A 72,089-nucleotide genomic window follows, 5' to 3' on the forward strand; every position below is an offset into this window, starting at 1 on the left:
TATAGATAAGATTTGTATTGCTTATCGTGCACAACAGATAGGCAGCCTTTCTTCTCGTTATTGACCAAAGTGTGGGTTCTGATTGCTGCGGCCTGAACGCGGATACCATTCTGACATGGCAATCAGTCTTTGATGAGATGAGGCTATTGGTGTGTCCGGATTTTCACGAAATAGTGAAAATGTATTTACAGCCTTAGAAAACAAACTGTGTATACTGTGCCAGTTCTCAGGTGACCACATCCTTGGTTCAAGCGCTTGCGCGGCAGGAGGGGGGGTGATAGACTGCGCAATTCACTTGCGGGAGCGTTAATTACTACCATCTTGTGGCGTGCGCTCCTGCATGTGAATCTCCTGACGTGCGTGCGTTGCCATTGAAGGCAATGGAACGCATGCATGTGCTTGGCTGAAGAGCCAAACCGATCGGAAAAGGTCTTTTTGCCTTTTCAGCGCATGCGCGCTGCGAATGCGAGACCTAAAAGGAGCATGTAGCACCTATTAAAAAGGTTATACTGAGTCTAAAAATCAGGAAAAGGAAATTGATTAATAATGGCAGTGATCTAACAGCATAATCGATTATGGACGATAGAACGTCAGTTCCTAAACCTTACTCATGTTTAGAACGTCTACTTCCTAAACTTCTCATCTGTGGGATTAGGACTTCTACTTAAGCCACTGTTCATCTTTTGGATACATTGGTTCCTAAGGAGGAATTATAAGTAGGTGGCCTGGGCCAGAATATGCTGTATGTCAGTCTACTTAGATCTGCTGGCCTTGCCCGGGACAAAGAGGAAGGTGGCTTATCATTCCAACTAGTAGCACTGCTTTGAGTTTCTTCATTGTACGTCTATGCATACTAACCGGATTTAATATTTTTCTTAATACAAAATTCTTTAATACAGAGGAATATCACACTAGCTTTTAATTAGCACGTATAACGGAGACAGTTTCATTTTGTAATCACAACGGTTTATTGCTATTGTACTAAAATACACTTTTCACACCTGATTGGAAGGAACCATTGAGCTCCAAGTCTAGGCTTAGGCTGCAAGAGGGCAGTTTTTAGGAAGCACACATTTACCAGATTCTCCAGACCTAACATAGCCTTTGTTGCATGTGCATCCTGCCACACATTGTGTTGTGCATGCTGCTGCATCTTTATAATTTTTACAGGTGAGCGGACATGGAGGGCCACATTTAGAATAGTGAGCATTGGCGGCGCAAGGACATTTACTCTCAGGTACACATTGACTAGAATTCCGGACATATCCTTCTTTGCAGAAGCATCCTTCAACACACATTGCTGAGCACACCATGTCACTCCCCATGTTGGCCACGTCCTTGCAGGATTTCGAACACCTGCTGCCGCAGGTTCTGTGCTCCATGTTTTTTTCGCACTTTTCTGCAATGACAATATGAGGAGAGTTACAGGATTATTATTGTATTGACCATATATGAAATGCGACACAGCAGCCTAACATTGGAACCGGTATCTTTAAAAAATACTACACACTTTGACCATATACAAAATGCGACCCAGCAGTCTAACATTTAAACCTCTAACTTTTAAAAATACTACACATTTTCATGTATGTACTGTGAGGTATCTGCAGCCCAATCTTACATCCTCTGAAGCAGACATGCAGGGAATCACAAAGATGTTTTGTGCAGGCCTGGGCATGTGAAATGAAAGTATCCAACAAGTAGACAATAACTGCCAGCAACATTAGAACAGCTACAGTGCGGCATTGTTGATTGTTGGGTACGAGATAACTTCTGCACCTGGACTCCCTTTGGCCTAAGGGTTCTTTAGAATGTAGCGTTCTGGTTTATATCCTAGCTTCAGAATTTGAAAAACAGCCCCCCCCCTTCCTAAAGCCAGTAGGACAGACATGTATACCAGGTGCCATTGGCTTTCCCAAGCCTTCTTTACGAACTTCGGAGGAAGCACAGAGAAAATTCCCCGCATACCTGCATATGGATGCTACAAAAATTAAATGCGGGCACGGCCAATAAGTTGGGCTTTAATGTGGTAATGCATGCAAACAATATGTGTACATTCCCGTGTCTGCATATATTACCACATCACGTGTGTAAGTAAATACAGGGCCATATTATCAAGAACGGCAATAACATTATCGCTGCCTTGGAAGCAGGAAACTGACACTAAAGTGGCGATAAGGCACTTGATAATATGCCCTTATGAATTCCCATAGAAGCCCAATTTTGATGTCCTTCACACCAGAACCCGGGCTTCTATGGAAATTCACAAGGGCATATTATCAAGCTCCATATCGCTGCTTTAGTGGCAGTTTCCTGCCCCTAAAGCAGCAATAATGTTATCGAGGTTCTTGATAATATGGCCCACAGTCTTTACTTTGCTATCACCACCTATCCTGACAGCACTCCATGACGTACCTTACCTTGATCTGAGCATGCTGCATTTGATAAACTGGGGCAGGGATACATTTCAAAACAGATTGAGTTTATTTGCAATAGGTGGCCTGACAAATAGTCTTCTTGGTCAATATAATATGATCTTGCAACGGGCGTAAGTGCTCACAGATATTGATGAGCCTTCTATTGTATCTGATATTACTTTTGATGTATATTAAGTGATCATGTGGATACAGTACTATCCGGGAACAAAAAGAAAGCCGATTCGAAGCCATAATGCAGAGCAAACATGGTTACTACTCTCCCTTGAAATGACTTTGAAATCTGCACTAAGAAACCCAGCAGCCTCTCAGATACATATGTCTTATGGTTATTGTGATATCTTAAATGTGTCGATTACTGCCAGTGTGTAACACTGAGCACAGAATGTAATTTTGTTAATAGATTGTTGTCTTAGACTGTCTCAGAGTTCCATACCCTGGCAGTGGGTCTGCTGACTTCCATCCAGCTGGGGTGAGTATGTCATAGCTTCGCCTGGAACATCTCTTATATTAGTTCATGTGCAGTTATGCCATCTTCGGAGAATACACTAAGGACATATATCTGATTCTTGTTGAAACGTAGCCAATAAGCTCCCACGAGAGTAATAACCCAGGGCTCACATGGATCAAACAATTTTGCATTCGCATATGGTGAGAATCGATAATTTCGTCCACTTGAGACTGCAAAAAAGCCTTTCAAGATGTATTAAAGGATTTCTAGTCCCAATTTTTGGTAATCACAAAAAAAACCATTACCTACAATTGCGACTATAAATAGGGATTCGCACAGCAATGCCTGTAAAGAAAAAACATTACCAAGTTGTATTTCAAGGACTATTGACCACTGGACGTTGGCCCACATGCATCAAGGTAAATTGCATTCGCAAACAGTGCGAATCGCAAAATTCGGCCGTTTGCGAATGCAATTTCCTTTTTTCGGATGCATCATGTTTTTTTATTTTTTTGCAATTTAAGGAATCGCAATTATGTTGCGATTTATTAAATTGCGATTGCATTTAAGAAATCTCAATTTGTGATTTCTTAAATGCAATGCATGAATATTTTGTTTTGTGAATTCGCAAATAGGAAGAGGTAAATTACCATGAAGTTGAACTTCATGGTAATTTGCGAAAACTTTCAAAAATGCACAAAAGTGCATTTTTGAAAGATTCATTTTACACACACACATGCCCTTTGGGCATGTGTGTGTGGAAATTGTTCTAAAAGTTACATTTCAGGGGTCCCCCCTGCACCCTTGAAATAGCATTCTCATTTTGCGATTCCTCAATTGCGAATCGCAAAATGAGAATGGCTTCCCATTGATTCCTATGGGCCTCTAGGACCATAGGAATCAATGGGGAGGGATTCCTTAATTGCGATTCGCAAATTGTGAATCTTAATTAAGGAAAAATAAGGAATCGCCCAAAAATGTGTGAATTTTTTATGCATATCCGTTTGCGAATTCTTAATTGCGATTCCTTAATTTTCGCAATTAAGAAATCGCAAACGGGAACATTGATACATGTTCCCGTAAATCTTTAGTTTACAGAGCACAAAAAATGCCAAGGAAGAAACAGAACAGAACAGGGGTCTTATAATGCAAAATAAGCACTTGGAGCACTAAATTAAAACACTGTGAGGATCACAAAGCATTTGTGACTTGCGCCATTTCATACTCTTGGTGGTAAGGTACGGTAGTGCAAGCGATAAACACATTTTAACACTATATTATGAAAACAGGATTCCCCAGGTGGTAACATGTCACAAAAATGATTGTCTCCATTTGTTGTGCAATCATTTTGAGTGGTTATATAGTCTGTTGTTTTTTGTGCTGGTGTAATTTCTTACCTGGATTTTGTTGTGTTCTACAGTAGATGTGTTGCATTCTGGCTTGACTGTTTTCTTGGGACGTACCCTGTTATTTTTTAATGGTGTTGTTTTGTTACTTTATATTTGTTTTTATTGTTAGGCACTGTATTTACGTTAGATATATTTGCAAATATTGCTATGTCTACAGACAAAAGCAGCACATACCTCTAAGGTTCCTGGGGAAAGCAATCAATTATCACAGTGTAAGTTGGTAAAATAGTGCTGCTCCAGCTCTACAACTAATTAAGACATCAGTGACCCCATGCTGTGGCATATATTTTATCTTAACGTTATGCCCTTTGTGTTTACTTTATGTGGTACAGCCTACAGTCTCCAGAACAGGTTTGGGCTGACTGGTGTCTTCAGTAGTTGAAGAGCTCCAGCAGAGAGTGGAGAAAGAAACGGCTAGAGATGACTTTGGAAGAAAGGGCAGAGAAAGAGGATGTTGAAGAGAAAAAAGAAAGAAGAGATAGGAGTTGGAATAAGGGCCCTCATAAAGAAATGTGCTGCTGACCACTCACTGTTTTACCTCCTCTCCCTTCAGTGTGCACAGATGTATTTGCTATTTCTGCACACAGCACTCACTTTATAGGAGAAGGAGGTTCTGGTCGAGTGGAAAGAGACCTGGAACATGTCACAATAGGAAACAGAATAGAGCTTGTCACTTACAATAAGAACCAGCATGCTATAGAATCTATCTGTTTAATGTCTTTGTTGGAAAGAAATCGTTAATAAAGGTAACACCTAGTGGTCAATAGTCCTTGAAATACAACTGAGTAATGTTTTTTTCTTCACAGGCATTGTTCCAGAATGAGATGTCAAACTCAGAAGGTTTGCTAAAAGACAATGCCGTACCACAGATGTGTTCCAACTGGTGTCCACAGAAGGACAGTCCACAGCTCTAATGGTCCTTGCAGCTCTGAATATGAATTTTGCTTGAAAGCAGGTATGTTGTCCTACATGAACCTCATTGGAATACAGCAAGTCTTGCGTCTTTGTCTCCACAGCATCCACTCATCCTAAAGATTTCTGCATTTTCATTTCAATCGCTGTTCCTGTTACTACCACTCAGGGCAGTCAAGCATATTTTGCTCCATATCTCCCCAGCATGACTTCACCACAAGTGCAGTTTTCTCCACATTATCCAATGTTTTCACAAGAATATCCAATGCTAGCAACATCGCTTTCTGACCATGCACCAGATTATTGTCAGTCCCCTCATTCGAAATGGACTCCTCCCCTCATCTGTGTGTGGCTAGGAGAAATTCTTCTTGCTCTGGTGCTCTCTTCAGCCACTCCCCACTGCCAGGCATGGCACCATTGTCCATTGAGGGGGACTTCAGTGCACACCATTAATGGAGAACTGCCCCACTCATCACCCAGTCTCTGCTGACAAATAAAACCTGTCTCATTGTAGCGGTCATGCCTCCCTCAAGCATACACTCCTTTACACAAAGCATATTTCTGGACCAGTGCCAGGGAGAGGAGAAGATAGCGCCATATTCTGTAAATATGGCGTACTTCTGCTCTCTCCTTCTCACACAACACAACCCAGCATTTGCGGCTGCTGCACTGCCAGAGCAACTAGTAAATCTGCCCCACAGTGTTTGTGTATTTGTTGGGCTGGAATCCATTTATAGCATGTGTTTGGGCACTAAACAGGTAAAAACTATATGAGGTGATTTATTGGATCTTGGATTACCTTGGAAATTTGGTTAAGTGATGACATATACATGCTGTAATTGCCACCTAACAATTGTTGTAAACTCCCAATTGACTAGAATTATGTTAACACTGTGATAGCAGTCAATGTATATCTGTTTATATATGTCACTGCTATGGTTGGCATATTTGCCTCTTTTAACTTAACCATTATTCCCATTCTTTACTATTTGTAAATGTTTGGCTATGTTAAAATTCCACCAATGCATTTTATGAACGAGCTTTGAGACCTCTAAGCTGTGGTTTATGCTATGCTACATGAAAACGTTTATGGGCCTGATTATGTGTCCAGACTCACGGTGGCAATCTTCCAGCCACTCTATTCCAACTAGAGCGGTCAGGCCGCAATTGTACCACTACAGCCGCCACGGATAAGAGATCCCAAATGGTGGCGTGGCAGTCTTGAGGCGGCAATATGCCTGGCGGAACCGCTGCGTCCCGCCACGCATATTATGAGATTCCTCTCTGCCACTGTTTTCATGGCGGTTCCTACTCCATGAAAACGTAGTGTAGTGGAAACAAAGGGGGGGCCCTACGGGGCCCTCTGTTGTCTCAGGGCCATTGGGGGGCATTCAGGGAGGCACATGATGTGCCCCTCTGTGTGCAAACACCCCCGTACTTGCACAGCATGGACTGCCCCAGTCCGTGCTGTGCAGGTAATGACTTTGACATTCCTATTGCAATGCCTATTACGTAGTCACTGCCGTGGGTCCTCCAAAGAGCCACCTGCCAGTGACAAAAATAGTTGTAATGTGGCACACATGTTTGGCGGCGACGTGACGATCAGCCCATAAGTCTTCCTGTCTGTCTGTCTTCTCTGCGCAATTAATTACAAGTCTCACCCAGATGTTCTGTGGGTCCTCTAGAGGATAGTGGCTCCAGTAGGACCACTGCGAAGCATGAGTGCAGTAGGGGAATCCTTGGTTGTAGTAGACAAACGCTTAAAACACAGCTAGCAGGGCAGGTGTTGCCTTGCAGCACAGAAGCCCACATTTATATGAAATACATAGATTTATCTATTTAGAAACACATTAAATGCTTATCTTCTTACCATCACAGTGTCCAATTGAAAGCGCTGCAGCCAACACTGAGAAGAAAAAATATTGAAATATGAACATAATCAGTGATAACACTCTTGTGCAGTTGCTTTGATGGCATAATTTACAGCTTCTCTCTCACTACATTTTATGCAAGCACATTAAATGTTTCATAGTTAATGAACATCTTTAGCAACCAGCAAAAGGAATAATACATGTAGAACAGGTAAACCTGGCACATAATTTACACTAAAAAAACGACATCTGTTTAATAATCTCAAGCCCAATCCACCAATTTGCAGCACAGATTTGTTTATGTACTTTGTTTTTCTGTTTCCCCGTCAGTAAAACAGGAAAGCTGATGGTTTGAAAACGTTCATAAAGAAAATGAGAATCAAAAAAGAAGAAATAACCTGAAGCACATGTTGGAAGGACAACTAATAAGGCCCCGATCAGGAAATGAAGGGCTACACCGTTCAAATGAAGGCCATTGTGAATTGGAAAACCACTGCCCTTGAAAATTATAGGTCCGGGGGCCCAATGTTCACCCAAAAGCCCGAATCCTTGCCCGATTATCAAGATAACCACGTGGGATACTTTTTGAAACAATTAATCTAAATCGAAATCATGTATACTTTCCATGGTTACACCAAAAGTAGGACATATGTCCAGTCCTGCCCACAGGCACAGCTATTAGACAACAACATATTTAGGCAAATTCTCTTGAACCAGCTGATTGAATTATTTGAGTCCACGACTACATTCTTAGTAGTCCATCATGTTATGTTAAAGCAACTATGTAGAACTCCTCATCACAGATATCCAGGATACAGAAGCAAATAAAATCGGGCAATTGGTCATGACTGCAGCATGATCAAAGCTGATCCTCAATGTCCATCATCCTGTCACTATAGGCATCCTTGGTTTTGTTCCCGTAGAAACAGTCAAACCTGAAATGCCTGTCAATGTCCCAGGTAAACCGGAACATGAGCAACTCCAGACGAGTTTCACCCTCAATGAGTGTTGGAAAATACCATCTTTTTGTGGTATTCTTTCAGATGTTTGTGACCTGTTTTTGAACCTATTTTAGTTGGCCATATGACTGTGTGCACTTAATTGCTAGCAACTAGTTATAAAGTGCCTGTACTGTCCCTTTTAAATATGGTAATATTGGCATACACCAAATTGGCACATTTCATTTGCTCATAAGTCCCTAGCATATGGTACTATATGTAGCTAGGGCCTTTAAATCAAATCCTACAAGAGACCTACAGCACTTGCGTGCCACGCACAAAAGTAGCACTGTACAACATGTCTACAGGCCTGCCCTGGCAGCCTGTGTGTGCAGTTTTAAATTGCCATTTCAGCAGGACAAAATAAACCTTTTTCCAGGGCTAATCTTTTCTGTTTATTACTTATAAGTCACTCCTAAGGTAGGCTCGACGTGCTAGTAGGGCAGGGTATATGGAAGGTTAAAAGTAGGACATGTATGATTACATTTTTATATGTCCTGGCAATGAAAAATCTTCAAAGTAGTTTTTCACTGTGGCAAGGATGAATCTCCCACATAAATTAACTGAGTTACATTATGACAATTCATAATGCATATCTTAAGTGTAGGACTAAGTAGAAAAATAAATCAAGGACTCTGTTTAATAGTAAATTAGAATCAAACCTAATGGTCAAGTCGACTTAAAAATTAAAAAATGTTAAATGCCAGCTTTAGAAGTTAAAATTTTTCTGCTGAAGCGAAATGTGCCTGTGTTCAGTGTCACCTGAATGTGAATGTCTCTTCAGTGGTGAGTTGTGTATTCCTGTTACACGTGTGCAAATATCCTTGGGTGTGTTAGGTGTGTTTCTCCCATGCACAGAATGGCCTGTGGGTTTCACTCAGCCCTTGATTGCATTTCTAAGGGTAGCCCGGGGTCTGTACCTAGCCCCTGTCTAGCTTCAGCAGAATCCTACCCTATGACTGACAGATGCAGCACCTGCCTTGCCCTGCCTGTCCATTGTCTCTCTAGTTAGACTGGCACCAAAGCAAGTGAGGGTTACTGGAATTCACCAGAACTACTTTAGGGGATGGAAAAATGAGTGCTTCCCTGCTTACCTTAATTAATTTACAGAGCCTTATAAAGCACACAGCTGTTTCAAGGAGTGTCCTGGCGCTTGAAAAGTAATTGGTAGGAGCTATCACAATAATTCCTGCGCTTAGAGCCAAGTCTTAGACATTATAAAGAGTTGGACTCGAAGAAGAACCCTCAGGCTTTTCCACCAAAACAAATGTCTAATCAGATGAGAAGTGTAATTCAATCTAGCACTAGTCCTCGCACCCCGAAGGAATGCTAATGCTGGAGGTGCAATGTATGTGACACAATGTCAAATGCCACAGGAAGATCTAATAAAATCAGAACCACCTTCCCACTCTAGTTGAAGGAAATTCAGGACCCGATAGGGGTGCCTCCAAAGGTAAGTTGGCTGACAATGTGTCTGACCTACAGAGATACAACAAGCATCCGAAGGCGTCTTCTTGCAACTGCCCAACTGACCATCCCAACTGGACGTCCCTTGTACTCTGCTGATGGCCTCTGCTAGAGTGAGTCCTGAAACCCATGTGATACCCCTCTGGTGGTCTTGGACCCTTGGATTAGTGTAAGAGTGTACTCCTCCTGTCTAACCTCAAAAATTGGGGCTTTAAAACTTTTCTGCAAACTTCTGCCCTGAGAACTGGAGTGGGACTGGGGTCTACTAGCAAGAGGGTGCATCGCGGTGGGATTGACATCAATGCAAATGCTGTTGTGGTGTTATGCGCAGTAGCAATTCCTGTTTAGCTGAACCTCCTGAACACAGTATGCAGCCTTGTGGAGCCCTTGAAATCTACAACCTGCATTGTTCCCTTGCCTGAGGAAGTCTCAGCTCCAGAAAAACATCTAATGTTCTTTTTGGCACTATTTTACAATTCAAAATGTTAAAAAATCATATCTCTGATTCTTCCGATTGTATCTTTGCTGTTTTGGTGGCATTTTATTTATTACATTTTCTCTATTTTACTATATTGGTTTACATTTTCATTTGTGTTGCGTTTTCACTTTATTACTGTTTGAGTGCTGCATTAATGTTTTACACTTTTTCTTTAAGTTAAACCTAACTGCTTTTGTTTCAAGCTGCCTTGGGGTTAAGCACAGGTTTATTGAGGGACTTTTGGCTCACCCAGACCAGACTTGTTATTATTATTTGAAGTGGGTTCTTACTTCCCACAACTTATACTCCAAGTTCTTATGATGCCTCTCAAACGTGAGTTGTAACCCAAATACTTAGGGGTTTTCACTTAGAAAAACTAAAATGTGGATATTTGTATTATTCTGAAGCCATTTTAATTATTTGGGTTACATTCCAGTCCATTGTCTTTGTGCTCATCATGCCACTACAGACAGAGACCAATGATATACACATCAGACAGGTTTCTGCTCAAAGAACAATAGTCCAGATCAAACTGCCTGGGAAGACAAGTATTACCTAACTGGTTTTAACATTTTTGAGCCTTGGCAGTGAGGTTCAGCCTAGGTTCTAGTCACAATGAGCTAAAAGATCCATGTCCTGGAAACTACCTACAGTTCTTTCATGGTGTTTGTGCCAAAGGTGGGGCACATTATTCCAGTCTAGTATGTCAATGACAGATTTCCCTAGAAAGTAATAATCCTTTAAGAGACATCAGAAGACATTGTATCACGTTTAAAGATAAAAGTCTTTGGAAACATTCCTCCAGTTGCTGTTACTTGTGAAGTCAACTTGGCTTTGGAGTTTTCTTAATGAAAAAATGTATTCATATTTGAGATCTATATTTTAAATGAATTGTCAGTGTTGACATTGGTGCTTTAGTTTATGCATTCTTTTGTTTCAATTGTCACGTTCCCTCAGATGCTTTCCACTTTAGTGTACATTTCACATTTAGTTATTGTGACGGGGCCAGCGGACGGGGTGAACCCATACGACAGACCTCCCCGGAGTGGTGGTCTGCCACTCCCCTCTCACCATGCCCGTTGTCCCCACAGCTGCCAGAGAACCCGAGGAGCGAGGAACAGGAGGGCTACGGGGCAGCGTCGGACCAGGGACGTGGCTCCTTTAACTGGACGGAAGACGATGTAGGAGCCCCGCCCCTTTACAGCGGCGGGACGTCAAAAGGCGGAAGTGCAAGCAAGACTGTGAACGGCGTTTCCCTGGAGGACGAAGACGGAGCGGTGAGGAGGAGGAGAAACAGCGAGAGGAAGAAACGGGAGGAAGAAGACGAGTACCAGACGAGCCCAGCTGTAACCATCAAGCCAGGAGGCCAACATCTCGGTGCATCACCCCGCCACGTTCCCGAGGGAGGAGCGTGGCTTTCCAAGGTACGGGCCGAGTTGAGGGGTGGGTGGGTCGGCGTGGTCTGCCTCCCGAGTGAGACGTTGTGTACATAGTAGCCCTTGTATCCCCTCCCTGCACGAGCACTGAGAGCACTGCGCTACGTTGTGTAATCCACCTGCACTCGGTTTCCTTCACATCCCCCGGCCCCTACGTTACATATAGTGGTCAGCCCAGTAACCGACCTCTTTCTCTCTTCATTTCTCGGTCCTGCTAGCCCCTTGCCTGAATCTGGAGACAAAGGCTATCATCCCGTCGTGAGGACCGCACTGGGGAGCTGAGTAGCAGAAGACTCACCTATCCGAGCAAGAGGAAGACCTCGAGTACCGCTACTGAAGCCCCGGATCCCCCCCCCTTGGAATAAGGACATATATAATGCCCCCTTGGCAATGCAAAGGAAGACTTATATTCCAATAAAACCTTCGTTGAAATCCCTTACAGAGGATCCTATCTTTGTGTTCACCCCTAGTCCTATCGTCTCTGTAGAGCAGCTCCCTGTCTTGCAACCCCCCCCCGGGACAGTTATTTTGTCCGGTCTTTAGATATTTCTTCTATCATTTGTTGCTGAATATTTAGTAGGCATGCACAAACACCTTTGCACAAAAACACACCCACAACTTAAATGAGAACTGCTTTGATCCTGGCTGCCTACCAAAAATGTTGACGTAAGTGTACCTAAGTTAGTTGTGGTCCATTTGTGCGTGGATTGGAAATGCACTCATGTATACTCTTAACTCTACCTACATTTACCCAAAGGCATGAGTAGATTCTAATCCCTTAAATGCAGAAGATGGACAATCAAAATACTAAACGTGTGAAGAAGAAACCAGCTAATTTACATCAGTACTTTCCTTTATGAATGTATCAATATAATTTGAGTTATCAGGAAGGATCTACTATCACTTATTTTTCATAGATTCTAAGCTACCCCTACTTTATGCAAACACATTATTCTAAACATGTACTTGGGTGATGAGTTTGATTTGCCAGGCATTTGAGACGTTCATAGTTCTAATACTATTAGCTAAGTGTGAAATGGACAGGAATATCTCAGTTTTATCAACTCTTTGCTTGTGGTACTCACCGACTGCCAGCATTGTAAGTAGATTCATTCTTTTAAACATTTTGGTAATCAAAGGCCCTGAAATAAGAAGATACAAGAGTGAAGAGTGATACAAAAGTGATATTTTGATGACATTGAACTGGATGTCAACACATGTTTTTAAAAGTTAAGTATTGATTTTGTCATTTATTTCAGTATTTGTTGCATTTGCACAGTACGGACTTAGCTATGTCAGCAACAGCCAGAGTGCTGTACAAACAAATATACCCGGAGATGCATTTGATTATAGGCTGAGAATGGTAATTGTACTGGTTTGTATATTTTGGAAGTGTTTTGGAAATGTGATCTGAAGAGAGAAGTACAGAATTATTTCTTGCAAAACAATAATTCAGGGCTGAGCTTGCTTTCCTATAACATTTGCACCAGAGAACACCTAGAGCTTTTCTAGTTAGTCATTGTATGCTCTAGAAGTAAACATATTTTGCCTCATGTATTTAGTTTGCCTAATGTGGTGTGAAGTTTGTCCTTGAGGCAGGTAGGTGAACTGAATTACACACATTTGTATTTTGTGAAGTTTATTTTAAAGTGTTTTTTGACCTAACAGTAAAAACACTCTCACAGTCCTTTACCCTTCGAAACACCATTACCTAATCCCTAATATACTATACAGATAAAAATGACCAACAGATTGAGGGACAGGGGCTACCCTTACAAGGTCCTTAAAACTGTTAGGGAGAAAGCCAGCAGTGTGACCAGGGACAGTCTCCTTACTAAGAAGAGGAGACACAAAGAAGATCCTAATAAAGTAAGACTCATCACCACTTACAGCAGTGAGTCAAAGAAAAACAAATCCATGATCACAAGACACTGACATTTGGGAATGTCAGACCCAGTAAGAGTAGGCAAAGAGTCCCTCCATCCCCTTGCAACTTATTGCAACTCGATATCCATTGGGGACATTTTGGGGCATAGCTACACAGGCACACAAGGCAGGAAGGAGGGTTGGCTGAAAGAGGAACAGGGTTCCTACAAATGTGGAATTTGCAACGCTTGCAAGGGTAGTAAAAGCAAGAAAACATACTAGTTACCCACTGGTAAGACAGCCAACATCAACAATTTTATTCCATACAGCAATGACTTTTGTGTGTATGTCTTGGTATACCCATGTGGCTACTAAAATGTGTGCAGTATCATATTTCCAGTAAAGAAAAGAATAGTGAAGCATTTCAGGGTGATGAAGAATTGTGATGTGAAGTATTTAAGCGTATGACTAGCATAATGCTGTCCCTGCTCTGCTGTAAAATGACAAAAGCCATTTATTTTGCTCTCATTAGAGCTCTTCAGAGAGGTATAGCTTTGTCTAGACACAAGGGAGCATCCAGTTTAAGTTCAAACAATACCCTTTAAACTGGGTGCTCCCTTGTGTCTGGAGAAGGCTATACCTCTCTGAATAGCTCTAATGAGAGCGAAACACTGTGTCAGGGGTTGCTTTTACTCATTTCAGGTTAGCTTGGTTGCTATTTTAACAATTAAAAGCTGTAATACTGTGCCTGGAGTGGTAAATGGTTTTTGTCATTTTACAGCCGGGGCATGGATGGCACTGTGCTGGTCCTATGCTTAAAGAATTTTCTGTAGAAATGCCAAACGGCTTTGCCCCTTTCTATCTCGGGGTGGATGGCACTGTGCTAATCCTATGCTTAACGACTTTGCATATTGATGAGCGGAAACAATAGCACTTTGACAGTAAAATGCAATGAAAGTGTACCTGTAATAGTTGAAGTTAGTGAAGTAGTGTGGCTCACTGGTTAGAGGCGGCAGACCCGAGAGCAGAGGACGGCCCGGGACCAGGGTTCGATTCCCGGCGCGGCAGGTTTCTGGACCAGGGTCAGCGGACTCGATAATTCTCTCGCCTCGGTGCCCACTCTGATCAGCGTTCACACTCGGCAACTCTGGGCATTAGCTTGCCTCATCTTCACTAACGGCCCCACCAGACCGCCGGGGATGCCTGGTCTCACCCTGGAGATACCCATTAAGGGACCATCTCTCAGGGAAGCCAGGAAGGGTTTCGCAGCGGTCGAAGCGTCTTGGGACCCTACGGGTAAGTAGTGCGCTATATAAATGCCTATACATGTAATAATGAAGTATGAGGGGAAATCGAATTGCAAAGTTCCAATTAGTAATATAATGATATTTCTTCCAAGGTGCATTCTGGGAACGGCAGTATTGAAGGACTACATTGAAACCTAGTAGTCGGCGAGTTTATAAAAACCACAATGCAATGCTGAAACAGGATATGATGGCTCATCTATGAAAAAGGATTTGAACCAAGCTAAATGTGTCAAGACTGAAAGATCTAAAATGAGTTGCCATTCCATTTTATTGAATAAAGTGGCTGATTCCTTGAAAGGTCCTGGTGTGCATCATTCTTCTTTATGTATGAACAAAGGAGTTTTTGTTGGAATGTTCATGGGGTGCTCCGTTACCGAATGTCGAGGCCGCCCTGTTGAGGTGAGGCTTCCCTAAGCAGAGAAAGTCGTGGTGGATATATATATATCTATGTATATGTATAGAGAGAGAGAGATAGATAGATATAGATATATTATCTACTGATGGTTGCCAGTAGATAGTTAGAGTTAGGACCTACTATCCATAGGAAATCCGCAACGTTCTATTGGCAATAACTTTGGCGTCAATTGATGAATCTTCTTGAAATTTTCCAAACTTTTGGCCAGCTCAGTTCCGCTCTTTCCCTGAAAGGTTGGGGGTGATTGGTGAAGCAGGGGCCGAGAAAAAAGGGGGGTCCCGAAACGTGTTTTCCCCATGCAATTTCTCATAGGACCTTTAGCCACGGCTACAGTTCGAACGACTGAACAGAATTATACCAAATTTGGTAGAGAGGTAGCCCTCAGTTCTGACTTGTGCCTTTGGCATATCTGGTGTCAATCTGTTCAGTAGTTTCTTTGAAAATTACGGTTAAAGTCATTTATATATCTATGGGCGCGGAGGATCCGCGGATTGTGTGAGGATAGGCCTTGTAGGATAAGCGCACCGTCCCGACCACATGCTCAATTTTAATTGGCTGTCAAGCAGTTGTAAACATTCAAAATCAGGAATTGTTGGCAGCCATTTTGTGCCTCGGTAGAAGCAAGGCTGAGGAAGTCATTGAAATATGTGTGCAACGTGTGAACACGGGGTAGGGTAGACACACCCTGACCCCCTAGGCCTGCTCAGGGTCCAAAAATGTATTTTTTTTTAAAAGACGCGATCGTCCCTAGGCCTCACCCCCTCATTGCACCACTCTGCAAACACACCCCTTCACGCTATTGCAGAGGGGGATGAACTCCCCCTGAATACTGGGCGTCCCTGGGGGTCAACTAGCCCACCAGGAACCTCCAGTATGCGACAGGGGTCTGTGCTGCAGAGAGGTGTTCTGAGGCCACGGCCCTTTTTACACCTCTCTGCAACACAGCTCTGTGGCGCTTACTGGAGGTACCTGGTGGCCTAGTTGGCCGCCAGGGGACCTCAGGATTGAAGGGGACTTAATCCCCCAACTTAAAATGCGCCACGGGATGTGTTTGCACAGTGGTGAAGGTAGGGGGCGGGGCCTGAGGTGATATGTGTGCAAACACGCCCTGTAGCGCGTTTTACGTTGGGCAATTAATTCCTCTTCAATCCAGAGGTCCCCTGTGGGCCAACTAGCCCACCAGGTCCCTCCAGTATGCACCAGAGAGCTGCGTTGCAGAGATGTATTCAGAGGCAACGCCCCTTCTTTACACCACTCTGCAACAAAGCTCCTTGGTGCTTGGTGGAGGTACCTGGTGGCCTAATTGGCCCCCAGGGGACCTCTGGATTGAGGAATTAATTCCCCAGCTTAAAACGCACCACAGGGCGTGTTTGCACACATGTCACCACAGGCCCCGCCCCCTTCATTCACCACTATAGAAATATTCCTCTAAAATCAGTCGAACGACGAATTCCGATTTACTCACCTTTTATCAGGAGAGAACTCAGTGCTGCATTTTTTTTTAGCCCAGAACTGACCCTGAAAAGTAATTCTAAGCGTACTTACCAGTAACTTGTATTTCCTTCCTTAGGAATCCATTGTGTGATTTTCACCAGAAAGGTTTCTGTCTATTTTCACAAACTAAGAATATTGCCTGTATGTCTTTAACACATTCTTTGGACTGTTTACAGGAGATGCACCCGTGCTGGATCCAGGATCCACCACCGAGTAAGAAAAAGTAACATTAACACTACTTACCTGATAAGTGAATTTCCTCCCATAGGAGAGGGGTTGGCCTAACGGCTAAGGCGCTCGACCTCGGACCTGGGGATCTGGGTTCGAGTCTCGGTAACGACACCAAAAACCCCCTGTGATTCTGGGCAAATGACTTAATCTCCCGGTGCCTAAAAAAAATGAAAGTGTGTCCTCATGTAACGTAACTGGTGCTATGTAAAGCGCTCTGATAACTGATTCGGTTCGGCTCTAGTTGGCGCTATATAAAACTCTGCAAAAAAAAAAAAAAAAAAAAAACATTGGTGGTTCTATGTGAAAAAGTTTCTGTCAACTTTTAAAATACAATAATATTCCTTAAAAATCACTACTGTAACCAAAACGTTTTTACTCAACTGTTTACAGGAGATATCCCAGGACTGAATCTAGGATCTAGTCTTGTGGTTAGAAAAGTAATCCAAAAAGTAACTCATTGCCTTTAACTAGAAATTCGCATTGAGCTCAATGTTGCATTGTGTCTGAAATTGTGATGCGCATTACAACAACTGTAACTACTGTACTTAAACGTCTATTGCCTATTTGAAAAGTATTTAAACTAAAGTAATTCATTCTGAGAAAGTATATTTTGTAATGAAATGTATAATGTAATTATAATGTAATTTAAAAAATAAAATATCTAAAAATAAATAGTTTAAAAAATGTAGTAAATCAGTATTAAAAAAAATATGAGAATTAATACATTTAAAAATTGTCATTTACAAAACCTTTGAAAATCACTGAAAAACCATAGATTTCAGATATGTTGTAGTTAGGAATTAGCATTTAAAAAACCTTTGAAATTCACTGAAAAAAAACATAGGTTTCAGACATGTTATAGTCAGGAATTAGCATTTAAAAAACCTTGAAAATTCACTGAAAAAAACATAGGTTTTAGGGGTGTTATAGTAAGTTGGACATTTCACTCGTACAAAACCATTGAAATTCCCCTGTTATAGTTAGTTGTACTAATTATAACTTGCGCGCCCTCAATCGACTGCTGATGATGTCACATATTACATCATTCATGACATGGTCAGTGACATCAGATAGTAATCACACAATATACATTGTGCCAACTGGCACGGGCAATATATACAGGGGATTATGTACACATGACAGGGCCAAGTGGACCACTGTCAGAATTATCACTTGGTAAAGAAAAGTAAGAGTAAGAATATATCAGGACCACAGCCAGTAATCACTGGCAGACACTATACTCAGCGTCAACCTGTAACATAAAGCGTAACAGGCACAGTATCACATAAGGCGAGAACTCTATTCTGCACCAACCTCATAAGTCTAAATATAGTAGACCATAATCTCCTAAACATAATTTGCATTAGGAAAATAAATTTAATAGCATAACCTGCAGTAGGGAATAAATCAAACCTAGATCACAGGAGAGAAATAAAACATAAGACGGTAGAGAAAAACCTAATAAGCATAATAGCACATCTATAAGTATAAATCAAGGTGCATAAAACATGCTTTAAACATTACATTTCCTAGCACCTATAAAAAGAACATTAGGGCCAGTTGCCCTATACACCATATAGTCCCCAGGGCCAACTGGCCATCTCTAAGGGGCTCAAATGCCCTCTGTCCAAAGTCAGGGCGCGCTGCCTAATGCCGCGACAGTCAAGGGTGCGCCACTGCGCAAACTTAAACGTTGCAGCTGCCCACTACTTGCTTGGCAGGTGTGAATCTTAAATGAAGGCCTAAACGTAGCAGCCGTCACTAAGTGCTGCGCAGCTGTACAGTCAAAGATGGGGTGAAGGAGTGCGTCTCACTCCTGGATAAAAAAAAAAACCAGACCTAAACGGTGCCGCTGCCTACTACTTGCTGGGCAGCTGGGAAGTAAAAGTGCGGCATGGGCTCTCACTGGCGCTCAGGATAAATGTGTAGAACGTTGGAGCCATCTGGCTCTGAAAATAAAGTATGTCCCTTTGAGCACTCAGGCTCCTGAAATAACTATGCGCAAACTGGGTTAGCACAAACCCCTGAGGAACCCACTGGGCCCTTTAAGTAAATATGGCCAAATGTTAGAGCCATCTAGGCTCTGGACTTAAATATGCCCCCAAATGTTGGAGCGGCCCGCTGCTGGGAAAGCATTGACTGGGTACTGTGCCTTTATCAGGCATTATCAATAGTCTCCACAGAGCCCCCCAGCCCTTTCCTACTCACCGGGCTGCTCGCAGGGAACTCCTCTACGTGGATGTGGCGGGGGCAGGTACCCGCAATGTGCCTCGGGCCCCCTCCACGAGAACAGGCTGCGGCACTTGCGGGGCTCTCCCCATTAACGGGAGCCCCGCCTCACCAGGTGTCTTGCTTCACCCGGTCCCCCATCTCTGGACCGGGACTTAGTGTGGAGACAGCGCGGCTCCCGGCTGCCGTCTCCTCTTCCGGCCGGGTGCAGGCCCGCCCCCCCAACCAGGCAGACAGATTCCGGGTCGCACTAGGCAGCAGCCCGGCAGCAACTCTCTTCGCTCGGCCGAAGGTTTCGAACGCGGCTCGGTCCACCGCAGTGAAACGCGGGGTGGGCACCCACTTTAGTTATGAGTTTAACAAAAGCGCAATGAGGGGTAGGCTCCCTCCAAATTGGACTATAAAGCAAGGTGGGCTCCTGCTATTTCAAATATAAAAATAGTGGCCATATGTCGTGGGCACCAACAGTAAATATATAAATAGGCGGGGTGGGTAACCGCAAGGCCGGCATCACGGGGGAATCCCCAAGGTGGGGGTTCCCTCCCAAAGGGGAAAATTAGGATACAGCGCTTCCAAGGTGCAAAAAGATGCAGAAAGGTCCTGTAGAGAGTAGAAATAAGTCCCATCAACAAAATCTCCTTAAAGATGAAAAGGGGGCAGGCAGGGCCCAGGGAAAAGAAGTCCTCCAGGCATCCAGGGGCAGGGCAAACCCCTAGTAGATTCAAGTCGCAAACAAGAACATTTTCATTGGGTCACAGACCCTCCTTTTATACAGCTAAATCCTTTGTTCTCAAAGGTGCAGGCAAGGGAGCACTTTGTTTTGCTCAGCTCCCCTCTCTATTCACAGGACAGGCCAGGGACATCAGACGCGCCACAGGAGGTGGAGCCAGCATTGTGGAGGGAAGGCACAGCCCAATTCAGGTCCCAGGGGCAACTCCTCCCTCCCATCTAAATGCAGATCTCCCTATTCACCACCGGGCAGACTCATCCTGGCTCCTGGAGCCAACCACATCAGCCAGGCCCTGTCACTCACAAGCCAGACAGGCAATTCACATGTCACAGAAATGCCAACTTCTAAAAGTGGCACTTCTCAACTAGACACAATATATCTGCGCACACCATTGTGCAGCACTTATTCTCAGGAGTCTGCACATACCAAACTCGACCCTGCACTCCCCACATATCAGGAACTACCCTGGACACACATATCCCCCATGCATTCCTATGGGAGGTCAGTCCACTCTCAGCACACGCACTCAGAGTGCACACACACTTTACACTGGGCCACAGTGCTAATGTGTGCAGAGGCCTAAAATCACTACCACCATGCCAGAGGCTAAAGGCAAAAAATTAAGGGGTGAACCTGCCAAAAAGGCCCAAGTCCAACAGTTAGAGTACTGCATTTGACTAGAAACAGTAAAGCATGTATTCAGGTTATTTTGGGGGGGAAGGTGGGAATGTAAATAAGAGTTTTTGTATGTAGACAAATATTTGAGTTAGTCTTCATAGAAAGGTATGCTAGACCAATTTTTGTGGTTTCTCCAGTATCAAAGTTACAATTCTTTAGGATGGCATTGATCTCTCCGGATTTAACTAATTAGTGAAATATGTATTATTCAAATGTGATTTTCATGATATTGTGATTTATAAGTGTCATATTTAATGCACAGTGTTTTATAAGAGTTCAGGCATAGGCTCCTAATAATTTTATATATGATTCTTGGATTCCAAATTCTCCGTTGGAGTTTATGATTCCAGTTCTTGAAATGATGACCGATTTGCAGTGGTTTTTTCCATTGTGTGACATGAGGATGTATTCTGATAGATTTAAGCTCTTTGTGGATCTTCTGTATTTTCCCAGCGAAGAACTTTGCAATATTATTTGTAATACCCAGGAGATTTTAGGTTGTGAGATAGTATGTAAGTTAGTAATCTCTTTATTTGTATGATTAACTAAAACCACTACAATAGGGTGAGTAATCAACCATAATTAAAATCCCAAATTTACAGTTCAATGTTATATTATTATTCAGGTACAGCAGTGTGCTATGTGCAGAGATCATGCAGTTAAAACAGTAAAAGATTGTTAATTCAAAAATAGAAATCCTGCATTTAGCAGTTAGATTTAATAGAATTAACAAACCATAGGACCACAAAATAATGTGTAGGCAGCAAGAACCAATGTGCAGAGTCAGCAGCATAAAAACTCATTATACAGATGCAAGAGCAGAAACAGTTAACCCCTCCCATGCTCATGAGGAGCTCAGCTCGTCATGAGCCACGGTTCCCATGTGCTCATGACGAGCTGCGCTCGTCATGACCTTTAGAACACTCGCACGCTGGGCAAATTCCCCTACTGTGCGAACGTTCTAAAGAAACGGGTGTGCTGAGCTCGTCATGAGCACACGACCACCATGGCTCATGACGAGCTCAGCTCGTCATGAGCACCTGGGCGCTGCGCGCGCCCACCCTCCCCCAGCACAGTGGGGGAATATGGCTAACAGCCAAGGGGTTAAAAATTATTTATCAGAAGTAAAACCTGCTATTAGCTGCTAGATTATTTAGGCTAATAAAGTGTAAGGCCATACGATTCTGTATAGGCTTCAAAAAACAACGTGCAAAGTCTGCAGCGTTTAGACTATTACCACAAAGTACTGCATGGGCGGCAAGAACAACTGTGCAAAGTTGAGAGCATATAAACACATAATACAGATAGCAAAAGCTGTTAGCAGCTAAAATATTTGAGGTTAAGAGTCCGTAAGACCATAAGATGCTGTGTAGGCTGCAAAAGTCAATGTGTAAAGTCAGCAGAATTTAGGGGTATATTCACAAGGTCTGATAACCACTGCAAGATTAGTGTAATGCAACTTTCAACATCGCAGCCTATCGTGGGAAAATAACCCTGCGTCAACGTGGAATTCACAAGGTGTTAGCATGCGATAGACACCAGACAACGCTGCAAATGTCCGCGTGAAAATCCACGCTACGCCACAAAAATGCGATACGCGAATGCAAAAAACCAAGCGAAGAGGCCAACCGCGGTACAAAAAGTAGCAAAAACTGGCCACAGGCCAGCAAATCCCACATGTATGGTGGGACAATGCACCATAAAAACCCAAATAAAAATACACCAGAGACAAGCCAAAGCACGTAGCAACATGGATGCACCCTGACCTAGCGCAGATCCCAACTTGAACCTCACAACTCCCACAGACTACCAGCAATGAACAATGGGATCGGGGAAGGCCAAGGAGAAGAAGGAGAGGAAGACGGGGTCAGATTGCAGGAAAACAAGACAGCATCACAGAGGTGACAGATTACTACCAGCAACTGACCTACAAGCAGACCACCTGTAATGCATTCAGGGACAAGGGGAGGCCAATTCAGGAGGCCTATAGGTGACTGCATGGTGTGACAACCTAAACCACGCACCAAGCCGCTGCCACCAGTAAGGCAGCAATGGCGACAGGAGGTGGCAGTCCAGTGCTACCGGAGGAGTTGGAGGAAACCCAGCCCACAGCCATCAGTGTGGAGACGGGGCAAGGAGTTGGGAGTACGGACACAGGGGAGATGGGCACATTGGCATACATGCACAATGAGGCATAGCACACCCACAAACCCCCAGGATCATGTCTCGGATCCCCTTGGCACACGGCAGCACACCCACATAGCACACACAGCACACCCACATTGACGTCGACGTGGAACTACGCGCATAGCCGACACTGCAGAACGGAGGACACAACTGGCTCCGCACATGCACACAAACATGCCCACTACAGCTGACAGAGCCGGTAGCAGTGAAATTGAGTGGGTGATGACAAAGCTAAAGATACACTCCTGATGCAGCTGCAGTGGGGTGTGTCAGACCTGCATCATCCTCACTATTAACGTTTCAGGGTCCCCACACTGCCGGTAGCAGTGAAATTGAGTGTGTGATGACAAAGCTACATGTCCAAACCCCAACCCACTGCCTCCGGTGACATGTCTGCATCCGATGTACGCAGCAAAATGTAAAGTCATAGGGCCCAGGGCCCACATGCATACTACAAGACCACAGGGACACATGCAGAGATCATGTTGAACTGGCTATGGGCACATGCGACCGGCCCCTTTATTGGCAGGGCCACATGTAGTGACACCTGTGCTGGATGTGTGTGGGGTAAGTGTGAACCAACCCGCACGGAATGTCTGATTTTGGCAACCACTCGGACATTGGACACCAGTGCAACGGATACAGAAAACACATGCAATACAGAGACAAGTGCTGAGCAACATGGGGTGAGGTGGATGAAGTCCAGAGGACAGCTGAATTGCAAACAGAAATGTCCGTGAGTTGCAGTGCACTGGGCTGTGGACACTAGAGATAAGGGTGCTCATGTGCAGTTAAAGTCTTGGATTGTGTCCCTTAGATACACTCCTGATGCAGATGCAGTGGGGTGTGTCAGACCTGCATCATCCTCACTAATAACGTTTCAGGGTCCCCACACTGTTCGTGGTGACATACCTGCGCAACCGCTCCACAGCACAAAACACAAGCAGCAACAGACAATCTCCTGCAGTGTCACTGGCACCTGGAGTGCTGAGCAGGGAATCAGGCTGATGATGGCATCCACGACAAGCCTGAGCAACCCAGAAGTCTGTCAGGACCACCACTGCAACTCTGGCAGATGGGGTTTGGAGGTGGCCTGGTGTACGCCGGCCCATCCCACTCTGCTCATGCTTACGGGTGGGACGGAACAGGCAACATTTCCGCAAGGACCCCCACTGGCTGGGGTGACATGGTTGTGACCACTGTCCACTACACTCCATTCACCAGAGGTGTATGTCGCTGTGGATATGGGTGTGTTCTGCTTACTGCGGTTTGTTCAGTACTTTGCCGACACTCTTGGCATTGTGTACTTTCCCAATAATAATTTGACTGCATCCTTCACATATGCCTGATTGCCACCTCTCCCCACATTTGGCTATTGATGGCTCATGTTCACTGCTTTCCCAGGTTACCATTGTGAGTCTGTCGTGTCTGGTGGGTGGGCATTTTGTTGTGCATGTTTGTTGTGATTTTGTGACGTGTGCATTGCCAGAGTTGTGGATTGCATGGTTGTAAAGTTGAGTAAGTGGTATGTTAATTGGGAAGTTGACAAGAGGCTGTGCATTTCCCTTTGTGCAATCTTGGGATGCCTGGTTGCTGTTGGACTGTCAGTGGGTGAAGGGATCATGCACAATGGATGTGTATTAGGAGGCGACATTGGTGAGGGTCCCACGGTGTTCGGATGTTGCCTACACATTAATTTGTGACGTGTACTTCCTGTTGTGCTGATTGTGTGCTGTGACACCAGGGGGCACAGGTGGGACATGTGTGCAGTGGATTGCCCCCCTACACATGTGTGCATCTGGCTATGGTGTATGGTCCTTGCTTGGTCACCAGCGGTTCCTGAGCAGTGTGTTGGCCATATGGGGACTGGGGTGCCAGGATGATGGCGATGTCCAGGACAGGCTTGGGGGGTTTTGGATGTGGCTGGCTGTGAGACTCCGCCGACTTTGGCTAATGTTGTTTGCGGTGTGCCAGGGGCCAACAGGTGGTGCACAGTCAGCAGTTTGGTGTGGGGTGGGATGTTGGTTATCCGCTGTGTTGGTGCCATAGGCCTGTTAGGGGATATTGGCCTGGATGCGTAGTATGGTTGTCCCTTGCAGGCTGTAGTGGACAGTGACATTGTCAGATATTGTGCCTGTGAGGCAGGTGCGTTTCCTGGGGGCCGCTGTAATTGTCTGTGCTGCCCCTGTGGTGGTCCAGGGGGAAGGGGTGTGCCAGGTACGTCTTGTGCGATACCAAAGGGGATGATGGACGGACCGCTTGAGCAAATCAAACACTCACCCCCAGTCAACTGATCTGGGTTTAATCCATCATCATTCTTTAGCTCACTCCACCACCCCATTTCAGACATTGCCATATGCAAATCAGTCTGACACTGTGCCTCATGGGAAAAGTCCTGGGGGGTGTCAGGTTACCAAACACTCTTACCTGTAAGGTGCTTGGTTCCGGAGAGACGCTATGTGCCAACTTCCCAGAACCCTATCAGATAACCTGTGATCCTAAAATACACTAAAGGCTACTTGATAGACCTAAGTGAGGAGGGCCGGGTACTGGACGCTGGTGAATTCTTGTTACCCTAGATTCCTTTAACAAGAAAAGAATTTCATTATAGAATCATTTCACTTACTCTTTTCTCTGAATTTCCCCAAACATTGACTTCATCACAATTTGCTGAAAATTAAAAAGATATACAAACAACTTTGCACACAGATATTCAAATCTAAATGTATCACTTTTCAGAATAAACTATAAATGTCTTTGAGGGTTTCTTTTGTTTCTTCCAATGTCCATTTTTGACTTGTGGAAAAAACGTTCCAAAAATTGTTTCTTTAAATTGCTAATCAATATTCTTCAGTTCTGTGCTTTCTTGCAGTGGGCGCCTAAACAAAGAAATATTCACTTAGCTTTTGTTTCTTTTCCTTTCACAGGTATTCGTTGAGATCTCTGAGAAGCTGTGCTGCTGTCCAGAGCATTGAGGATCCAAAAGGATTTTTCACTGGGAAAACAGGTAAGTGCGTCATGCGTGACGCAACGTGCGGCGTCTTTCCTGTTTCTTTCCGCAGAAACGGTTATTTTCTGTAAAAGTGTAGCGCAAGTGCATCTTTCCGCTTGCAAGTCTCAGAAGTGCTCATAGAAAGCAATGTTTACAGTACTTTATGTCCACAACCAAAGTTCTATGGCAATACGTATCAGTTTAATATTGGAAGCTATTACAAACAATAAACAAGCATTGGTCTGTGAAATAATGCAAGAAATACAATAGAAATACAGTCACCATGCACAACACCTCAATCGTCAGACTAGAGCCTCCCTAATATAAATATAGGTTTCTTTGCCACTACCACTAGAGATGGGCTTACTCACACAACCGTGTAGTGCTGGTAGCACGGGACAGGGAGGGGTTTTAATCAGGGATTTTTACTTAATAAGAATGTGTCCTGCGCATGGGGTCCCATGCGTGGGTGTAGAAACGGGAATTATGATGGGGCGCTGTAATTGTCTGTGCTGCCCCTGTGGTGGTCCGGGAGGGGTGCTGGGTGGGTGTTGTAGCCCTCTTGGGGGTCCGTACTGCATGTTCAGTTGCTCCATGTCATCTGTTGCCCTTCCGATGACGCCCTGGGCAGGGCTCCCTATTGTGGAGCAGGCTGCCGTCCAACTTTACACCAGGTCTGAGCAGGTGTAAAATTCCTGCTGCTAACGCGCCTTATCATGTGTTTTGTGTTCTTATCGCCGAGCTGGCTGGGAGTTGTGAATGTTGAGGTCTGGTGTTGTGCCTTTTTGCATGGGAATGCCTACTCTGCATCTCATTAGCGATAGTTGGGGGGGGTCATCTGTGGTGATGTTTTTTGCGGCTGCTATCACATCAAAAGTGGTGCTGTGGGTTGTTAGCACCTGCTTGAGAATAGTGGGGTAAATTTATCATGAATTTGGCTGCGATAAAGTGCAGTTAATTCAGCAATAGCTCCTTGTGAATATGCCCCTTACGCTCAAATAATTCTCCTTTCCAAGGTATTTTACCCTCTTGTGGTGTCAGTATTCTGGCCAAGAGAAATATACATAAATATGTATTGGTTGTCAATCTATTGCTACTGGTGTTGAGTTTTTTTCAGCAATGCTCAGGAACAATACAAGGCAGCAGTTTAACGGAACATATCTGCCAGCAAAGCATGCTTTCACTGCTTGACTTCAAGTTTTTAATCCCTTGGCATTAAAGGGAAATCTGTATTCATGTATAAGTTCTCCACGTATGCATAGCAACTGAATCATATCCTCTTTGGCTGCCCCACACAAACTGCAACTAAATGTTGTCTGATGGTGTTTCTATGGTGCTAAGTGGAGCAGAGATGGAAGGATGCCAAGCCGGTGCCATAGATTTTTGTTTTTAGTTCTTGTGTTGAACCCTGCACCTAGGTAAGGTTGTGGAAATCCCTTGAGGTAGCTGTGCAGAGTAAACTATTTGTGCACTCTCCCAGACAGCAGAGTTTCATACTTTGCCAAGAAACCCTTTTGACACTTGCTGTGACAGGCTGTTTGAAGCTGTTGTATGCTCCTTATTCCTCCCAAAGACCATATAAGCCCAGTTTTTCTATTAACTCTTGCAAATAGGATTTCACTGCCCTGGTATATTTAGACAGCAATTGATTCATAAATGAGCAATTAGTGAGCCATGCTCAGGTCTCCTGATCTTATACCAGCTTTTGACATAAGCGGCTCTTCGTGCTCATTGTTACAACTGCAATCAGAATTCCAGTCTAATTTGAGCCGGTGATGTGTATTTTGGTAAGTTAAAAATAATTCCAAATGCTCACGTTACTATACCATCCTGCGTGATAGCATCCCGACTCCTCATACACTCGCTCCCATAGGCGGTAGTTGGAATGAGTTTTGCCTGTATCACCTGGATCAGGGGAGTACATTTTGGGCCGACAATTTTGTTCTTGAGATTTTTTTTTGCTACTGCCATTGTAATTCCTCTTCTTTTTAATGCCTCTTTTTGAGCCGTAAATGCACCTTTGCTATCTTTTATGAACCCCACATATTTATGTTCATTGACTGTTTCTACCTGTTGTCTGTCAGATGGCAGTGACATTTTAAGATTGTTTGTTTCAACTTTATTTCGGCTATCTAGCCATAAAAGCAAAGAGAAAAATAAAAACATTTTACAAGCAAATATCCACAAGCCTTTTACAAGCAAATGCCCACGTGATCAAGCTATAATAAGATGGAGAGGGACAAGTATACAATTGATCCATATTTACAATTACCGCGCTAAAACCAACAATCTCATTACATAAATAAGATAAAAATATTAATTAAAAAGCCAGAGTATAAAACATTTAAATACATTAGTTAAAAGCGTACAATAAACAAATGTGCAATGGAGGAGACTAGAAACAAGTTAGATACACTATAGCTTGAGGCCGAGCTTCTTCCTAATCAGATATACATTAATTAAAAACCTACTTATGCAGAATACTACCAGTTGTGAAGTGTTGGATTTAATTATGCGTTCAGCTTCTTTATAGGACCTTACGCCCACATTTTTGCATAAGCATCTGATCCATCGAGCCCTGGGAGACTTGTAAACCGGGCAAAAGAAGAGTAAATGTACATCATCCTCTTTCGCCTTTTGGAACAAAGGATACAGAGATCAGTCTCCTTTTTGCACCCCCACCTACAAGTATTAGCATTTGTCTGCAGGACCGCGTATCTAAATTGCAAATATAGAGATTTTGCTTATGGTGGTCCTATCTCGTTCATAAAAGGTTTGAAGGAAGCATTATCCTTTACAATCTGGAACGTCTGAGTCAAAGTGCCAATTGATGAACTATGTAATCTTTCATTATAAATGTAGGACCAGAAGGTTGTCTTTAGAAGCTTTTTACAAGGAGGTGTCATGCTCAAAGGATCTTCCCAAAAGTGGGATAGCCCTAGCCTAATGCACCAGAGTGAAATATGTTTGAACCATTCAATATTCTTGTACTCATCGATCTGCATGATTTCCATTAAACCGCTTCTATAATTATACAACTCTGGTGTAGTCCATATCCTTACCCAATAAAGTAGTGGCCTTAAAGTAGCTTGATAATCTGTGCGTTTAATATCGATATCCAAAAACACTGGAACTAGGGGGGTTCTAATTGGTATTTTAAGTATCCTACGTATAAAGTTGTTTTCATCCCGTTCAATATTCCTCTTACAGGAAGGCCCCCAAACCTCAGCACCATAAAGTGCAGCTGATTGGGCCTTGGCCTTAAACACCTCCAAGGCTGGTGTAATAGCCTTAGAAAGGCTCCCGCCATGTACTTTTAGGATAGGCATTGAGTTTTGTTTAAAAGATAGTCTATTTTTTCCAGTTGCCCCTTCCATGATAGTTTACTGTCCAACATAATACCTAAATAATTGAAACTCCCCACATATTCTAGTTTTTGGTTATTTAGGGCCAAATTCTTTTTAAATGATTTTTGCAGGTTTATGGCCATATATTTAATTTTGGATGAGTTGATTTCCAGTCCCTATTCCACACAATAACTATAAAATGAGTTCACCAAGTTTTGAAGTTCCTTCGGAGTCTGGGAAATGAGGATTGTATCATCGGCAAATAGTAATGCCGTGATCGCTTCATTTCCCAATTTCGGGGAGTCATGGCTACAATCCCCCAAATATGTAGGTATATCATTAACATATAGCGATAAGAGCGTAGGCGCCAACACGCAGCCTTGACGCAGCCTGGTAACTTCGCCTCCCTTCCCCCATCTCACTTTGGCGTATTTCCCTGTATGAAGTCTAATCATTTCTACAAGAAGTTCGCCGGGGACCCTCATATTTCTTAATGTGTCCCACAGGAGGGTACGGGGGACAAGGTCGAAGGCGGCCCTCAGATCCATGAAAGCGACATACAAGCTGCCCTTCCTTATGTTAATGTATTTCTAACAAATGCATGTGAACCTAAATACTTGGTCCACAGTGCTGATTTTTGTTCTGAACCCGGCCTGGTATTTAGACAATATCTGAGCCTCCTCCATCCATCCTAAAAGTCTATTTAAAATGTGTCTGGCAAAAACTTTCTGTAAAAGATCAATTAAACTAATTGGTCGGTAATTGGCTGGGTCATAACGAGCCCCTTTTTTAAAAATTGTTACAATTTCTGCCCCTTTCCAAGTCTCAGGGATAGGTGTGCCTGCCACTATGGAATTGCATAAAAAGTTTATATAGGGCCCCCAGACTTCCATATCATGTTTTAGTAGATCACCAGGGATCTTATCAGGACATGGGGCTTTGCCTGCTTTAAAGGCCTGAAGAGCCTGAGAGGTCTCCTCTAAACTAAAATGTAGAGAAAGTGTACTAGGGGCTAAATCGACCTTTTGTTCTTCTATACACGAACCCTCTTCATTTTGTGAATATAGTTTGGAAAAGTGGTCACGCCATGTTTTTTCATCTAGGTAAAAGTCCTTAGATGATCTGCCTGTCTTATTCCCCTTGGAGATTAGGCTCCAGAAGGTGCCCTGGTCCCTCATCATGGCAGCGATCAGTAGATCTTATTTATTTATTTATTTATTTATTTTGGAATTTTATAAAGCGCTTAGTTACGCTCTCCGGCGTGTCCCTGCGCTGAGATTGAGTAGGTGAAGATGGCCAGATCCCACTCCCACTTCCCAGATGGCCTCATCCCACTCTTTTTTCGTACGTGTAAGAATTTTGTTATACGCATACCTCTTATCTCTTATACCCTGTGGGTTCTTGGTTTTAACTGCCTGAATCAGGTGAGACTTAGCTAAGGGGCATTCTTTATTATACCAGGGGTTGCCTAGTTCTGGGTGACTACTATTTGAATTTTTATCCTTATCATAAATTTTACTCAGAAAGGATGTTAAAGCAGCTATCAACTGGTAGTGCATATCTAGAACACCTTGGGTACCTAGAGAAAGATTCTGGCAGGGTGCAACGGTGTCTGAAAAAGTGTTGTAAATATTTACCATTGTTGCTTCTTTAGCCAAAATATAAGGCCATTTCAGGGCACGCCTATTATTTGATACCTGGAGGTCACCAACATTACTGTTTAACACAGCATCTGGAGCTGTTTTGGTTAAAAAAGGATGGGGATCTAAACATAGTTGAAGCGGTAGGTCATCGCTCTCTGTCCTAAAGTCTACTTTAAAATCAGTAATTAAATGCCATAGACTTAGGGAAACCAATATAAAATCTAAATGCGATTTACTATTACCTTTACAGAAAGTTGGTGCTGATGGTCTGTCAGACTGAAAGTGGCCATTACACGCCCATAAGTCATGTGCAACAGTTAGCTGTAGGATCTGTATTGCTGCCACAGTACTTTTAACTACCCCAGTACTATCTAGAGCAGGGATGTCATTTGCCCTGTCCTGTTCCTCAAATAGATTATCAAGGCCCAGTACTGGCTCAAATCTACAGTTAAAGTCCCTGACTATAATCACTTGTGTGTTGTATCCTAGTGTATCTAGATAAGAGTCCAATTGCTCTATCACCTTGGATTCCTTGTTTAGGGGATTTGGCCTGTTGTATACATTTATTAGATATACAGTGTCTTTGTCTTTTGTCTCTATCTTTACACCTAGAAGATCCTTGGAGGGAATAGAGAGAGGGGTAACTTCAATTTCCAGAGTGATTCTTTTCCAGATCAATAAGCCCCCAGACGCTCTTCCTCTTACTTAGGGGATAGCTTCTCAATAAAAAGTTTTATAACCAAGCCTCTGTGTGATATCTCCTGCAGGAGAATTACATCGTAATCGTAATCGTCAGTGTAAGTACACCAAACAGTATCCCGGAGATTCCTGGATAAGCCTGCTATATTCCATGACATTAATTTCACAACTGGAATTCCATGGGAAGTTATTGGAAGTGGATCCACTTGACTGGCTTGGGCAACTATGCCCTCTGCTGTGGTAAGTATGTCACCGGTTCCTCCTTTTAGATCTATACTAGTGCTATTTATTACTAACTCAGTGCTACTGTTACGGGATATGAGTAGTGGACTATCACCAAAATCCGAAACATTCCGTCCCAGTATATTTGGCACTTGCTTAGTAATGCGAGACTCAGTTACCTTACCCAACTCAGACTCCGTGTTACAATCTTCCTGGGGAATTACAATTGAACTACGTTTAAGTAGTCAATCTACCTCCTCTAAGTCGATAAAACCATCAAATCTATTCTCCAAGGGGACAAGAGGAATCTGTTGTCTTTGTTTCCCATCAGACTTTGCCTTGTGGAAGTAACTCAAGGGGAGTGCACTAATAAGCGTATTTCCACCCTGAGGTTCTTCCTTACATTGCAAGACCCTCCTAGCTTGTTGTGGGCGCCTAAAGTTGATAACCACACAGTCTCCTCTTATGTCTTTAAGTGAATGTCCCAGCCACCGTACCCTGCGGACCATTAAAATATCCTGGGTATCACCCGGATGGAACCGCTTAAATTTTACCAACCAGTCAGCTGCCTTGTCACGGAGATTTTGCCAAGATTCATGTTGATCCCTTCTTAAAGAGGGTACCCCTGTTAGAACTATTACATATGGTGAAGATGCCGGGGGTAATTGTAGGACGTCTGTATTTGGCATCAAATCAGTTCCTTTTGGACTATATACTTTAGACGTGCCTGGAGTTTTACTCGGGCTTCCCTGGGCTGTCAGTCTATCTACCCTTCCATTATTACCACATGCTGTCTTATTTGTGTGGTCCTTTCTACCCTCATTCAAGCAACCGACCTTTTGGAGGGGATTAGAATCTATCCCCGGGCCTTCTACTTCCTTTCCCATTAAATTATTTTGAGATGGGGGATTACTCCCTTTCCGGTTAGTAATTCGATCTGAATTCCCTTGTTTCTCACACAAATGTTCTATTCTCGCACTAAACTGAGTTAAACTGGCTATCAGATCTTTCTCGAGTCCCTCTATTTTCTCCTTTAACATTACTTCGAGGGAATTCTTCAATGATGTTTCTAATGTTCCAAGTCGTCTCTCCAACCCTATATCCCAATTAGTGCTTCCATTGTCTGTTTGCGTGCTAATGGTTTTTGTTAAGACCATTTGCCTTCCCCTCACATAGGTATTTCCATTCTTTGGTCTAGCTCCCCCGACTTCCTTACTATTTCTTTTATTTTTTGATATAGGGATTGCCACATTTTTCGTCGGTCCCTGTTCTTGAACCTTGTGTGCTGTAACTAATCTATGAGAGCGAAGTCTCGCTCCCAGTGTAGGGCTAGTTTTGGGTCTATCTTCATCAGAGGAAGAAACCACTGGAGTCCTTGGGGTAGTGGACAAACGCGATGTATTAAGTGAAACCTCTATTGGGCTAGGGGAAGATGTGCGAGCTGTGACCAAAAGAAGTGATGATGAAACATTGGGTTGACCACTAGAGATGGCATCATTCATATCCATAGCGGATATATTCACATCGTGACCATTATCAAGTCCTAGTTCGGTACCCTGCTTGTTGATGAGGGCTACAGGATATAGATTTACTGCAGGGGATTTAACATTGCTAATTTTGCCCAAAGAGGACCTCTTCTGCGCCTCAGCTATACCTAACGATAATTTTTTCTCAGTCAGGGCTATCTCTTGTTGCAAAACTGATTCAGCTCTAATTAGAAAAGCATCCATTGTGCCCACTACTCCCTCCCCCGCTTTCTGTGCGTTCTTGCGATTTACAGCCATAAGGTGTAATAGGAATATCAATTGTAGTGCACTAAAGGTCAATATCCAGAGTCTTACCTTACAGGGGGGTGGCCCAGCCCAGCCTCTCCTGGCCTCGGATGGCCGCAGATGGTCCCGCCCTTGGCCCGGGCTTAGCCAGGCGCCGCCTTCACGCGTCCCGGAGGAAGCCGCGGTGTTTTGTGTGCCTCCGGGCGAGTAAAAGGGCGTAAATGGGCAAAGCTAGTCCAGCCAGGGATTGTGGGGCATGTAGTCCCCCCGCTCAGTGGCCGCGTCCGATGTGATGAGCGGCGGCGGGGGGGACGAGCAAGTCAAGGCAGCGGCGCACTCAATAGCGCGGACCCCAGCAGTGGAACTCCCTCTGTCCCAGCAAACAGGCAGCAGTCTCGTCGAAATTAGGAACTGGTCGCGGCTGGTAGGCAATGCGGTTTCCCACTCCTATGTGGAAGCCGCGGTGTTTTGTGTGCCTCCGGGCGGGTGAAAGGGCGTAAATGGGCGGAGCTAGCCCAGCCAGGGATTGTGGGGCCTGTAGTTCCCCCGCTCAGCGGCCGCATCCGATGTGATGAGCGGCGGCGGGGGGGACCAGCAAGTCTAGGTAGCAGCGCTCTCAATAGCGCGGACCCCAGCAGTGGAACTCCCTCTGTCCCAGCAAACAGGCAGCAGTCTTGGCGAAATTAGGAACTGGTCACGGCTGGTAGGCAATGTGGTCTCCATATTTTTTTGGGTTCAATTCCATGCTTTTAGATTTGTCTATGTTTATTTTCAGCCCATTTTTATCAGAATAACTTTTGGTGGTGTCCAGTAAGATTTGAAAGCTGATGAGCACAAGGTCATCAGGGTATAACCGCTTCAAAAGGGAAAGACTGACCATTTTTAGAGCATGGGAATTACACTTGTCCCCTTTGTTTGATACATCTGGCAAAAAGAGAATGAACAAAGTCAGGGCTAGTACGCAGCCTTGTTTCAATCCCTTTGTGGTTGAAATCTTTATTGATAGATGGTTGCCACCTGCAAGATTCGCTTGGACCCAAAAATCAATGTGTAAAAGAATCAGCTGATTCATAAGACTGGATGGAATATTTATTTTAGTGAGTTTGTCCCACAGCTTCTCTCTGTCCGTGTGATCAAAGGCTGGGGATTAATCAATGAAGCGGGAGTATAATGGTAGGTTGTCATCTTATACAGCGTCTATCAGCAGGGATAGAGTTAATATGTTTGTGGTTGTCCCCGTGTGCTTGCTAAAACCTGTTTGATTAAGGGGGATGTCTGTGTTTTGTGATGACCAATCTGTTAGTTCTTCTGGAATGAGCCCAACACAGTATTTTGCGTTGTTGTCTGTTAAGGTGACCAGCCTATCATTTTTGCTTCATTCTTGTCACCTGTCTTGTGGATTGGGGCTCTCCTGAAAGCTGGGATTGTTTCTGTGTGAAGAATGTTCTCAAAGACTGGTTTTAATGCTTCTGCCCAGTAATCTGGGTCTTGTTTAAACAGAAATGGACCTGGTGCTCCTTCCCTCCTTTCTTTGGGCTTCCTGTTTGCAATCTGTGTGGCCATAATTGCATTTGTTAATGTTGTCTGAGCATTTTTAGATCATGAGTTTTTCCTGTGTTTCTGTGTTTGTGTAACCCGTTATCTTCTCTTTGTTTGCACTGCTGGAGTATTCTGTATTAAAATAATGACACAGAAAAGGTACCCAGGCTTTTTTTGTCAAGTGAGAGCTAACTCTGTGAACTGTGGTATTCTATAATCTGTTTCCTGTGTGCCAGAATCTCGTTCTGTTGTTGCTTTTGATATCATGGAGTAATTTTACCAGGAGGGTCTACACTGATTTCCTGTTTGATTGACAGATTACGTTTTTCTTGGTCACTTTTATTTGTCTGAACTCCTTTAGGGCATTATTATCAGGGTCAGATGGGCAGTGATCTATTTATTGCTTTCTTAAGGCATTGAATTTGCCTATTTTGTGAGGTGGAGAGGTGATTGGCTAGCAGGATTTGAGATGTGGCGGGATCCCCATGTCAAGGCTTTTCTATTGTAATTGATTGTGGCCCTTCAGTTGCCGAGTGAGCTTCTCCTAATAGTTTAGTGAAGTTTTCCTAGCTGATTGTTGCTTTTGGGCCTGTCATTTGAAAGAGCCTTCACCAAAGCCAACAGTCATTCTGGTTAGTAGGTTTTGCATCTGATCCTTTTGTTATTTACAGTATGTATGGAGTTAGGATGCTCCATTGGCCGGTTTCGATTTGCACCTTGCACACTCATTGTAATTTTTTGAGGGCGATGATCACTATGATCCTTTGCTCCTAGATGACAGGTTATGAGACAGTGGTGGCAAAATATCTGATAATTTGAAAGCGTGATCTATGTCTTTTAGAGTCCTTATAGGGATGATTCATGAATTGATTGATTTAGTGAGTCGTGCAATCTTTATATAATGTGAAGGCATTTTATGGTTGGTTCTGTTGCTAATTTCCTTTACTATGCCTGTGACACTGCTTTTTTGCTCAAATCAGCCATAAGGCATGTTCCTTATTTTAGTGGCTTCTGTTTCATTATTTCCTTTTGCAAGTGTCATTTTCCTTCAGTGATTACACCCATTAGGTTGGTGATCATGCAGTCACTTTACAGTTTGTTCTGTATTGATCGATTACATTGGCATAGAAGAATTTGATATTAAGTATTAAATAGTAGGTGTTTGTGATTTTGGGCCTTATGGTCAAACGTATTTGGGGGGGTCACAAAACTTTGACCGGCCAAAATCGGAACCTTTGTGACCTCAAAATAGCATTTGGTTATGTTCAAAACTTCAACTACATACCAAATCACAAATTGAAAAGGGCATGTTTACAGTGTACCTTCAAATTTGTGATTTATTAAGGTACTTGCCTATGGTTTACGACAGCAATTGTGGTTGCAAATCATTTATAGGTTACTGATACCTCAAAGAAGGTGGTATCACTCTAGCAAACAGGAAGGGGTCCCCTAAATGCACGTTCCTCTTTGTCAATGTTATAATAAACATTTTTTGGGAGTAGGCAGTGGTTCCTGGGTCTGCTGCTCACCTGTAAAAGGCTTTAGAAGTTGTTCTTTTTCAGTTTTTTAAGTGCACCCTGTTTTCCTTTAAGGATTTCTAGACCTTACCATTAACTGTGCCCAAAAACATTGTTTAAATTAATATAGTAAATATGTATATCAGTTCCGGGTACCCAGGGGCAGCAGATGATACCCCGACACTGCTCTTGCTGTCAGTAAATTCAGGCATCAACTTAGGCAGGAAAATAAAGATGTCTCCAAGTCCCATATTTGCTCTCTGTACATTTCAGTTAAAGGTAGACCGGACGTATAAAATAAATTGATTTCTTTAATTAAAAGCATTCAGAGACAGTGATTTGCTGATCCCGGCAGTCCACGAACCATGTGATGGCAGCGATTTGAAGTGGGTTGCAAGTTACAACCTACCTGATGCATATCAATGAAGAAGGTCAAATTATGAAAACTTACGAATCAGAATTTTGTGTACCAATAAGTTTCAACATATGTTAGTTTGCAAAAAAAACAAAGCACTTAGTAAAATGTAGGTAAACACATTGTGACCGCTTTTTCCCAATGCATTGCACGAATGTTAGGGCGTTGATCACTTTGATGGGTCCATGGTCATAATAACTACATGTTCCAAGGGTTTTTCTCGCTTTATATTACTAGTAACAATTATACAAAGTTTCGAGAATTTCCTTCAGTATAATCAAAACGATTTCTTCTGTTTTCTGCTTTAGATATCTTTTCTTCGTCATGAAATGTGGTAATTAAAGGTCCATCTTAATTTACATTCTAATCATTGCAGGAGCCCGTCTCTCACTTGCTTCTCCTTCAGAGATTCAACCTAACAATGCAGTCACTGATGAGCACATCTGTACATGGCAGTCCAGAGTTATTCTTAAGGCCGTATGCAGAAGTAAAGAGAGGTGGGCAAAATAACTAAAGAAAATATGATGAAATAGAAAGTACCTTAACTTTCAACGATCTTAAGAAAAACTGATACGAAAGGGAACATCTGCATCACTTATCATGGTGAAATGATGGCTGTCTTATGTATGAATTCTCCCGCCTGTCCAGACCATAGCTAACACCACTTTACATTCTGGGACATGGAGTTTCACTTGTCCCCTTTTAGGTTAAAACTAAAAAGGCTCAGAATGCAAAGAATTGTGGGATGTCGACATTGTGAATGTCCCAGTCAGATTGGTTGTTAAGCACCTAGAAGAGTCGTATGGACAAGATATCATGGAAATGTATTAACCCACTTAGGGGAGTAGCAGATGTGAGACCATGCAAACTGTATTTCCAATGAATACAAGATTGCACCCTCGAATTCCCCCTTTTTACCCCAGCATTGTTAGAGGAACTTGAACTGAAGTGTGCAGAGAGTAAATACGAGTCTTCAAGATACCTTTATCTTCCGGCATAGCTTGATGTCTGAATGTATTGGTAGCAGGAGCAGTGTCTGCTGCCCCTGGGTACCCAGAACCTCTATCAATATTTTTATATAGTAATTTAAACAATGTATTGGGCACAGCACAGAAAAGGGTTAGGTCTACAAATTATAGTTTGAAGTACCTGCATCTTTTATAAGTAACCCAAAATACAAAACAAAGAATAGATATTGAAACATACCTGCTTTCAATTCAGCTGCGGTCAAAGTTTCCTCTCAGAGACTGGCTGCAAGTGGGTACGTCGAAAGCACCGCGGTTTATATATCCTGACATAATTCACCGAGGTATCACTTGGGGAACATTTGCACAACTCTGTCTGTGAATAAGCAAGACCTTCCAGGTTTGGGTGCGGCCGACTCATGAATGTTCGTACAAGTCACATACTCCCTGGAAATATACTGTGTGAATCACGCACCGGGTCACGAAATTGTACCTTTCCTCAAAGCATAGGTAGTGTTACACCTGCTGAGAGCTGAAATTAATACATGTTTGCACCGTGCAGCTATTCCTGATGACCTATTCTGAACTATTTTTGTCTTTCACATAATTTAGGGAAGTTCAATGTAATATTTCACAAAGACAAATTTCCCTGCTATTATAATAGTTCAAGGGCGTTCTCTTATTTTGCAAGACGTTGCGTATTCTCACCATATTATGTACTTGTAACTGTGATGCGTTCTCGCGTTACTGCAACAACAAGGGTGATGTCCTACGACATTTCAAGTTAACACTGTTAATTGTATGAAACCATGGTGTGTTTGGTTTTTTTGCAAACATGTGGTGTAAGTTGTTTTAGAAAGGTTGTACCCGAAAGCAGCACACTGGCAATGGTTACCTAGTATCCTCGAAAGCTTCTGATCAACCCTTATCTAAAAAAAATTAGATTTCTGCACACACCTGAAAATGGATTCCTCCTCATTTTCAAAAACTCTTGGACATCATTAAATACTGTAGGGGCGACATTTTCTTAATACCTCACGGCATCACATACGTTAGAATATAATTTATTTTTCTACGTCATACAGATCGGGTAATTTTCTATTGGGAAATAATTAGGTCATTTTTGGTAACCAGATACATCATCTGGTAAAAGTAGCATGTGGGGATTCTAAGCTACTACGGCACAGAAGGGCTGGTATGTCACACTGTCATTCTTGCCACCAATATGGACAGTACGTTTTGCAATTACATGAAGATGTGACATGTAGAGTCATGACGGTTTTCCTTTTTTGCTTTCTAGATTAAAACTTTTTTTGAACGTAGCACAAAAATATAAGGCCTTCTTGAAACAGATGTTAAGTAGGAAAAATGTATTAACTTATCTTAACATTTCACATATTGAAGTGTCTCATAGGATTATGTACTGGAATGTTATTAATAAAGTACAAAACCAATTGTGAATAGGATGCACACTCCTTTTCACAATAATGACCTCACCCTTAATTAAATAGATGTAAATACTTTTTAACTGTCACCCTTTCGGTTGTCTTCCCCCAAAACATTTGCCTCACTCCTCCAATTTGCTAATCTTGTTTTTGTTGGCCTAGGGCTCTGTGCACTTACCCACTGCTAAAAAGCACCAAAGTGTGTGTGCTCACTCCATAAAACATGGTAACATTGGCCCACACCCAATTGGCAGATTTATTTTACTTACTTGTCACTAGTAAATTTGCACTTCGTTTACCCAGGGTCTGCCAATTAAATGTCACTAGTGGGGCTTTAGCAATAATTGCACCACCCATTCAAATATGTCTCTAGCCTTTCATTGCAGTCTGTGTGTGCAGTTTAACTGCCATTTCGATCTGGTAATGTAAACCTTCACCAGGGCTAAACCATCCTTTTATTACCCCTAGGGTAGGCCCAAAACAACCTATGGTGCAGGGGGCAGTGCATTTAAAACGTTAGGCAAGTATTTTAACTTTTACATGTCTTGGTAGTGAAAAGAATCTTAATTTGTTTTTCAATACTCAAGGCCAAATTCTCCCTTAGGATAACATTGGGTTACTCTTTACATGGAATAAGTCATAACTTTCAATTGGGAGCAAGTAGTAATGATCAGTTTGGTGTCTAATAAATTGCAATTTAAAAGTTGGATTTTCAGTTACAATTCCGAAACCTTTAGAAAGTTGGCATTTTCTTGTCCCAGCCATTGTTGCCTGCAGCCTGTATCCTGGGTCACATGACTAGGTGTAGCTGGCAGTTGGTATGTGTCTATTTCTCCCAGACACTGAGATAAAGGGGGAATAGGTGTTGGCAGGATGGGACATCTCTGAGTTGATTGTGGGAGGGGGCTGTCATCTATCACACTTACACATCACAAAGGCTCTGCTGCTGCACCTTCACAAAGGTTTTTTGCACCAGTCTGTTGTGCCACCAGACAAGCTGGGGCCAGAGCAGGGGGGGGGGGTGGAAATTCCAAACGACCCTCGGGTCTAGGAGCAAAAATCTCCAGGACCTTCTCCTAATTCAATGCTGGCATGAAGTATGAATATTGGACTCTCAGACTCATCTCTTCAGTAAGGATGTATGATGGAACGGGGTGTGGCTTGCAGGGGCAACATGGCGGAAGTGTTCTGAGCTCACTCTGCCACTGATCCCCTTTATCAAATAAATTTCTCTGGCACAGACATAAAATCCACAGTGCGGAGCCGCGTTGGATCAATGTGCAAGCCCCCAGGAACCGATTTGTGCAAAGATACCTGTAGGGCGGCAATTGCCTAAACATTTGGAACCAGATTTCAGACCACAGCTAGAGACGTGCGTCCAGGGGGGAGCGTGAGCAGGCACCGGCAACAGAGGAAGTGCACATCGCACCACTCAAAGTGGAGATGAAAACCTGTGATTGATGCTATGAGCACACCACCCAATGTGAGACGGGGTGAGTGACACTGCATCCTGAGGCCTTGGGAGTGCCCGGCGTTGGGGCCTGGTCTGTCACAAGGACCAGGCAATGTGGATGGGGGGGCGCCTGCCCCAGCAGTAAAGACTAGCGGTGGTGCAGCCCAAGTGAGAGTAGTGATGGGAGACACTGCTACTCTGATCGGACCTTACCTCTGGGAGTGGCCCGATCTTGGCCAGCTCTTGCTGTTGATGCGACGTGCATTGGGATGTGCAAACAGTGGTTGCTGATGGGCCCCATATCGCACCTCTGCGTGAAGGAAGGAGAGTGTTGCTGCCGGCAGCGCAGATTGGTGAGGGAAGAGAAGGGCGACAATGCGGTCTGACCATGGCTGTGGGAGCAGTGTGTGGCCTGCTTAAAATACTTGGTGGTGCAATGCGTGCAAGGGCCTTCAGGCGTGCAGTGGTAGACATTGTTTACAGCGCTGCTTGAAATGGGAAGAAGTGGGCGGCACAGCCACTTCAGAACCTGATTGTGACCTCGGGAGCAGTTGGGCTGAGGTCTGATAGTATTGATGACACAGTTGCTTGTACCCCTTCGAGTACCAACTACTAAACAAGAAAAGTGAAGAGACTCTGGTGGGTGTCTGTGGCCCCTTACTTGTAGGGCATTGCCATAATAGGTGCCTGACACTGAGGAAAAATAACTGCAACAGGTGCCGCCTGCAAAGGGAAAGGAAAGACGGTACGGCAAAGTGAGTACTAGTTTAGACATTGGCGGGGACCAGGCCTGGGTCTTGCCTGTTTCCACAACAGCAGACATAGGGGACCACTGGAGAGCCAGGAAGGGGGACAGAGATTGCCATAGGGATCCATTGGAAAGAGTTGCATTGTTGCAGAGGGTTGGGAAGAGGGTGCTGAAGATGGAATGTGGAGGGTACTGCATTTGAGGGGTACAACCAAACCACAACAGCTGGCCATGTGAGTGGAGGGACTGTAGGGACTTCTCCTGCTGCTTCTTTCATTAAGTACTGCACAGTGAATAGGGAAGTCTTTCCAACTATACTGCTTTGCTCTGCTGGGAGTGTCGCACCTTCTGTTGTGCACTAAAGAAATTGGCTGGACCAATGACCCACACTAAAGGCACCGGGTCAAGGACCTCCTTGCAAGTTGCTGGCTCTACATAAATTGTTGGAGTGCACAGGGGTAAAATGTATTAGTCCCTCTCCAATTAGTACAACAGTAGGGAAAGTATTGGATTGCAGAGGAGTAAAATGTACTATTCCCACTCCAGGCAGTGCAACTGTAGGGAAAGTGTTGGATTGCGGTGGGCTAACGTACTATTCCCACTCCAATCAGTACAATAGTAAGGAAAGTGTTGGAGTGTGGAGAGGTAAAATGTAATATTCCCATCCCAGTCAGTACAACAGCAGGGAAAGTTTTGGATAGCTGAGGGGTAAAATGTACGATTCCCACTTGAGTCAGTACAACAGTAGGGAAAGTGTTGGATTGTGGGGAAGTAACATTTACTATTCCCCTCCTATAAGTGCAACAATAGGGAAAGTGGTGGATTGCAGAGGTCTAAAATTTACCATTCCAACTCCAGTCCTTACAACAGTAGGGCAAGTGTTGGATAGCGGAAGTGTAAAATGTACTACACCCACTCCAATAAATGCAACAGTAGGAAAAGTGCTGGAATGCAGAGGGGTAAAATTTACTATTCCCACTCCAGTCAGTACAATAGTAGGGAAAGTGTTGGATTGTGTGGGGGGTTTGAGATTACTGTTTCCACTCCATTCAGTGCAACATTAAAAACAAACAAAATATCTTGAAAAAAAATTCTCAAAAACAAAGTGAATAAAGAAAAAAAAAATATGTACAAAAAACTACAAATATATTTAAAATAAAAACATTAAATATAGAAATTTGATAATATGTTAAATACATATCACAAATAACTACAAATAGTATTATAAATACAATAGAAAAATAACTCTCAAAAAAATTAGGGGCAGATTTATGTTAACTGGCGCATCCCCAGGGATGCGCCAGTTAATGTGCGCCACAGTGCGCCACTGCTCCGCGACCCATGGTGCAAGGCAGTGAAGATGCGTGACGCATCTCTCGGCGTACGGGCGGCGCATTGCAGGAGTCATGTCGCAAGTGCGACATGACTCCTGCAATGCACAGGGGCCACCTCTTCAATGCATGGTGCGTCACCCTTACGCCTGCTTCAAGCAGGCGTAAGGAATTGACGTAGAAAGTGACTGAGTGAAATCTCATAGATTTCACGCAGCCACTTTTAGGAGGCGTTCCTGCGCAGGAACGCCTCCTTATGGCGCAGGGGTTTCCAACGTGAACCATCTCCTAGATGCGTCACGTTGTAAATAGGGCGCATTGTTTGCACCGCCGTTGCGTCACATTACGTGACGCAATTGCAGCGCAAAGAGGCGCAAGTGCCTCATAAATCTGCCCCGTAGTATTTCTGGGTTTTTTTGGTTGATGTTTTTATTGGTATTTACAAGATACATTATACAAAAGAAACATTGACTTAGTGTTTTTCGGCTTTGGTTCTCTGGGGTCAGATTGATTGTCTTGTCGGTCATATTCTTCTTGTCTGCCCCGTGAGGTCTAGTTCACATTAAAGAAAAAAACCATAAAACATACATCACATAGAATGTTGTGATTGGGTGCGTACTGAGTTGGAACATAACACATTTAAGGTAAATGGTGTTTATTTGGTGACAGAACGCCAGAGCTTGTTTTGTTTGTTTGCCAGGCGTGAGTTATCTATGGGGGTTTATAGGTGTTTAGGAATCTGTCTAGTTTCACCCACATCCCTCTGTCAGCGTGCCTCCCCGGTGCGTGTCTGAGTGCAGTGCTGTCGGCTCCTCTTAGGAAGGTCACCCAGTTCAGCCACCCTTTGAATGTGGCTTTGGAGGTGTCCTTCCACTTGGCTAGTACTGTTTTGACTGCAGTCGTATGAAGGAAATCTAGGAGGTTTCTGTCCTCTTTAGTAGTAATGTCTGGTGTGATATGTGCTGTGATAGTTGTGGCAAATGTTTCCTTTATGCTGCAGCCTAGGGTTTTTTTTTGTGAAGTTGATCACTTTTTTCCAGACGTTTTTGACCTTGGTGTAGCGATAGATGAGGTGCTCTTGGTCCCCTCTATCCGTGCCACAGTTCCAGCAGGTGTCATTGTCTCTTATGCCTATCGAAGCAAGGCGGACTGGAGTCCTGTATGCTTGATGCAGGAGGCAGAATTTAGTTTGAGCCAGCACTGAGGATATCATATTTTTTGACGTAGTTGCCCAGAGGGTTTGTAGTTCCTGTTCTGTGAGTTTGGAGCCTATTTGGGTTTCCCAGTAGCTGGTGATTTTGGCGATGAGTTTGGTGGAGACTGGTTGGAGTAGTTTGTAGAGGAGCGAGATTTGGTACCCTGTTTTGTTTATGGTTTCCATATATTGGAAGATCGATGGTTTCTCTTTGCTTAATTTTGACTTTGTTAATGCAGTTTTTATTGCTAGGAAATTGTATAATTCTATGTCTGATAGGTTGTATCTTGTTTTCAGGCTGTTAAAGGTATGGGATTCTCCGTCAGCTTCTAGTTGAGCTGGGAAAGAGATTCCTATTTTTCTTCATGCCACCATGTCAAGCGGTTTGTCTCTGTATTTAATCTTGGGGTTTGCCCAGAGCGTTTCCCACTTCGCATCCCTAATTCTGTTAGCGAGTTTCTGATCTACTTTGAGCAGTGCGTGCCTTGTGATCCTAAAGATGGGGTTGTTCTTAAGTGTTTGTTTGTTAGATGTGAGGAGTGTTAGTGGGTTTGTGTTATTTAGAATTGCTTCCTCTATGGCGAGCCATGTGGGCGTGAATTGCTGTTTCGGGAGCACCCAGTGCATCCACAGTCTGACTATGAAGGCTAGTTGAAATTTTCTCAAGTCTGCTACGTTGAGTCCACCCAGTTTCTTCTCTAGTCTGAGTTTTTGGAGGCCTATTCTAAGTTTCTTTTCTCTCCATATGAATTTGTTTAGCATTCTGTCTATTTTCCTGTGGAAGTCATCTGTGAGTGCTGTGGGTAGCATACCTGCAAGATAATTAACTATGGGGGTGATCATAATCTTTACAGTGTATATTCTGCCCCACCAGGTGATGTATTTTGGTGACCAGGTTTCTAGTAGCTCCTTGATCTTCCCCAGAGTTGTTTTCTCATTTTGTTCTTAGGTGCTTGTTAGACTTTTCCCAAATTGTATGCCTAGGTATTTGACAAACCCAGGTTGCCAGGCCAGCCCGAGGTCCCTATTACCTCTCTTGTTGTGTGTATGTTATGGGGCAAGCATTCTGATTTATCTCTGTTGAGTTTGTATCCTGAGTGGTTTGCGTATGTTTCGATTGTTTGCATAAGTGCTGGTATGGATCGGTCCGGATTTTCCGTTATAATAAGCAAATCATCGGGATAGGCGGCGATTTTGGCTGTGGTGTTGTTGATTGTCACGCCTGCTATGTCTCTGTTAGCCAGAGTGTCTCTTATGAGGGGTTTGAGTGCTAATAGGAACAGTAACGGTGATAGCAGGCATCCCTGTCTGGTTCCTCTCTCAAGTTTAAATTCGGCCGAGGAGCTTCCGTTAATGGCTATCTGTGCTTTGGGATTTTTGTACAGTGCCATGACTTTCTTCATGTAGCTGTCACCTAGGTTGTGTGCTTGCATGCACTTCTCTAGGAAATGCCAGGATACTCTGTTGAAGGCCTTCTCTGCATCTAATGTGATAGCTACTGCGGAGATGGGTGAATGTGAGCAGCGCTCTATGACTTGACAGAGGAGTCTTGTGTTATCGTGGGAGATGCGTGTTTTCATATAGCCTACCTGTGTGTTTCCTATCAGTTGAGGTAGTAGTTTGTTTAGCCTTGTAGCAAGCACTTTGGCATATAGTTTACGGTCTAAGTTTATGAGTGATATGGGGCGGTAGTTTTTGGGTCATTGCGGGTCTTTCCCTTCTTTTGGAATTACAATTATGTTGGCTTGTGCCATAGTTTCTGTAACTCTACCCTCTTTGGCGCAATGGTTGAAGGTTTTGGTCAGGACTGGTAGAAGGAACGTTTTGTAAAAGGGTGCAGTGTACCTGTCTGGGCCCAGGGCTTTGTTTTCTTTTAGAGATTTTATGGCTAACGCGACCTCACTCTCTTTTATATCTTGGCCAAGTGTTCTGGCTTCTTCATCTGTTATCTTTGGTAGATTTAGTCTGTCTAGGTAGGCCGAACACCCCTCTTGGTCAATGTTGTCGTCCCTTGTGTAGAGATCCTTGTAGAATTCCATGAAGGATGTGTACGATATCCTTGTGTCTGGTGTGAATCTTGTTGTTTGGGTCTGTGATTGTGGTGATGCAGTGTTGTCTTTGCTTGCATTTGAGGTATGAGGCTAGTCTTTTTCCTGCCTTATTGTCTTCGCAAAGTTGATCTGTTTTGTATTTTCTTATCCACAGCCCTGCTCTTTCGCTGAGAATCCTGTTAAATTCGTATTTCTTCTCTGTAAGTTCTATCAGGACAGTTGTGTTGGAGGTGTCTTCGATATGTTTGGTCTCTAGTTGCTTTATGTCTGTTTCTAGCTGGTCTAGCTGCTTTTTGGCTTCTCTGCCTCTTCTGGGTTTGATTTCTATCAGTGTTCCCCTGACGGTCGCTTTAAGGGCGTCCCATAGGGTTTTTAAGTCTATGTCTGGTGTGTGATTCTCTTTTACATAGTCCTTGATGGCTTGATCTATTTTGCCCTTGTCCTCTTATCGCGTTATTGTATTGTTGTTGAACCGCCATCTGCGGGTGGTGTGGTCATTATGTTGGCCTGTTAGTTGTAGACTGATGTATGAGTGATCTGAGATTGTTCTTGCTGCGATGTCTGTGTGTTGTATGAATGAGGATGTAGTCGATTCTGCTGTAGGAGCTATGTGAGTTGGAGTAGAAGGTGTACTCTCTGGTGTGTGGGTGCTGTTGGCGTCATGGGTCTTGCAGGTCGAATCTTATACATGTTTTTCAGAGGGCTGTAGGAGGCAGGGGGGCGTGTTTGGGAGCTTGATTGTCTGTCCAGGGTGTGGTCTAGGACTAGGTTAAAGTCCCTGGCCACTATGTTCATGTCGTTTGTCTGGTTCGCTTCTAATTCTCTTGACACCCCCTCCCAGAATGTTGTGTCGTCTGTGTTTGGTGCGTATACGTTAATTACTAGTATGGTTTCTTTGCCTCTTTTTTTTCCTACCGCTGGTGAGCATGCTAGTTGGCCTATCCACCTTGCCCTGAGCTTATTTGCTTCTTCTATGGAGAGTTTGGTTTCTTGTAGGAGAATAATATCGCCCTTGGTTTTCGCTAGATAGTCTAGTGTTTTTTTCCTTTTTATTGGATGGTTTAGACCTTTGACATTGAGGGAGATAATCTTAAGTTCGGACAACAATGTGTTGTTGTTACTCATTGTATTGACCTGTTAATCGTTGTCTTGCGAGGAAGCGTTTACTGGGCCTGCCTTTTGTCTGTGTGCGTCCTATCTGTTCTTACTGGACAGCGTCTTACTCCAAGCTTTCTATCTAACGGTGTGGTATTGACAAGGACATGACAAACTGGACAAACATGACATAAGGAATAAACATGACGGACGTAACGAACCCTCTTCCCTCTTCCCCCTCCACCTCTCCCCTGCCTCCCCTCCCCTACTGCTGTGTTGAACTGTAGTCGAGAGACAGCAAGGTCCCTCTCGCCCCGCATCTCCCTTGGGATAGCGCTCTACTTTAGGTCGGTTCAGCCCTCCCCCATCAGTAGCAGTTATTTGCATAGTGTCTCAAATTGTGCTCTGGTTTTAAAAAGATGTAAAAGGATATACAAATTCCATTCGCTTGGTTGGTCTGTGCAGAGTGGTTTTTTTGTACCCTCTTTTGTTGTTCCGTGGGGTAGGTACTGTAGTTCAGCTTTCGTGCTTTCGGTGTGGCTGTAGTGTCTGTAATGGTTTTTAGCTTCTTTTAGACTTGTCTCTCTTTGAAGTAGATAAGGTAGTCTTTTATGAGGATCGGTTGCATTGTGAGTTGTGGTCTAATTTTGTGCTCTTCAGTGTGTTTTTTTTTTAATAGGGTTCTTCTTTATTCCGTCTCGTTGTGAGGATCCGGTGAGGCTCTTCTTTTGTTTGACATGGTTTGACATTCCAATACTTGTGATGTGGGTCCGTGATCGTGATAGTTCAGCTGGGTCTTCGAAGGTTAACATGACTCCTTTGGTGTTTATCCTGAACCTTGATGGGCCAGTGAATGAGAAGTTGATGTTTTCTTTCCTCATCTTTTCTCTTAGGGCCAGGAAGCCTTTCCTGATGTCTACTGTTGGTTTCAAGTAGTCTAGCGTGAGGATGATCTTATGTCCGTTCCATGTAAATTTGGGGTCTTCCTCGCTACTCCGAAGATGGCATCCACGTGGTGAGAGCGTAGTGGTTTGCATATTATCAGCCTTGGCCCTTTTCTGTTGGTTTGATTGAAAGCCGGGTCACTGAACGCTTTAAGATTTGTTAGCTTTGGTATAAGATTCTGTATCATTGCAACACACAAGCCAGTTTTGTCTTCTTCTCCTTCTGGTACCCCGAGAATTCTTATGTTCCCCTACCTTTGTCTGTCTTCAAATTCTGCTGCTTGCTTTTGGAGATCTGTTGTTACCTTAGCAATGTTGCCAATCGCTTTGCCTGTTAGCTGTGACCTGTCTTCTATGTCGCTGACCCTTTGTTCTACTGTTGATATTCTGTTGTTTGCCATGTGGATGTCTGCCCTGACTGCTGCCAGTTCGAGTTGTATGGCGTCAGTGTTTTTTTTCGTTGATTTGGCCAAGTCATGTACTTCGACTAGTTTTTTGAGAATGGCTATCTAGCGTGCTGCTAATGTCAGATTTCTGTTTGAAGGGGGATTTTGGGTGTCCTTCGTGTTTGTTTTTTTTTGGCTGTTGCAACAGTTTTCCGTCGGGTCCTGCCATCTTTCCTTTTTTTCAACTCCTTTTGGCAAGCAGGAGTTCAAATCTTTTGTTACTGTTCGTTGATGTTTGTTGGGTTGCCAGCTCCTGCGGTCTGGATTTGCTCTCCTCATCTGACCTTGGAGTGGAAACCTCTTCCTGCTTGTTTGCTCTCTCGAGCACTGCGTCTCTTGTGAGTCTGCTCTCAGCCGAGCTTGTATTTGTTATTTCTGGTAGGTGTGCGCTACTGTGATAACGCAGCACCGAACTGTCTGCTTGTACTGTCAGCCGCGCTCGTCTTTTGGATGTTGGGTGTGATCAATCTTCGTTTTGTTTTGCTTTTGTTTTCTTTCTCTTTCCTGCCCTTTATGCTCGAGACGGTGGTTTCGTTCGACTGGTTACTCCCTTACTCGTTCTTTCCCTCTTGTGTGCAAGGTGGTGCTTTGGTCGGCCTTGTTTGATTTTGTTTCGAGCGCTGGAGTGCCGCGCTGCGCAGGAGTGTGCTCTGACCTCGTGGGTGCACTGGTCTAGAGCTATCACTTGGTTTTGCCTCGGCTTAGACAGTCAGCGCGGTTTCTCAGTTTCTCGGCTTCTCGGCTCCTTAAGCTGCACCTTAAACTGAGGGTAATGGTCTCGTTGGTTGGTTGCTTCCTCTTGTGCCCTGCTCAACAGTCTTTGCTGTGCTTCCCTGTTTGCCCCCTTTGCGCTCTTGGAGTCTCGCCTTTGCAGCATTGTGCAGTTTTATGCAGCCGGTTCTGTTGTGTAGTCGGTTCTTTCTCTGTGGGCTTGTTGATGGGTTTTTTTTTCGCCTTCCGCTCTGCGTTAAGATGGCCGCCTCCATTGTGTAGTTTCAATTTCACTTACACCACCGTATCGGCAGGAGCCACTGGTCGTTTTTGGGTTGGTCATGGGAGGGGGGTCTTGCAGGGGGTGTAAGTGCTGACCTCTGTTGGACTCGGTCTATTGATCTCTCCTATTGTGTATATTTTGGCTGCTTTCTCTTCCTTTTTCTTTTCTGACCCTTGTCTTGCTTGCCCCGTCCCCTGTCCTGCTCCAAAATGGCTGCTTCTGTAGGCAGTTCAGTTTTGCTTTCGCTTACTCTCCCCGCCCCTCCAAAGGATTCGGTCCTACAGCAGAGGGCCGGGGGAAGTGGGCCCCTAGTCACTTTCTACCTGCCTTTTCCTGGTGGAGCTGAGGCTGGCTCCGCTGTCTATTAAGATACAGTCCCAACCGCCATCCCAACGGGCTACGTGAGCCCGTCTGAAGCGGAGAATTCCCTTGTAGCTTTACCTCCGACCGCCAGTATCATAATACTGACAGAAACCTATGATGCCGGGCATAAAGCTTCAACTCGCTGTCAGATGACTTTCCGCACACTGTTGCATTTTGGGACTGCTTATATGCACTGCAGCTGATTACCACCTGCTTTCAGTCAGTGTTAATTACCGACTCATAAATACAGAATTTCATGAAATTCGGTATTACCGATTTTACCTACATCTCTTTTCTCGTTTGACCGTTTCTTATTTACTGATTCGGTAAATTAGGAAACGGTTTTTCTGAGTCGTTAATTTAGAAATCGGTAATGAGGAATCGGTATTTACCGATTCCTAATTACCGAATCCTTCCCTACATCGCGCATGCCTGTTTATCAGTCGGTAACGGTGAAATTTACCGAATTTCACCGTTTCCGACCTGTATTTGGGCCCCCTACATATGGCCCTAAGTTTTAGAATGTTTCACATTTTGGATAAAAGGCACCACTAATATTAATACTGAGGTCTATCTCTCTAGTTGTTACCAGTCCAGGTACCTGCATGCGTGTACAAATGGTATGTCTTAAGCTGAATCCTATCTGGAGCCAATGCAGTGGTTAACAGTACACAGCAAGAAGGTGGAAAAACAGCCAGTAGAGGAAGGAAAGGATTCAAGATTATGTACACTGTATCTAGGAGTCACAGGAGACATTCATGAAGCCAATGCTGAGGCCAAAGCCAGGCAGAGCCGCATCAGTTCTTGTTGGTGAGATATGTAGGCTCCTTGTTGGTGAGATTTATAAGGTGCTACCACATCTAGCCACAAGAGGATGCAAAATTGCCAACAAAAGCCACCAAAAATGGCTTTGTTGGTAGGGGAAGGGAGCATAGAGGTGGTACACTAGATGAAAGCAAATGCGTAGAGCAATCTGAGATAGATAAGCAAATATATTTGTGTCACCAATGACCTAGGAAGTTTGCCAATAACATGACTAGGATATGCCGTTTAGATATTAAACTGCTGCTAACCCTATTCGTATAGCACTTGTAAATTTCAGAGCCTTACTCTTGGGAGGCCGGAGGTAGTAAAATAACCAGTGTGTAAATTTACAAACAAATTGTGTGGAAAAGGCATCTTTCCAGCCCCTTTGGGTATAGCCACTTTCTCACAGAACACTAAATGAGGCATAGTGAAAGTGGCCCCTAAGGTGAGCACTTGGAGGGAGTCACTCCTCTTGCAAGAAAAAGCTTTGAGGTGTTGTAATCAATATCTGACTAGAGAGCCCTTGGTGTTCTGCAGCTACGAATAGTTTAGCAGGTGTAGTTACACCAGCCCTTGGTGTTTCGGTGGCCATGGCACCCCAATTAAGACTATTTTTACCATCCAACCAGGGGACAAGGATCCATTTGCTTTGCTTATGTTTTGACCATAGTACCATTATCCTGAAACTGTTGATGCAATCTAATGACTAGGCATTGTGATCCGGTGCTCACTCAGGAACAGATTTTTACAAGTGCGCTGGAGTTGCAGTCATGGCTGTTAGTGGGGCGCAGCAGGGAGTTGGGAACACATCAAACAGGCAGAGATGAGGGCTGGGTGAACTGTGAGGGATCTGATGCAAGTGCAGGGGACGTCATTGTCTACATGCGTCATGGGATCAATTATGACTCTGCAGTATTAACGAGATCAAGTGTAATGTGAGCGAATTTGCTTGTCATCGAATAACCGCTTGTCTGTTTGCCCCAGTCCCATCCCTTGATTTTACCAGGTAACCCCCAGGGGTGTAGTGCTTCTTCTAGACAAATGAGTTGATGCATAAAGATTACAGTTTTCATGGTAACATCAAAAATCAGATTCATTCAATTAATTTGACTAGCAGCTCAGAGGCGGGTTTATGGGAGATACAGTCGCTGAGCTTCTCAGTTTTCAAACTGAAAGGGATCCCCTACGAACCAGCATGACACCAGGGACCTGCTCTGAAAAAAAGTAAAGAAATGTTAAGAAATTTTTAGAAAACGAATTCTGTTTTCCTTTAAGAAAAATGGCCTGCATTTGGGGAAAAAAGTTGCTTTAACTAAAAAGCGAACACAGACTTCACCACCAGCCCCCCCTGAACTTCCTTGCTGGGAGTTCTAACCTGCCAAGATATGCCTGCTCCTGTGTTGGGCCTCTGGAGGTTGTTCTTGATGCTGGGAGCTGGGTAAAGAGAAGCAACTAGAGAAGCATGACACATCCGCACCTATTTCCGATGCAACATCGCTGTGCGGGAAGAATTCCCAACCATATTCATTGTGCCGCTGAAGAAACTGATGCAGCGCCTCCCCGTGGCTCGAGAAATCACTGCAGGGCAAGTCTTGCGCACCGATCTCCGAAGTCCGAGATCACCACACTGACTCCGATGCAGGCCCTGCTGTGTGACGGCAAGAACCAATGCATAGTAGGATCATGGCTGGGGAGTCAACACAGGTTCATTGCTGCTGCATTGAGAACTCGCCTATCCCTGAATCGCCAAGTCTATATGTATATCAATACTCGGCCCGCAGTAAGAAACTATTAAGTAACCTCCCAGCCCAGTAAGAAAACCAACGCATCACCTCCTCTTCAGTAGGGAACCATTTCATCACTACCCCTGCGTGGCAGTAAAGAACCAACAAATCATGTCCCATGGAGCAAGGATTCAATAAATCACCTTCCCTCTGCATAAGGAACCGACGCATTATCTTCACTGCGGCTGTTTTTGTTTATGAATTTGACGCATCAAAGGTACTTTGTGTTGAAAGTGTTGCATCTATGGCTTGCTATGGAAAGAACAGTTTTCACCTTTTAAAAGTCATACGTTGATAACTGTATGTTCGATTTTTTTCATTTTGGTTTAGATAAAGATTACTTATTTTTCTAAACTAGTGTGGTGTACATTTGTAGTGTTTTCACTGTGTTACTGTGAGTGTGCATATAAATGCTTTACAAACTCCCTCTGAGAAAAGCCTACCGGCTACCAAGGGGGTGAGCAGGGGTTATTTTAGAAGTGTATTCCCCTTAACCTGATTAGTAATAAGGGTCCTTACTTGGACAAAGGTACAAACCATTACCAACTTGAGAACCCCATGTGTAAAACTAAGTCAATGAAAATATTTTCCAACTAGATTGTATGGAAATGAAAGCAATTTATTTAAAGTAGGCGAGGGAATATCTATTTTTCTGTGAATATTGTTAGAAGGAGGAAAAGCAAAGAGGAACAGAACAAGCAATAGTGATGAGGCATTTGCACTAGTTGAATATATTGTGCAGTTTGCTTTCAAAGTGAGAATAAACATTTGGCTGCATTAATTCATCAAAGCGAGAGATATTCTGTTCCGTCAGTGAAGCGAAGGCGAAGAGTGACATAGTAATTTAAGAGAAAGAAACAATGTGAACTGAAACACCGCTCTTGTCCACTCAGCACTGCTGAACGCCTACAATTACAGGTCGGCTGCGAATGAGCATCTTTTTCCAGTGCTGAGGTTTATAAAGGCTGGAGTATTCACTAAGGCACCAAACTTGTTTCTAAGTCATTTCTGATGATTGCATTATTTGGAGTTGATCTGTAGCTATATTTGGAACCAACACCCGAGTCCAGTGGTTCCTGATTTAGAGTGTCTCTCTTTTTGTCGCATCACTTGCAATCAGTCTTCTAATGGTGTTCTGTCTGGTTTGGCAGTGTAACTGTCTGCCAGGTGTATTACTATGTCTACCAGGGTGCAGGCAATGGGAGAACCAGCTACAATCGGTTATGGGGAACTCCTGAGCACTTTGTTTTGCTCTGCCCCTCTCCCCCTTTCACTGGCCAGGCTAGGGACATCAGACACACCACTGGGGGTGGAGCCAGCATTGTGGAGGGAAGGCCCAGCCCTATTCAGGTCCCAGGTGCACTCCTCCCTTCTATCAACATTCAGATCTCTCCATTCACCACCGGGGCAGACCCATCCTGACTCCTGGAGCCAGGCACACCAGCCAGCTCCAGCCAATCACAAGCCAGACAGCCAATTCACATTCACTGCACCAACATGCCAACTTCTAGAAGTGGCACTTCCACACTAGACACTATAAATCCGCGCACATCATCGCGCAGCATTTAATCACACTAATTCACACATACCAAACTCGACCCTGCACTCCCCACACATCAGGAACTACCATGGTCACACATATTCCCCAAGCACTCCTATGGGAGGGCAGGCCACTCACCACACATACACAGAGAGCTCACACACTTTACACTGGACATCAGTGAAAAAGTGCGCAGAGGCCTAAAATCACCAACACCAGGTTACAGAAATAGGCTAGGCAAAAGCAAAAGGTTTCGGGGTGAACCTGCCAAAAGGGCCAAGTCCAACAAAGGTGTATTACTATAAGTTATCTAAAACACTTAGGGGCCGATTACGATCTCGGTCGGAAGGGCACCGAATCGGGTTCAGCATTAGCGGATCCGATTCGGAAGCTGAATTTCCGTCCGAGTCGTACACGGGTCCGGATGTCGAAGTACGATGCGAACACGCACAAAATCTCCGTCCGAATCGTTTCCGGGTCCAAACCGCTCCGTGGTGCGCAATTGAGACGTTTCACGACTAAGCTAGTACGATGCTCGATTCGGACAGCCGGATCGAGTCGGAGCGTCCGGCTCGCAATAGCTCCCGGAGTTGGACTTCGGGGGTCCGCGTCGGACCCCTTGTTACCCACAGCCTTATGACTCAGACACAGAGGGAGACCCATGGGTCTCCCCAACACAGGCATGTATGGTGCGGAGGGCACCAATGCGTACTCTCTATAGGGGGCGCACTTGTCCGCGACGTACCCATTCAGTCAATGGGAGCCCATGTACGCATCGTACGACCAGCTCCCTTTGACTTCTATGTGAGTTCGACCGAACCGAGTCCGACAGCATACGGCTGCATCGTACTCGCTCGGTCGGACTGCAGGAGTCCGGATCGGTCGGAAACCACCCCGGATCCGGCTCGGTCAGAGTGCTTTCCAACCCAGATTGGAATCGGATACTTAGAGTAGACTTCATTCCCACACAAAGTAGCCTTACTCAATCAATCAATCAGATTTGGTAAAGTGCAATTTAACACCTGTATGGGCTTTTACCAAATGTCACAGTTCCAGCATGTCTTAGGATGCAGTGATGGCACACACATTCCAATCTGCCCACCTGCAGCCACTGAGTGTATCTACAGGAACAGAAAGTCCACCCACTCCATAAATGTGCAGGTAATCTGCGATGCTGACAACATAATCACCAACATCATGGCCAAATTTCCTGGGAGCACCCACGAATCATACATCTTCCAGAACAGTGGGATCTACACATGCCTGACTGTGGGAGATTTTGGAGAAGGATACCTGCTAGGTAAATCACTGTGACACACCCTGATAGAACCTAGGTGATAGCGCATATGTCGTGCGGTCATTTATCATTACACCCTACCTAAACCCATCAACCCCGAGTGAGAGACGATGCAATGTGGCACACAGATCAACACGCAACGTTGTGGAGTGCACGTTTGGACTATTGAAAATCAGGTTCCGCTGCCTCCACCATGTGCGAGGAGATGGGGGGGGGGGTTCTTTGCTGCTCTGAGCGAGTTGTTGAAGAGCCAGTCTTCAATCTCTTTCTGAAATCCAATAGGGTTGGACAGATCGCAGGGACGAATTGTTCCAGAGTGCTTGCGTGTGAGGTGGGAGAAGGTGCGGCCTTCGCTGCTACGGATACAGGGGGTAACAGCGAGAAGGGAGGAGGAGCGGCGTAGTCTAGTGGGCTGGTGGAAGTTTACTCTCTGGTTGAGGTAAACTGGACCCTTGTTGAGGAGGGCTATGAGAAAATCCAGTTTAATTCCAGTAGTTTAATGATGAACAGCAGCACAGTACTTCATCCATCAGATAGATCTCTCCAACTCCTGACATTTCATAACATAACAATTCTAAATGGAATTACAGGATAATGTGCATGTGCTAGGACTGAAGATACATTCTACTTAAAAGGGAAATATCTATAATAACAGAATCAACTAATAAAAGGGAAATGTACAATATGATGTAACACATTTCCCCCCTTAAGGAAAAATAAGAAAAGAACAGAAAATGAAAGGAAAGTGATATCAACATATTTCATATTAAAATGTACATCTAGAAACTCTTCTGACATTCCACACTTTACCATCTTGTGTCACAACACTGTTGCGATAAACCTTTACAATTTTCATTGGTTTACCAAACTTAGTTTCACCCTTGGACACATAACCTGGTTTGCGAATTCTCACATAATCCCCAACCATAAATGTAGGTTGTTTGACTTTCATATTGGTATCGTATCTGCATTTACACTTATCTTGCTTAATTTCCACATTGCGAGCTACATCACTGATGTTTATATCTGATTTATGACACTCACTGCTCTTTTTGAACCACCATGGACACAATTTGGATGCTGGATCTCTACCTTTCAATAACCTTGTCGCCAAATTTGTAGTAAAACTTGAGAAAATCCAGTTTAATTCCAGTAGTTTAATGATGAACAGCAGCACAGTACTTCATCCATCAGATAGATCTCTCCAACTCCTGACATTTCATAACATAACAATTCTAAATGGAATTACAGGATAATGTGCATGTGCTAGGACAGAAGATACATTCTATTAAAAGGGTAATATCTATAATAACAGAATCAACTAATAAAAGGGATATGTACAATAGGATGTAACAGGCTATGTGGGATCGATTGAGGATTTTTAAGTGGCAGTGTTTGCTGATGGGGAGCCAGTATAGAGTTCTGAAGTGGGGGGTCATGTGGGTTCAATGCAGGAGGTCAAGGACGAGCCATGCAGCCACATTCAGTATTGTATGCAGCATAGTTTGGAAATGGGTGTTGATCCCTTTGTATAGGGCATTGCCAGAGCCCAGCCCGCTGATGATGAAAGCCATGGTCATGATGCTTCTGGTGTCTGTGAGGAGTCATTTAAAGATTTTCGTCAGTATGCAAAGGATGAGAAAGCATGCTGAGGCAACGGCATCCACCTTTCTATTCATGGATAGGTTGCTATTGAGAATAATGTCTAAGTAGTTAGCGTGATCTGCTGGCTAAAGAGGTGGGCCCAGTTCGGTGGGTCTCACCTCATGTACTAAGTACTAAAAGTATCATCCAATCATCTAGGCAGTGCTTCCTCTGGCAGCCAAGTGGGACTGTTTCATCCTTTGATAGTCCACTCAACTGTCACACTGTACAGGAAATTATTTACCACCTTTATGCATTCTATACAGAAAACAAATTCATTTGTATTACCTTTTCCTTGCAATAGTAAAGTCACCAGGGCACTATCAAATAAAATAAACTGTATTTTTGCATACAACACCTGTAAACAGCAGTTGTGAGTGACAGTGGTGCAGTTAAAACCAAGCTTTCTGGATTTTCCAATGCTTGCATTTTGTTTTTGTTGTATAGAAAATCTGGTTCTTTGCAGTTGTACTTCTTTTGTTGCACCCAGAAACGATTGCCTGTACCCAAGTAGCACTGTTTGTACTTTTAGTCCTATTTAATTATGTCTCTAATCATTGTGCAAGTAGAAGGAAGGTAACAAAATATAAAAAACTGAAAAAGTCGGAGCAATAGTTTTGTCAGTGAAAAGTATTTTTATTATTTTCGTAATAAGTAAGTTGATCCCTCTCAAGATGCATGTGGAAGTGTTTCTCCTCTACTGTGGCAGCTCAAATGAAGGAACGTCCAGGAAACCATTTGCTAGACCTGTCAGCCTTATGGTGGTCCTAACCAAATCTCTTTGATTTCCTAAAATATAGTAACATTGGCTTACACCCAACTGGCACATTTAGTTTACTTATAAGCCCCTAGTAAAGTGGTACTACCTGTACCCAGGGCCTGTAAATTGAATGCTGCTAGTGAACCTGCAGCATTATTTGTGCCACCCGCTCAAGTAGGCTGTGAAACATGTCTTAGGCCTGCTGTTGCAGTCTATGTGCTCATATTTAAATTTCCATTTAGACTTTGCCAAGGTAAAAGCTTTTTAAATACATATATCACCTTTCGGGTGGGCTCTAATCAGCTGGTAAGGCAGGGTGCAGTGTATCTAAAATATTGGACATGCACTTTCAAGTTTTACACATCCTGGTAGTGAAAAACTCCTACATTATTTTTTCACTACTTCAATTCCTTCCTCTCTCATAGGATACCATTAAGTTACCTTATTTCATTTTATACGTGATAACCTGAAATTCGGAGCAGGTTGGAATGTCAAGTTTGGTGGCTAAAGAAATGTAATTTTAACTCCCCTTTCATGGTAAAGTTGGACTTTAAGTTACAATTCTGAAAAAGGCTGTTTTAGAAAGTTGGTATTTTTAGTCCCAACCATTTTGTGCCTGCAGCCTGTACCCCTGGTCACATGACTAGGTTTGACTGGCACTTATTCTTTGTGCATTGCTCCAGGCAGTGAAACAAAAGAGGAATAAATGTTAGCTGGACCTCTAACCTGATTAGGTGGAGGAGCTGTCACCTACCACACATGCAAGGGTATCACATCAGTATTTTGTGTCCCCAGACAAGCTAGGCCAGGGCAGGGAGGCATCAAATCCTAATCTTATCTGAGGTGGAAACATCCAGAACCTTCTACTTCTTCAAAGCCGGCACCAATTATGAATAAGACCTTCAGACACAACTTATTTGTAGACATCTGGACTTGTGAAAGACTCAGAAGGAGCACTACTGTGCTTTATCTGTTGCAAGAAGGACTGCTACTCTGCTGCCTTGGTACTATACTGCACTATTGCTTGAGTGAGAAGGACTGAACCTGCATCTTGCACCATTGACTAACAGAGTGACTCAAAGGGTTATTTGGCTGGTGTCCTGGTCAGCGTCTAAATGACAGAAAAGGCTCCAGCCACCTTGAACCTTGTACTTGGACTCTGCCTGCTGTGATTCCTCCCCATGTGGTGCCACCCCAGTCCTAGACCCGTTGAAGTTGGCCTGAAGGTGCTCTGTCTGCCCTGATCTGGTCCAAGCTGGACAGAAGCAGTGCAATTCAACATCCTGTGCCTTTCATCGGACCCACAGCTGCACATTGCATCCACGACACAGCACATCACAGCCCCTCTGAACCATCGCTATGCAATGCATTCTCAACACAGGACTTCGCATCGCAGCCCCGCAGCTTCTTGGAACCATCAGTACGTCATGCATTCTTGGTGCAGGATTTCTCATTGCAGCGTAGCAGCTTCTCAAAACTGCTTGTCTCTGATGCATCCTAGACCTGGGACATCAGAGAAGTGTGGCTCAATGGTTAGAGCGGCAGACCCTGATGCAGAGGTCTAACCCGGGACCAGGGTTCAATTCCCCGCCTCGGCGGGTCTTGGGCTAAAAAATTCCACGGACCTGATAATTCTTGCCTCGGTGCCTATTCCAATCATGGAGTCCCACTCTGCAACTCTGGGCAATAGCTTGCTTAATCTCCACAACGGCCCCCACAACGCTAAGGATGCCTGGCCTCCACCTTGGGGGTGCCCAGGAGTGGATACCTCACAGGGAAAGCCAGGATGGGTTCCACAGCGGTATTTGTACAAGCGCCTTGAGACCCTTGCGGGTGAGTAGTGCGCTATACAAGTATCAATTTACATTTACATCGGAAAGCTTTGTAACTAGGATTTAAGGAACTTTGTTCAGCAGGCCTAAACCTGGTCCATATATCTGTCCATGGTCAACCTGAACTTGTTACTTTGCTCCAGTCCAACGAGAACATACACCCATATTTGTCACTTTGTGCTTTTGAGCACGATGTTTAACTAAATCTTTAAAATTGTATCTCCCTAATTCTACTAATTGGATTTTTGTCATTTAATTTTCAGGCCGGTGGCACAAGTTGTGCCACTTACTAGGGCCAACTGGATATCAGCCAATTCCACAATGTTTTAAGGAGACAACCCAACCACTTTATCACTGGTTAGAGTCATAAGAACGGCAAAAAGAAATTCAACAAAAAGTGGAAGGTAAAGGCAAAATGTTTGGGGCACCCTAAGTGCCTGTAATACCATATACCATGGCCTTTTAAGTAAATTAATCTAATCAGGTGAATACAGATTTTACCATGTTTAGAAGGGAGAGCACAAATACTTTACCATTGGTTAGCAGCAGTAAAGTGAACAGATCCCTACACGTCAATTAAAATAGATCTAGCAAAGAATGGCAAACTTTTGGGGTGACCCTGCAGAAATGGACAGGACAGGAGGGCCCAAAGCTCACGAGAAACACATCACATCTTTTCACTCAAAAACACCCCTTTTTAGGTCTTACGTACCGATGCAGCGCCACGCGCTGCTTGCGTAAGCGAGACTTATTGTTGCTGGGTAGCTTAGCGAAGTGAGACAGGAGAGGTGCACGAGCGTGGAAACACATTGGAAACACATTGGAGACATGCCCTGTCAACGTGCGCTTTTGGAGACATGAGCTGTGAGCGTGTATGGCAGCGTTAGCAGCGTTATGTTATGTTATGTTATTTTGTATTTTTATAGCGCACAGCTGCCCCAGCAAAGGGGCGTCCTGGCGCTTTGACAGACGCTGTAACATAACACACAATAAAAAAAGAAATTAACTAGACACTAGAAACAGGAAAGTTTTAATCGCTTGCCTGAATGCGAGCAAATCCTCAAGAGCTCGGATGTGTACCGGGAGCGAATTCCATAGGCCTGCCGCTAACACCCTAAAGGAACGGCCACCCATTCTGTTCAACTTAAAGCGTGGACAGACAGCCAAATGAAGCCCCTCAGATCTCAAGGATCTCGAAGGTACATAGGGCGTGAGTAGATTGGCGAGTGCCGGCGGCGAAGAAGATTTCAAAATTTTGAAGGCCAGACACAGCGCCTTGAACTTAATTCGCAGTCTGACCGGGAGCCAATGCAAGGCCGTGATGGTACCAGACACTGAGCAGTGTCTGGGAAGGCCCACAATGGCTCGTGCCGCATCATTTTGTACTCTTTGGAGCCTAGAGGCCTCCGTTTGATTCACCCCTAACAACAGTGAACTGCCGTAGTCCAGCCGAGATAGTATCGAGGCCTGGACTACCAGCTGTCTGGTAGGGGGATCAAAGTACTTTAAAACCGGCCTAATACCACGCAATATTCCATAGCACGTGGCCGCCACCTTCTTGGTGTGGTCCCTGAAGTTGAGCGCAGAGTCCACCCAGACTCCTAGATTTCTCACTCCAGCAGCTGGAATAGGAGTGACACCAAACTCTGATGGCCACCACTGGTTACCCCATAGCTCAGCGTGCTTCCCTAAAACCAACACCTCCGTTTTGGTGGCATTCAACTGGAGGCAGTTGGTGCGAAGCCAGCTAGCTACTGCCAAGAGACCCGCACGGAATCTGGGGGCCGCCACCTCAGGGTCTCCACTAAGTGTCACCGCTAGCTGTGTGTCGTCCGCATATGAGGCCATCGTAAGACCCCACTGTTTGACGACACCAGCCAACGGTTTCACATAGAGGTTGAACATTGTAGGGCTCAACGAGGATCTGCTCACCATGCTTTCACTTTCACTCACGCCGATGTGAACGCTCATGGCTTGTACTCACATGTGCACTTGTACGCATTCAGACACGGACACGCTCGCACCACTCGCGGGACGCAGAATTGTTTTATCTCACTTCCAGCCCTTCATCTACCTATACGGACCGACCCGCTGATACTCCCTCTCACTCTTATTGTCTCCTCGTTTTCAGCGCTTCACGTCTCAGGCCTGGTGCCCCACATAGGGCGGGATCAGTGGAAGGAGGGGCCGTGGTTGAAGTCTGCAGCTTTGTCCTGTCAGCTATCCCTCCTCCCCTTTGGGATTCCAGTCCAGGTTTCCTCCCAAGTGCCCCAGTGAGGAGGCGCCTGTGCTTCCATCCCTGCCTCTGGCCTGGTTCAGGAGTTCAGCCCTGCTCTACAGGTGAGCAGTTCGCCTCAGTTTCCCTGGTTGATAATTCTCTCGCATCTCCCAGTGCGGCGTGCTTCTCATGCGCTGCGGTCCCCGTGTGCTGAATGTGGAGCTGGGCTCACGTGAGGCTCCTCCTCAGGAGAGGTGACCGCTTCCCCTGTTTGAGTGTTTCTGGTGACTCTCCTCCTAGAATTTACAAATTTAGGGGCTGATTACGATGGAGGATTTTCCGCATCCTCTGGGCCGGCGGAAACCACCGCCGGCTCGGAGGATGCGGAAAATCCTCTGCGGACCCACCAAAGACCCACCGCCACATTAGGATGGCTGGTGGGTCCTGGTTTCAGTCCGCTGCTTTTCTGCCGCGGTTGGCTTACAACCGCGGCGGAAAAGGCCTAATATGGTGGCAGTGTCTCTCAGACACCGCCAGACATATTAGGATGGCTGAGAAAACATGCTTTTCCGCTGCGGCTTCTCCGCTGAGGAAAAGCATGCGGATCTTCACCTCGGGGGCCCGTAGCGGGCCCCCTGGGTGAAGGGGGAGTGGGGGGTGCACATGGGGGGTACCTATGGTACCCCCCTGCATTTGTATGCAGAAATCGGCAGGCACCGCGCAGTGCCTGCCGCTTTCTGCATACAAATGCAATTTATGCATTTGTAACATTGCGGCGGGTGCAGCTTGAAGCCGCACCCGCCGCAATGTTACAAATAGAGGATGTGACTGCCAGGGTGGCGGTCACATCCTAATTGGACAGGAGGGAACTCCGCATGCCCATGCGGAGGTTCCCTCCTCCTCGGTGAGTCTTGAGTCCGTCCGCGATCATAATGGGCCCCTAAGTCTTTGGATTTTTAAATACTGAGTCATTGTGAATTTTCCGTTGCCGTTGATCGGACGCACATGAGGTTAGGTTTGATTTTCCATATGAGGGTGCATAAACAGTCTCTAGCCCCGACATTAATTTACTGTCAGCATTTCAAATTCTCACAGTGGTTAATTTGATGATGAAAAATGTTTTTTTCCTTCGCCTGCCCACTGACTTCTTTTGAAGTCAGTCAGGACAGTGGATGAGAGAAGGATGCAAAATGTAACAGTCGTTGTAGAGCGCGTTTGGTTTTGTCCTCATAGCTGGAGTGTTCCTCTCAAATAGGGCGAGTTAGCATGTGTGCCTCACCGTGTTCTTTGCAGTCCCTCGTGTGTTGTGCTCCATCACAACATGATTCTCGTTTCTATATTTCTAAGTCCCATGGTCTTGTCTTGAACCGTTCCCACAACTCCACTTTCAGCCATTTAACCCTGAACTGAGGCAGAGCCTGTATGCATGTCTTCTGTTTTCCATTCTGAATCTTGGATTAAAACGGAAATTTCAATCGGAGCTAGTCTAAGTATTATTTTGCAAAGTAGACTGACATAGTTCAACGATGTTCATCAATCACAGACACGATTTCGCCAAGTTCGCCCAGATCAGTATGCATACCATCAGCCATTCGAGCCCATCACACTCAACCTTTTTGGTTTCTTAGGCCACTTGGGTTTTACCCTTCTCCCAAGGAATAAACAACCTTTGATCCTGCAGAAATTCGTATGAACAGCGTTTCTTATAGGAATACTTGTGTAAGCACAACCTATGTTGTAAACAGTAGGTGTCAGGACTGTCCATTCTCCCCGTGTCAGTTCATCCTTAATGATATTGTCATTCTTGCCCAACAGACACACAAAAAATTATAATAAAGCCTGGCACACAATTCATCTAGCTAATAATATTGAAGCAGCCAAAACCCTGTCTCTTCCAAAGCCTTATAACTTGTCCATCGTTCTTGTATCCCGCCACAGCAACAAGAGACAAAACACAGCCTTTGTTCCCTTTAGCTCCCCCTCCCAACTTCTTCTCAAAATGTATGTTTGTGTACCCATATCTATCCCTACAGCAACGAGCAACATGCAGAGCACATGTATATTAGAACAAATCTACCCCGTTCTCCTCGCTTGAGGACATTTTGAGGCTACTGAAGCGTGATGATTTGCTGAGTTGGGAAAGCAGAGAAGTGCCATTTAAAGTGCTGTAGAAAATAAACTGTCAACAGTCCATCCAAACTGCCCTAAATATTCTATATTGATCTTTTTGGTTTAAAATGAATCCACCATCAAATGAGATTCTGAAGATGTGTTTAGTTAGCACCATATATGCGATTCTTTAGTTCCATGTATATATTCATATTTTCGACTTTGTGGCCTTACGTTCTTACCCAGCAGTTTGCAGGGTTAGTTGGCACATTTGTTTTGTTTTTAATCATTACATTCCTAGACCAGCTTTGGGCTTTTTGCTGTGTGTGTTTTGGCTGAACTGCTTCACCTACTTCTTAAAAGGTCACATTTCTTGAAACAGATTGGTAGAAAAATGCAGAAGGTAATTGCAGTCAAACTTCTACATGCTTGGGTGGATTTGTATTGGTGCACTTGCTTCAGGGTAGTGGATTTTTCCAAGGTTGTTCAAAGGTGTAAGACTTCACTATCTCTTCTTCTTAATCCGGTTTCTTGTGGAGCGCAACATGCGTGTACATTGCATATGTAAAGCAATAGCATGTGTCTGTGAGCATAAGACACGTTGTATATTATGTGAATGCTGTGTGTGATGGAATATAGCACATGAAAGTGCACCTTTTCAGGAGAAGCTTGTGGTGTTTTCAATGCATCTCTTTAGGACGAATTTATTTTATTTATTTATTTATTTTATTTTATGCAATTTTTAAAGCGCGCAAATACCCATACGGGTGTCTCGGCGCTATCGTTACAGAACTCACTTCTTAAGATGAGGGGGGGGATTAGGCAGAGAACAGCCATGTTTTCAGGCTCTTTCTGAACTTGAGCAGCGTAGGGGCCGTTTTGATGTGGAATGGTAATGTATTCCACAGTTTGGCAGTAGCGATGGTAAAACATCTATCTCCCCAGCTAACCTTTCTTGTCCGTGGGACTTTCAACAAGTAGGCCGAGGACGATCGTAGGGTCCTAAGTTGTTTCACTGGGCAGAGGGCTTTTTTTAGGAACTGCGGTCCTGAGTTGTTCAGAGTTTTGTAGGCTATACACAGAGCCTTAAATTTGATTCTGCTCCTAATAGGGAGCCAATGTAACTCTTTGATGTAAGGGGACGTGGAGGTGAACTTGGGGATGGATAGTAGAGTTCTGGCCGCGGCATTTTGCACCGTCTGGAGTTTATTGAGTACCCTTTCCTGTGCGTTCAGAAGAAGGGAGTTACAATAATCGGTCCTTGAGAACACTAAGGTGCTGATAAGTGTTTTGCCCGCGGACTGAGGTAAGTAAGGGAGTAGTTTTTTTATTTTTTTCAGGGTGTAGAAGGCAGACGATACCACAGCATTGGCGTGATGGAAGAAAGTCAACTTATTGTCAAATGTGACTCCTAAATTGCGGACCTTGACTACCGGTGTGGGGGGGGGACCCAACTGAGATGGCCACCACTGTGGGGACCATGCGGGATGAAAGTTCCCGAATGTCATCACTTCCGTTTTATCGGAGTTTAGTTTGAGACAGTTTGATGACATCCAGGAGCTTATCGCCTTCATTCCCTCTTGGAAGTTGGCTGCAACAGCTGTTCCATTATTGTACACCGATAATACTAGTTGAGTATCGTCGGCATACGTTGTAAGTGCAATTCCATGCGATTTTATCACCCTCGCCAAGTCCGATACATAGATATTAAAAAGCGTCGGACTTAGCGAGGAGCCTTGTGGAACTCCGCATGGGAGGGAGAAGGTCTGGGAGGTGAATTTACCCAACTTGACTGTCTGAGGGCGATTGGCCAAGAATGAAGCAATAAGATCTTTGGCCTTGCCTCTTATTCCTAAAGCCGAGACACGGTCGATCAGAGTGACATGATCGACCGTGTCAAATGCAGCGGAAAGGTCCAGAAGTATTAGGACCGCCGCTCCTCCCTTGTCCATCGTTACTCTGATTTCATCTGCCGCTTTAAGCAGTGCTGTCTCCGTACCGTTCCCCTGTCTGAAGCCAAACTAGGTGTCATCAAGTAGATCGTTGTCATTGATGAATTTCGAAAGCTGGATGTTCATAGTTTTTTCGAAAATCTTGGCTGGGAAGGGGAGACAGGCGATCGGTCTATAACTGGCAGGAAGAAGAGGGTCCAGAGTTGGCTTTTTTAGAAGTGGCTTAATAATAGCCTCCTTCCAAACCGATGGATAGACGCCTGTTGAAAACATAGCATTGCAGATAGTAGACAACGTGGGGGAAACCGCTTCTGAGATGAGATTCAGAATAGCAGGGGGACATGGGTCGAGGGGGGATCCAGATTTGGTGCTAGCTACCAAATGTTGAATGTGTTCCTGATTGATGGTGTCGAAAGATGAAAAGATGGGAGAGGTGTTGATGGGAAGTGCTAGTGGCGGGGGGGAAGAGGAGGAATGAGAGAAGGTGAGGAAAATGGAACTAACCTTCTCCTCAAAGAAGCTGGCCAGAGCGTCCGATAGAGACTGAGAGCCTTCTAGGCATGGGGCTGGGGGATTGGACAAAATTGTAACCACCTGAAATAGTTCTCCTACCGAGTTTTTCGCCTGGTTGATTTGTGACGTATAGTAACGACTTTTTTCAGAAACTATAAGTCTTTTGTAGATGGAAAGGGCGTTTTTATAGGTCATTTTGTCTGCAGGGCTATAGTGGCGACGCCACTGTCTTTCTAGGTTCCTGCAATACTGTCTCTGTATCCGAAGGGACTCTGTGAACCACTGGGCCGATGGTATTTTCCTATTTCGATAGGAAATTTTAATCGGGGCTAGTTTGTTACAGGCCGTGTTTAGGTTCATCAAGTAATTAGAAGACGCTATAGTGGGGTCTTGTTCGTTGGGAATATGACCTTCCTGCATCATCTCTGTTAAATGGGCTAGATTGATGTTTTTCCAGTCTCTGTAGAAAAATTGAGAGGAGGTTGTAGTAGGAAGTTTGGTGGGGTTAATTTCAACAGAGAAACAGATCACTGCATGATCAGTCTAGATCAGGGGGATTACTTGGGTAACAGTTATGAAGGGACTGTTGGTGAATAGACCGTCTAGTGTGTGGCCTGCTTGGTGCGTGGGAGATTTTATCAATTGCAGCAGGCCGACCGCTGCTAAGTCTGTGGTTAGCTGCGATGTATCGTGGTCATTGGAGGCTTCTAGGTGAAAGTTAAAGTCACCTAGAATGGTGAAATGAGGGGAGCCAGCAACTGCTTCAATCATATTGCCTATGTTGGCTAAAAACTTGGATCTTGACCCAGGAGGGCGATAGATTAGCATGCCCTTAAACGTTGACTTGGCCGAGAGGCCTGATGTAAAAAAGAAAGCCTCGTATTCAGGACAATTAGATTGTGTCGTTGTGAGTTTGAACTGGTCTTTATAGATTATTGCTATACCTCCACCCTTTTTATTTTTTGGCCTGTCTAGTCTGCATACATTGTAATTGATAGGGGTGGCAGCTCTGAAGTCTGGGCCGGAGGCTTCATCCCCCCATGTCTCTGTAATGAATAAGAGATCCAGTTTATGCATGTCAATCAACTCGGCAATTTCTAACTTGTGTTTGGGGAGGGATCTGGCATTTATTAGCGCTGCTTGAACCAGTAGAATGACCAACACCCACCACCTCCCCCCACACCAACAGAATCCTGATTTTTTTTGTGACCTTAACCTTAGTGTAGTGCTGGTGCCAGAAAATTCAGGAGAGCAAACTGACTGCCGCCTCCTCATAATGTACCACTCATCTGACGGCAAGTGCCATTAACTAACCAATCTCCATTCATTGGGTGAGAGTAGCGTGAATGCCACTCTCACTCTAACCCCTCTCAGAGTATGGCAGCAAGAGGAGTGCTACTTCCTACACCATACATCACTCAGATCGGTATAAGAAGGGTGAGTCCATTCTCAGAGCTTCTTCTTTCACTCAGTAGCAGCCAAGTATGGCACATTTTACTTCCATACTGTACCCATTCTGCAGTGTGTGCCTCTCCCAATCCATTGTTCATGCGGCAACGGGTCCAGTGCTACTTCTTCACAGCCCACCCCTCAAGATTAGATTCAGTACCTCTCACACTGCGCCCACTCAAGCTGCAGGAAAGAGCCCCTTCTACACTAACCCCCTTACAGGAATGAAGGAGAGGCTCAGACGTCATTATATGAAAGTAGAATACACTGAAGGTGCTGGACACCGATGACACCCCTCCTAGTTTTTTCCTTCTTCAGCCCTAAAGGAATTTTGAGAGTTTTTAGATGTTGTGCATCCCTGATGAATAGGGTAGCTAAGGGGATCCTGGTTTGGGATTGTTGAAGTCAGGTCTATTAAGCCATGTTTCCAGGCCAGATGACCTTGTCCGTTTATTGGTAAGGCACCCTCCACTATGCAAATCAGTAGACAAGCAGTGCTATAAAGTGACTGTGGTTAAAGTGCAGATCTAATAAGTGACGTTACTAGGGCATGGCACTTGCCTCACTTCATTCTGGTAGTGCTTCCCCTTGCTGCATAGAAGGTCAGATATTGCATCCATGAGATGATGGCAGTGAAACTGATGGTTTCACAATACTTCCTCCTAAGGCAAGGTCTGTATCTGTGTTGAATACACAGAGGATGGATAGACACCAAGGGAGAACAAGCATTTGCAATGCAATAGGTGTCGCATTATAAAGGATTGAGCTGTTGGCATTGCTAATAATAATGCAACACTAGCAGCACAAAGATTCAGTAAGGTGAGACCTAGTGCGTTGCAATTGTTTTTTTTTTTAATATAGCGCGAACTTGAGTGAAAGGTGTGTATTTACACTGCATTGCGTACAGTGTAATTGTTTTTTTTGTTATTATGTGGCACAGATTGGTATTGTGTGGAGTGTATTTATGTTGCATTAAGTAGAGAGTAATTATGTGGTGTGCAATTATGTAGTACTGAGTGGTATGTGTAGAGTATTTATGTTGTTTAGAATACAGTGTAATTATGTGATGTGTAATTATGTGGTATTGAGTGGTATTATGTCCTCTACTCAATGCAACATAAATACACCCCTCATACCACTCACTACCATACAATTACAAACCACATATTTACACACTAATCAATGCAACATAAAGACTCTCCACATCATAACACTCAATATCACATAATTACACAACACATATTTACAACACATATTTACACTCTACTCAATACAACATGACTACACTCACCATAATACCCCTCAGTGCCACATATGCTTGTTTCAAGGGTTGTGGTCAGTTTCAGATATCGTACTGCAGTTAGATTCACTTACTTTGATCAGTTTCAGGTATTGTAGCTGATTTGAAGAACTGTGGTCTGTTTTATGTTGTGTAGTTAGTTTGAGGCAGTCAGGTGCTAGTGTTGCATTATTATTAGTAATGCCAACTACTCAAACATTTATAATGCAAGACCTATTGCTTTACAAATACTTGTTTGAATGTGGGAAGATGTGGACTTAGGGTCCTATCTCTGCCAGCATCCAACATCCAGGGAAACCTACCAAACCTAAAGTTTTCTGAAAACCCCACTAGGCTTTAATGGTGTCTAGGGTGGTGTGACTTGTGTGGACCTCACAATGTTTTCTTACTCAGGGGAGCCCTTGCAAACCTTAAACTTTAGTTAAGAACAAACATTTTCCTTACATTTCTGTGAAGGAAAGCTCCAGAATCAGTGAGGATCCACATATTTTCGACATTCAATATGTCTCCTGATACAAACGGTTCCCTTACGGCACCAACGGCTTCAAATTGAAATGTGGACACATCAGCAATAGGGGGAGCTGTGTTAACTAGATCCTGGCTGGGCTGCCAGCTAGGGAATCCTACGAATCCCAGACATTTCCAAAATTCCTGGGGAGTCCAGAAGGTTTTCTTACCCACATGTCCTTCTATCTTCAAATTTTGTCTAAATGAACACATTTTCCTTTGATTTCATGGACATAATTTTCCTACTACCCAGCACCCAGTAACTAGGAGTTTGTAGTATGTCACTTTAAGATGTGTGTTGTATGTCTCTTTAAGATGGAATCTCAGTCATGATCTAGAATAGTTTTTTGTGTGTATTGATAGAATATTCCTTGGAGCTGTTAATTGAGAGAGACCCTGTCAGTTGTACAACTAATTCTCCTGTGCTGGGGGTTTGAATAAAGAACCTACTTACAAGAAGATTTCCGGTGTATCATTTGATGCTACACCGATTTGGCGACAGAGGACAAGAAACCCCCAGTACTCATCTTATTATTATTATTTTTTTAATGTTAATTGACGGAATTTTTAAGTAATTAACATTCTAAGGAACAAGCTGTTTAAATGTTATTGGATTCTACAGCAGTGCCGCGCTACGCCTATTCAGTTTTTATCACTACAGCTACGAACGACAGAAGACTCCTGGACTCCATCTATCCGTGAGTTTTCCCACCTCATCATCTACTTAAATACAAAATCTTGAAATATTTTCCTTTGGATTTATTTAAACGTTGGCACTTATTCGCATATTCTGCATGAAAAACGCTTTGTTGAAATGACTTTCACCTTCGAGCGTGAGCCTGTTGCCTACCTTGAGCACAACTCAGCCGTCACCGGTTGTGGCATTGTTGTTGTACTTCAAATGTGATCCTGCTGCGTGAGCCTGCTGTGAACTTCAGCGTGAGTCAAGCGCAAGCCTGCTTTGAACTTCAGCGCGAGTCAAGCGCGAGCCTTCTGTGACAGCTTTAACCACAATTGTTTATTTTCAAGCAGCAAGCGCTAGGGTGTTGTGAATGCTCGAACTGCTTTCACGCTCTCAGTCCCAACGCGTATCCTTCGCTACCGGATCGTGCACTCTACGCACTGATGTCACCTAATCAGCATAAAGGTAACACAACGTGACACAACGTGATACTTGCAGCCATATATATATATATATATTTTTCTTCTTTATTGACTTTGCTCAGTTCAAACAACTCGTTTGCTTTGGATTTAACCAGCGTTTATTTCAAGAATACAATTCATCGTTTCTACAGTAAGACTGTTAATTTCATTATTTATTCTTTGTTGTTTTGAATTAATATTTATTTGCACAAAAATAAATGGAGAATCCCGTACAGCTTCTGCTTCAAGGAACGTTATTACTTCACACAACAGTTCGAGCATTACTTAAAGTGATCCGAAGGAATTTTTAATTAATCTAGGAGAGCAAAATATTAAATGGTTAGATTGGAAAGAGTACTTTTTGAATTATTTTGCCACCCTGGAGGATAATGGCAGTATAATGTGTCCGGAAAGAAAAAAAAAGAATATTAATGCACTGTTTAGGACCTGAAGGTCTCAGGGTATATTTACACATGCAAAAGATAGAAAGGAGTGGTGATCTAGATGTTTTTAAATGTGCTATAGCAGATCTTGATGACCATTATTCTCCAATTGTATGTGTTGCAGTTTCTAGACGCACTTTCTACAAATGTAAAAAAAAATGCAAATGAGTCTATTGAGGACTACGTATCTGCCTTAAAGAATTTGGCCATCAGGTGTAAATTTGGGTCTTTACATGACGATATGATTAGAGATCAAGTAGTCATGTGCACAAAACAAGAATATCCAGGACAAGTTATGGATAGAAGGAGATGCATGCCTAAAAGATATAATTACGTTGGTTAAAAAAGCAGAACTTTCGGAAAGATGTGCCAAGGCAGTTTCTACATCTATTGATCCAGTGACTGTTAACAAGATTAGTGACACAAGGAAAGACAAAGGTTCTAACTTTAGACAACCCAAACAGTATCAAAATTGGAAACTACATTAAAATTCAAACTTCAAAAGAGAAGAAAATTATGCTCAATCTTTTGCATGCTACAGATGTGGCAGCACATCACGCACAGCAAGAAGTGCCCTGCTAAGTCTACAAAGTGTTCAGTTTGTGGACTAATTGGTTATTTTGCCAAACAGTGTAGAAGGAAGCCTCAAAAGAAAACACGAGTTACCTGTATGACTAACAATGACTCTGACTTATCAGATAATGATGAAGAAGATGAAGAAGATTATCTTTTTGAGAATTTGAATACTTCAGGCAATGCTTCTGGTGGTAAACATTACTGGTGATGACAGCAACACGCCATTATGCATAGTCTCTTTTGGTTGGCATTGAACTACAAGTTGCAGCAGATTCAGGATCTCCGTTTACAATCATACCCAAGTCAATTTGGGATAAACAATTTACAAGTGAAATTGGTCCACAATTACAATCATCTGATGTGATTCCTCAGAGTTTCACTGGACAAAAAATTGATATGTTGGGTTTTAGATCTTTGATGTTCGAATTTAAGAGTAGAAGGTCTG

General features: G+C 44.0%; 1 long non-coding RNA gene across 1 annotated transcript; it reads right to left on the reverse strand.

Annotated features, from left to right (window-relative positions):
- Positions 1–1,298: 1,298 nt before the first annotated feature.
- On the reverse strand, positions 1,299–38,254 carry LOC144770648 (uncharacterized). The gene is made up of 4 exons (XR_013598965.1): positions 37,947–38,254; positions 12,543–12,599; positions 7,078–7,113; positions 1,299–1,399 (listed from the first exon to the last, which is right to left on the reverse strand). It is a non-coding gene; the product is annotated as an uncharacterized LOC144770648 (long non-coding RNA).
- Between the last annotated feature and the right edge of the window lie 33,835 nt (positions 38,255–72,089).

Source organism: Lissotriton helveticus, chromosome 7 (assembly GCF_964261635.1).
Source record: "Lissotriton helveticus chromosome 7, aLisHel1.1, whole genome shotgun sequence".
Classification (NCBI taxonomy): domain Eukaryota; kingdom Metazoa; phylum Chordata; class Amphibia; order Caudata; family Salamandridae; genus Lissotriton; species Lissotriton helveticus.